This window comes from Corvus hawaiiensis, chromosome 6, assembly GCF_020740725.1.
Source record: "Corvus hawaiiensis isolate bCorHaw1 chromosome 6, bCorHaw1.pri.cur, whole genome shotgun sequence".
Taxonomy (NCBI): domain Eukaryota; kingdom Metazoa; phylum Chordata; class Aves; order Passeriformes; family Corvidae; genus Corvus; species Corvus hawaiiensis.
In genome coordinates this window covers 24,631,260-24,703,348 of record NC_063218.1, presented here as the reverse complement: position 1 = coordinate 24,703,348, position 72,089 = coordinate 24,631,260, and the positions used below count along the sequence as shown (strand labels likewise).

The following is a 72,089-nucleotide window of genomic DNA, read 5'->3' as shown; positions in this document are numbered from 1 at the left end:
TCACTGAGGCCTCCTGAATACTTGTAAATAAGGATTCATGTGTCTGTGATTTTGTAGATGGTTTTAGAGAATCACTTTGATTCTAGTATTTTTAATTTTATTTCAGGGATCATTTTGCAAAATATCACTAATGTTACATTTGTTGATCTCCAAGGTTATTTTTAGAAAGATGATTTGAGTCGTGGGAATAATAACTATTTTGGCATAACAGCTACAAGAAAAAAAAAGCACAAAAAAAGCGCAAAAATACACTTGGCTTGGTCAGAAACAAATTTCATTTCAGAACAATCCAAGCAAATTCTTTTGCTACTGATTTCTTTATTTGAAGAATAACATCAACCCTTCAAAACATATATTTTTAGAAAATATCAGGTTTTAAATGCCCTTGCAAAACACTGCATTTAAAATAATCTAACATCTCTCATTTTACCTTGTCAGTCCAGAATAGAAATCCTTTCCTTCCCTTTTCATGTGCTGCTTACACTAAGAAAAAAAGACAGAAACAGTGAACAAAATATAACACCGAATTTTTTCCACACTGGAAGAGGGAATAAATTTAACAGTGACCTGTCAGTCAGAAGCTTTATGTCACTTTACCATGACACTGGAAAGAAAGTAAAAGTGTACAACTGGTACTGAAAACTGTAGATGTCACATACCCACAGCATTTAACCTGTGGCTTTTCTCTCCTTTCCTCACCCCACGTCTCCTCTCCTTCCCTCCCTTCCCCCCTTACTTTTAGTTTCATGTGAGCTGCTGACTTTGAAAATGAATTGCTGAATTATTTCAGTAATAAGTATTCAGATATGGAGTATGCATGGACGACTGGTGAGGAAAGGCAGGGTTGAACTGCTGCGCTACTGTGAGCACGCAGGGCAGATCTGGGATGCTAATAGCTGCCTCTTGGACTAATTGCATAATTTATGAAATCAAGGGCAATCTATTTGTTGACTTAGAGATGCAACTGACTCATATTTTGATAGACTCAAGTTTTCTGTCAGTAGGGTTTCCTGACTGGCTCAGTTTGTTTGTTTGGAGATCAAACACTGAAGACACAACTTCAAAAATGCAAAGAGGAAGCATATGAGGAGAGGAAAAAGAAAGTCTGTTAATTGGGAAGATCTGGCATGAGACAAGGATAGGACTTAATTTCTGCTATTTACTGGTTTTCTGTGACTTGTGAATAATCTATGAAAATTTTATTTATAAACAAAAGACAAATAATTTTTAATGGATAGCTGTTGGTTGATTCCTCAAGTTGTTCCAGACAGGCCCCAAAGACATTAGAGTCTGTAGCTGGCAAAATGATAAACAATGATTGTCTGAAATTCTATTTAGAAATTAGCCTTGTACTTTATATAGCTGTACTTATTGACTGTCTGGGCAATGTACTTCACATCTTCTGTAGTCCAATGAATCACAGTACGTTATTAAAAAATCAGTGCTGGCTCTACCATCTCTCATGTCCTAATTGTTCTGTGCTATGAGGCAGGTATGATGCTGCTGAGAGGCTCAAGTAGACTCTGTGTTGCTGCTGCACTGCATCCATTGTTGTTCTTGATGTATTTTTGTATAGAAGATAAGGAAATAGAGATGGGATCTCTGTGTGCTTCATACAGAGCTCAGGCAGGGGAGACAAAGAGAGAAACATGATGATGAAGGCACTGTTCTAGCTGTTTCGGTGTAGACTTTTCTTTTGGTATTGAGATGAAAAGGAAAATTCTCAGCAGATAAGGCATGTGAAGTACATAAAAGAAAATTTCAGGCATAGTGATGAGCCAAATTAAAGAAAAATATTGGGAAATGTACATATGTACATATATATGGAAATTTATATATATATATACACATATGTAAAGTAAATATATAAATGAACTAGATGTATAGGTGTGTACGCAATTATATATCTGTATTTATAAAGTATTTGCAATAAAGAATAATGATAAAGAGGATCAGATCACATTAAAAAGAAATGTAATTATGTCAAGTATTTTTCAGATTTTGAAAATTTTCCAGAGGGAGGAAACTGTGTAGGTCAGGACGTCAGGATTAGATACTGACACACAAATCTTTTAATCTGTGGGATCAGGAAATTCAGCTGAGAGCAGAAAAGAACAAAGTATTTTCACACAAGTAATTCTAACTCTCTCAGGAAAGCTTTAATCCTGTGACTAAGTCACAGTGAAGTCTGTGAGATCTGTCTGATAATGGTGATAAAGTTTCTGATTATCTTATAAGCAGAATAAATTGAATGAAATTCAGCATTGAGCTGTGGAGAGGAAGTTTCCAGTTTAAATATGTTTGAAGAGGTATGAGAAACATTAGCAAATACTACTCATTAAATCCACAATTAACAAAACCATAGTTATTCGATAATGTTTCCTGAAGATTTAATACACACTGGGATAAAATTTCCAACATTTGTTCCGGTTTTGTGTTCATAATAATAAAATTGGCCAGTGATAAATAGTAAAATGATGAAGAACACATCAGCATTGGCATATCTACATGAAGAGGGAAATCAGTCAAGTGAAAGTAGAAAGATATTATGCGCATATATGAGTTTTCTGCTGAGTGGTACAAGTGGAGAGGTTCAGGAGGTGACTGGTTTGGTCTGAAGAATTCCACCAACAATGGCATCTCTTGCTGAAAATGGACTCTTTTGCCATAACTCTGCACGTAAGACTTCAGGAGAAGGATAAAGTAACTTACACATGGTTTCCAAATCCAACTGAAATCTCCTCTATATTAAAAATTCCTGATTGGATCAGTATGAATATATATGTGTATATCCCAAAGCATTTTTTCAAGCTATGAGAAGAGACATCTCCTGATATCTCTAGGAGAAAAAATTGCTGGAATGGGAATTTTGTCCTGAGGTACTCAGTGGTAATTCTTGCTCTTTTTTATGTACCTTTTTGTGTACTTTTTGTGTACTTAATTTTAAAGTAGAAAAATTGAAAGTGACACATCAGTCAATTAAAAAAAAATCTATGTGAGAATGCAATTCCTACTTCTCATCCGGAATTATTTTACGTGTTCAACCTTACAAGGTCAGCCTAAGTAAGAGTTGTATTTTAAATGCCCTTATATATTTAATTATATAATTATTTTTCTGTGAAAGCTTTTGAAACTGCCCTTGAAGTAAAACAGTCCAATAGAGAGACACTATACATCTCCATGATGAACACATGTACATATTGTTTCTATGATGTTGTCCCTGCCCACTCCTTGGTTAATATCGTCTGCCAGGCAGACGGGTTAAGAAAATTCTTTCATACTATAAATGGCATCAATCTGAATATTCCACTGGAGCAAGTTCCCAAAAATTAGCCTCTCATTTCATTGTGATGATGATGGCTCACTGATCCTTTGGAATCTCTGTCTATTGGGATATACAGGTAAGGCACACAAAATTAAGTCAGAATCCCTTTTGCTGGCTTTTGTTGATTTTCACTGTGTTTAGAATGAATCACAGGAAAGAGTCACCCAAATGTTGTTGTGTAAATTGATGCCTTTTGATGCAATCAGGTCTTAGAACCATCCTTCTCTGAATGAGGTTTAAAAGGGAAATTTACTTTAGAAAGAGAAATATATGGCCTGCATATTTCTGCCACTAAAAATTCCACTAGCAGATTGCTGTATTTTCTGCAATAAAACACAAAATATGCAATATTCTGCACATTATAATAGTTACTATACTAATGCCAACTACCTTATTATCCTATAATTTTCCTTAAATAATTTGATTTTACAATTGGTTGGTTTGCCTCAGCAAATTAAGTAAATCTGCTAAGAATGAAAATGGGTAATAAACTGTTCTTCACACATAAATCAAAAATTCATTAATGTTCCAAAGTAAATTGTAACCATAGTGCTTTTTGTAAAGCTGTCCTCTGAGTCTGGTGAATTTGGGAAAGACACATAAAGACAGTTTAAAGGACCTGCAAATGTAAGTGGCAATGCACCACAGGCTGCTTTCTGGACTTCTATGTAGACTGTGCTTGTGTAGAAGTCTTTTTTTTAAATACATGGGAATTTTAAAGATAGGGAAAAGGCAAAGAAAAGGAGATCGAGAGGATATGATTTCTTGAAAGTTTTCTGAAAGCCACATTCGTGCAGAAGATTTTCTCAGCTCTCCACCCATGCATTTTTTTATGAGAGAAACATTGTGGCAAAAGATGTGTTGATATGTCTCCAGGATGGAAGATATGTTTTTTCTGATTTTAATAACCAGTTTGCTTTTAAATTAGTTTCAGAGCCCTCAGGATAGCCTGCCATAAAACAGTCAGATCTTGCACTTTCAGTGCAGTCCGTCAGAGGAAGTGTAGTATATCACACTTTTGACTTTCTAAAACAATCATTTAATCAAGAACACAATAATCCATCACCTCTGCATAGGTAAGGATCATAAACCAATTCAGAGCATTACTAGTGAGATAAGTAATTTTATGTTCCCTTATTTGATTTAGGGGATGAAGGTGAAATAGTGAGAAGTTGAATAGGATTTCAGACTATGGGACAGAAACAGAGGTGAGGTGACAGTGTCTATTCTGTCCCTCAGCAGTCAATGTCCCCTTCACAAGCACACCACCTTAATTAAAAGGGGTTTTTGTTTTGTTGGGGTTTTTTTCTTGGATATTTTTTAGGCTTTTTTTTCAGATGTTGGGTTTTGTTTTCTTTTATTTGGATGAGGGGAAAGCAGAAGAGACTAACACAGTAAAAGCCCTTTGACACTGCAGCCTTAAGTAAGACTTCTTGCCAACAGTTTTGGGGACTGCATGCTAGGCAGAAGCGGGGTCTTGAAGTACAGCTTCCTCTGTTGTTGGCAGGCAGGAGGTTTACATTTCTTTTGTGGACACATTTTGACTACAGCTGTGACTGAAATTAATAGAACAGCCCTAAGAAAAGTTGCTTGAGGACTGAAGCATGGAGGTTACTGTTCCTGGCACCTGCTAAGTGCAAATGATCAGGCAGCTGCAGAAGCAAACACTGTGCCCAGGAAAATCTGAGCCCTGCAAATGAGGAAAACCAAGCCAGGTTAGGCCAGAGGTGACAACCTGAAGGAAAGGATACATCTCTTGTGTGTTGCTCTTTTTTGTTTTGGGCAGCAAGAAAATTTCTTTGATTCCTACTCTGTGTGTCCATGACTCAGGTCAATTTTAAATTGGAACATACCTCAAATATAGCTGGACTTACAGGACTAGTCCAAGAGGGGGAGAAAATGGATCCTTAGCTATAGAAATGTAGCAACTTATATTTCTCCTCTGATAGATTTGATAGCCTTGCAGCTGATCTTCAGTGTGAACTCTGAATTAGGCAATAGGTTTCAAAGATTCCAAGGTCCTTTATGTGTATCTGCTGTTTGCCAAAGGATGGCTTATTTGAATTCATGGATGTATATTTTAAAATATAATCTATATACGTGAATTTTTGTTATTGTATAGCAATACTTGTGTCATCAAGTACAAAAGTCGTTTTAATATATTAGCAAACAATAAGAGATGTTATGAACATTTTTGGGATAGCTTTTTCTGAGAAACTGCCTTCTGCATCATATTATTTGTCTTGCTTACCCATGGCTTTAGGAAAAAACACACAACCCTATAAAATTCTTTTTGTAACATAATTGTAATTGCAATTTTATTTCTCTCATTGAAAAATAACATTTATAAATCTTATTTTTAGATATGAGAGTAATAAAATATGCTTTGCTTTTAAAGGAATAGTTAAGACTGGGTATATCATCATCAAGTTGAAATTTATACCAGTTGAGAGGTTTTGGAATGTGACAGCTGAAACTCAGTTTCCTGCAGAGAAGGATTTATGAAATGCTACAGGGGGCAGGGAAGGATGCATTACAATATGGCCTTTCCCACAGAGAGGGATCTTACAGAAAGCTAACCTTAAATTGCTTCATCTGAATATGTACCTAAAATGAAACCCACCTCATTTACCTGCAGCAAGTGCCTGGACTCTGCTTTACCTCAGAGAAACCACATGGAAAACCTGAAAGAATTCTATCTTCTTCATATATGACTGCCTACTTTGGAATCTACTAAATTAAGCTAAGACTTTCTAGTGGAAATCCTAGCTTCTGCTATATTTTTTGAGTCAGTCTTTTTCTGAAAGACGTTGTAGATAATCTATTCCTCTGTGCCTATTTTATCAAATGGTACACATTATGTGACCACTGTGTTAGCTTTTCCTGAAGCAGCTGAGGTAGCAACGTTTTTTTCTCACAGGGAGAGTAGAACAGCAAAACCATTGAAATGGAAAGATATTACTAGACTTTTAGCCAACTTCTTTTACATGTAAATTGTTTTAAAAGGACACTTGATGGAAAATAAAGCTTGTAGGTAGGATGATGTAACAAGCACATCCAGGCACATTCTAGGCACATAGTAGATTTCTCCTAGGATTCCCAGACATACTGTTGCTGTGTTAAGACCTTCACATTATTCCTGGTACCGTGTGCATGTTAGGAGACTCCTCACTGTGGTTTCAGCTTGACTTTGACCCTCAGACTTAGGCTCTTATGTCTGCTCTCCCACAGCAGTTATGTTTGTAGTGGAGACTCAGCTGCATGTACCCAGGTGAAATGCTTCATGATTTGAGTCTTTTTACCTTCCTTGTGTCTGGGTGCTGGTGTCAATTGAACATGGGTGACTGGCAGAGAGAAAGGGGCCACTCAATCTGCCCCTCTTCTGTAGATTGCCTCTGTCTTCAACCCAGAGCAGAAGTGACCCAGCCTGTAGAACAAAGCTCTCTGGAAAGGAGCCTTGAGGATTTCTGTCAGGACAAGGATCTATCATTACCAGTAACAACTTGCACAGATGATGACCACTGCCTCCAGTGCTCACTCCCTCATGTGGGACTTGCATTTGACATATGAGGCTTGAATGTGCTGTTTTCAGCCACCTGTAAGCAAGACAAGGCAGCTGCTCTTCAGATATGTATTCAGTGCTTCACTGTGCAACACTGCAAAACCAGAGCTTTGAAGACAGAGAGTAATCGGCTAAGCAAGGTTACATTTTTTAGGACAAAGAGAGGGATGTGTGGCTGTGGGAAACTTTAGGAAGGCATATTTTACTCATTTTCACGACATTATCATGGCAAACAAAAAGAATTTTGCATTACCATCTGGTGTCAACTACTTTACAAATTTGAGATAGAGAGGAAAAAAGAGGACACTAGAAAATTCACAGTGTTTCAAGGAAGGATTTCTTCTTGAAACATCAATGCTGACACATTGAAACAGATGGATGCCCGAAAAGAATATTATGATGTTCTTTCACCACTTTGCATAACGTACTCGCAAGCATAAATAAATATCTATGAATTTATACATGCTTGCAGTAGTACAGAGATACCACTGCTGTTGGAGAGCAAGAAACAAACCTTTTATGTCATTGTAGCAGTCACACCTAGGAATAGCCCAAGAGAATTTTACACAAAGGGTGTTGAGACACACTCATCAAGGTTTATGGGTGGGGACAGTTCCCAGCTGGCGGATATTCTGGTTAAAGACACTCTTGGGGACAAAGAAATCAAAAGAAGAGAAGGACAGAAAATAAAAAACAGGAAAGGGAAAATTCTATTCAATGTCTATCTGAGAATAGCAGGGACAGGATCCCAGACAAGTATCCTCCTCGAGGGCGCTCTCTGAATTGCAGCAAACTACAGTGATGATGATGATTCTGGTGAGTTTTTGACATCTTTCCCCTAATGTTAAGTATATTTTTTCATTAGGATCCACACAAACTCCCTCTGGGTTGTCTTCAATTAGAATGTTCTTAATGTTAGCTGAAGTATGCTGGTTAGGTGTCAGTGTTGCACACTGATTAGTTGTTATGCTTCTGTGCACATAAAAAATGGAATAATATTTTTTGAGGATCTAGATGACTCTTAGCTGCTTCCTTGTGCACTGTGCTTTGGATTTTTCTTAAAAATATATATATATCCACACAAACATATATATAGCATATATATAAAAAATAAAAAAGGGAGTGAAAGGCAGAAGCTAGGAGAGGAATGAATCACATGCCAGTGATGCCCATGGTATTGAACAAGAGACCTATCATGACAACACCATCAAGATTTGTAAGTGCAAGGCTGTGAGAATAACAATAAGAATATAATAGGATGGGGTAAAATTTTGACACAGAGGCCTTGGAAATGCTGCCTCAATGGCTTAAGTATAAGATTATAGAGTTGTAAATAGTAAGTTCTTACCATTACTATGACTAATGCGCCACAGTACCAAAGATACTGGAACAAGACAGATTTGGCTTTTATTACATATGAACCCTTGGAAAGAAACAGATGCACTTGAGAGGCAGGTATAGGGAGTCTGAGGACATTAGTCAAGACTCGATTCAGCAGAGCATTGATGTGCAGGGGTGTTTCATTCATACAGTCAGCTGGTTTTCTAGGACTTTGTGAGGGTGCTCTGTGTTCATGGGGAGGAAAGCAAGCCAACAGTGACCAGAGTGCCTTGGTTTCTTTCATAAATCTGGTGGTGTTTTTCTGCCATATTAGCCTTCTGCAAGAAGTGCGTGGAAGGAGCACCTCCTTAGTGACTGTGTAGCAATGGACTTGGATATTGTAAAAAATGGCAAATACATTTAGAATTTGAGTGGATGAATATTCATTATGACTCTTTTACAGGTAGATTAGTCATCAGCAGCAAGGACACTACTAGAAGAAACTTCTACCGACAGATTGCAGGGATATTCCTGAGACACAGCACAATACTACCAACAGTAGTTAGTAGCACTAACTTAGCACTTCTCACATGTCTAGTTTTCCTGCTGCTCAGGCACTTGTATAATGTGACATTGCCTACAGCTTCAATACCAGCTTATCCTGGTGTTCATGTGTGCCCTGGTTCTGGCCAGGCCAGGGTTACTTTTGCAGCAGGCAGGAGGGGGCATGGCCAGGACACAGGCTATTCTATACCATCTCATCATTGCCCGGGGTGGGGTAAAGAGACTCTCTTCGTGGAAGAAGGGGTTCCTTCCAGTGGAGAAAACATGGCAGAGGGAGCTGCCTAGTATTGGCTATTATTGGGGAGTTTTTCCATGTAAATCATTTCTTTCCTTACACCATTTGTTAATAATATAGTTGCTGTTACTGTTCCTTTTCTTATCTCACCACTGTTTCCAGTAAATTGTTCTTAACACATGGCCTTTGTATTTTTCACTTCCAATTGGAGGGGTAGGAGGGAGAGTGGTGTGGGAGGTTGTTTTGAGTGGGAGTACTAAATTGGAGAATGCCATTCCTCGGCCAAGACAACATGGGACTGGTACAGAAAGACAGAACAGAGAAGTGAAGGACACAGGTCATCAAGGCCTGGAGTTGGATAAGAAATGGTTAGTGGGCCATCCACCAACATTTCCAGTTTTAAAACCGATTACCCCGACTCAGCAAAGTGTCTGTGACCGTCTTTGCCACACAAAAATGTCTGGGGAATTTACTGTGACTCACCCCCACTTTTAACAATTACAGATGTCATTTTTCTTTGGGTAACCCCTCTCATACAGCTGACCTTAAGGTATTAAGGTGACCCCTGAAAGTGTGTGAGAGCTCTCACTATCCTTTTGTGCATTTTTGTACTTTAACTCAGAATTTTCCATAAGGTGGAGTGAGATGATGAACACTCTGTTTCTTTTTTCCTGAATGTTGCGAGAAATTATCTTGTGTAATCTCCATGGTGTCTCCACCAACACTGAATGGATTTTAAAACAACGACACAAAACATTTTTCCAGTTCAGTTATGGATGTTTAGTAATAACCAATATTGAGTCTGTTCTGTCTTTCCTCTCCAGGGAGCTTGTTTTATAGCAGTGCTCTGGAAGTGTCACAGCAAGTGCTACCAGTTCTGTACGTGGAGATGAGGACAGCATCCTCAGGGATGTGGCAGCACACGAGCTGAACAGCTCTTTTTGCTCTTCTTGTTTGCACACAAATATTCCATCCTACAAATACAGAAGACAGGTGGAATATGATGGATCTGGATGTACTACTACCTCTCTTCTTTAGTCTCTGAGGCTGCTGAAAATTACTGCTTCTGTGAATAAGTTATTTTGACTGGGCATTTCTACTTTGTTATTTTTCTTGCAATCATGTTGCTCTGATTTTCACAAATAGGCCATGTTTTGTTTTTTTACCACTTTGTTTAGTAAGTATTGGCCTAAGATAGGGGCTCCCATCTGCTGTTAACCTTGGAAGATTTGTCTAGACTTTGGTCTTGAGGGTGAAGGGCTACAAAGAGCCATTCAGACACCATGGAGAATCACTCCAAATGGCAGGATATACTAGCTCCTGTTTACAAAATACTTATATAGCTCTAGAGATCAGAGTAAATTTCAACCCTGCACTTGTGTTAGACACTGATGTCTTGGGGAAAGCATCTTGTGGAGGTAAAGAGGACATTAGCTTTTGTTACTGTTTTTTGCCCTGAATAGATGGCAATTCACATATTCTCTAGCTGCAGCACAACACCCTAATTTCTCTTCAGCTGCCTCAGCATGGCCCACCATGGGCTGAAATCTCTGTATTTTCAGGCTCAGGAAGATGAAGAGAACACTCCTGTGCATACTCCCTAACACTGGGGTTATTTCTGCCCCAGTTCCTAGGACTGGTAACATCTAGAAAGACGTAGATCTAGGCAAATTTAGAAACCACAGAAATCCACAGGACAAACTCGGGTCTGACATTGCTCTTGTATAAGTCCTCTCAGTTGCAGTATGTTGGGCTCAGAGCTGGTTAGAGTCAGGCAGAATCAGAGGTACATCTTGGTTAACTCAGGGCAGAGAGACCTGTAACTTCTCTGCTGAGTTTCCCATCTCTTTCCCAAAGCCCGCAGTGTTTCTCATCACTGGTTTTGCTCTGCTGGAATAGGGAAGACTTTAGAATATTTGGGGTCTTTTTTAATGGTGACTGTATTAGAGCTAGAAAGCAACCACACAGATTTAATATAAATTTATTGGATCAATCTCGGAATATAGGATAATGTTATTTTAATTTAGAAGTCTGAGGTCACTAGCCAGCATGCTTTAGAAAAGCACATTGAAGTATTTAATTTAGCAAAGAGTATTTACAAAAAGAAAAATTAAACAATCATATTGGGTTTTATATAAGTAGTAATTAAATATGTTAAGGTATTAAACATCTCATATTTTATGTTAATGCATAAGAGGCTTGTTCTTAAACTCAGTGTTCCCAGCCATGAACTGAACATTAGGTAGAAGTTTCACGGAACAATTCTAAGCATGTAAAGTAGGTAAGTTTATAACCCCAATACAAAATAATGTAAATATCACACAACCTGGTAACTCTTACTGAAATGAGAATGGATTTAATTTAGGTAGATTCACTGTAATAGAAGATTTCAGGACTGTATGATGTATTAGTAGTCATCTGTTTAGAGAGAAGTTAATTGTCATAAAACAATAATACAGTCCAGAAAATTATGTTAATTAATCAGAATTTTTTTAAGGTGAAAAGCAATTGGAAATTATTCTAAGAACTGTTCCTCCATGCACACAACAGAGCCAAGCTTTATTAAAGGCCAGAGAAAGAGATTAATAACTACAGCAGAACAGCTGTAAAACTGAGGTGAAAGGAAAATGTTCCCATGCTTTATCAAAGCATGTGGCTCCATTTAAATTTTTTTAAAAGAGTTACTCTATTTTCACCTTGAACTAAAGTATCATCTTTGAATAACCAATGAGATGCACAGAACAGCAAGAATGCATACTTGGTCGGGAGCTGGAGGGAGATACCATGATTAGAAACTGTTCATTTAAAAAAACCAAAACAGCCCTTCTAATTCCTTCCTGCTTGGCAAGTTTGCTTTAAAAACTGAATTCAATAGTCAGTTAATTAAGAAATCAGCTAGAATACCAGAATATTAGTGACATAAAGAGGCTAGTCAGGTTTTTCATTGGGAATATTTCTTCCATAAAATGCAGATGTATAGAGAAGTGTCAAAAAGGCTTTAAGGCATGCCAGTCTGACTTTGCTTCTGCACAGTTCTCCTTGAAGAAATTTAATTTCACATGAGATGTTAAGACTCAAATCAGAGTTCTTTATTGCTAATTTGTAATGTTTTATCTGCCTGACCACCTGCAGGAAAACTTTACACTATTTTTGACATATAATTAGCACAGACCTCAGGTTCCCAGCTACTAACTGTGTCTGTTTTATCTCTGCTGTCAAACTTGTTCACAGTGTGAGCAGTCTCTTCTGGATCTTCAAGGATAACTGGGAAGTGTTTTATTGCCCCTGCAGAGCTCAGTATTGGCTCTTGTGTTGCTTAGGGTTTATATGCCGGCTATAACAAGTCAGCATAAGGATATCTAAATATTGTGAACAACACAAGCAAATTCTTTTCCGTGTGCATGTTCTCCATCTTTTTATGAATACAATCTATTCCAAGGAAGTGATAAAGAGGCAGAAAAGGAAACAGTGAAGCAACTCTTTCCACCTCTTTCTTCCTCTAGAACAGATTTTCTTCACATATCAGAAGCCAAGTTTCTCGGGAACAGGTGTAAAAAAACTCCACATATATCTATACTGAGAAGTATAAAAAGTAGAACAGATGCATTATCTATAAGAAAAACTGTATCCAAGCAAAAGTTTTGTTCATACAACAATTCAGCTGTGAATGCTGCTTCTTAGAGAAGAACTTCAGAAAAAGTGCTTCAGTATTCACTTAGCTCTTCAATTTCCTTTCTGTTTTATTGGGCAGTGAAGTGGATTTGTTTCCAACAAAACTTCCTGTAGAAGCCAAGAACCTGCAGTTGTGCAGAGTTTATGGGCTGTAAAAGGGTTTTCAGTGTGTTTGTTTCCTTCCTGTATGGAACTCTAGAGTCTGAGTGCCTGTTTTTCATTGCTCTTGGTGTATTTCCATGAATGTGGCATAGGTTCATAGCAGAATACTTTTGAGACAAGTGGACACAGAGGATGAGTATTTCTCAGAATCTGGGATCTTATTCCACAAATGGTGCATTACTGAGTGCATGGCGTTCAGTCAGCTACCAACCCTGTGGCAAATAAATCTCTCCTTTTCAGCTTTTAGCTTTTAACTTTGTAAAATATTTCTTGAAAATGTTCTTAGATGTATTATAGGCAAACATTCCTGGGTCATTTTTGGAGTGGGGTTGCTCTTGTCTTGTAATAACATGGAAGGAAGAGTAAAATAAAGGATCTCACCTCTCACACATTACAGGACTGTCATATCATGAGTTTGACAACCCTAGAGCCTGGTTTCACTGAGGATTTTATAGCATTGTTTGCACTTCATCAAGCATAATAACTTACCGAGTTTGAGTTTTTTCTGGTTTCCTTCTGTTAAAATTATCTCTACACTCTACAAGTTATCATATGAATGCATCTCTGCAGCCCCTCTTCTCAAGATTTATTTATATTGAACAAAATTTGCTTATGTTGAGTGGAAATGCTTCATCTGATGTATTCCTAAATTTCTTTTTTTTCACAACTTTATGTTGGAGGCTTATAGACACCAAAACATAACTAGCTTGATTTCCATCATTCCAAATCAATAAGCCCCAGAATTTCTTGCTGTTAAGTCCAGAACACATGCTTTAAAACAAGAACATAATATCAATTTCTGCATGTTCCCATTAAAAAGTACTTCTAACAACCATAAACAGTCCACACCAGCAAACAAGAAAGCAGGTTGTGCAGTATAAAAGTAGTGTCTCATGTTCTGTGTTAATCTGGGTGTGTCTGTTTGCAACAGCAATATGTGGCTTACTACTGCATGTCAGAATTATTTGTAACTAGGGACAGTACAGGCGAGCAACTGGAAGATAGATGGATATTATGCATAGTCAATTAAACAGCTTCAAGGTTCAAAATGAAGTCCTTCTAGTACACACAGCAACAGCAGTGTTCTGTAACTGCCATGACCTCTTTTGTTGTCACTTTCACAGCCCAACCACAAGGTTTCAGAAAACTTTTGTAGCTTTAGAAAAATAAGTGAGATTTCAGAACTGCCTACTTAATACGTATTTTCCAGATTATTTGACTCTCAGCTGGTATTTGCTATGGCTTTCCATGGTGCTAAAAGCAATAACCAGATTAATATATGTGATATTTGTACAACAACGGTGGCTTGAAGTCTGTCCTTGCAATTTTAATGGTTTTTGCAATTAATTCCATGTTTAGAAAGATCATAAATAATAATTGGCATTATAATACAGGAAGACTAAAGCAGAATTGTTTGCTGAAATCTGCTTCATACTGTCATGTCTCGGTCTGCAGAATAGTTTATAGTGACAGAAAAACTTGCAGACACTCCTGTAAGGTTTCTTATCATCATCTTTGCATGATGTGTATGTCCCAGTCACTGTATCAATGAAGAACTCTGTCCTTAAACTCTCCTTTTTCCAGGGTCCCAGGAGAATACACAGGTGCCAAGAACGGAGCAATGGTGTCTGAGTATCCTGAGATACCTGTGGGGCTCAGCTGCCTGATATACATATTTCACAACCTGATTCAGGCTCCTCTTACCCAGAGCACCCAAGTATTGAGTGCACTTTCTGAATGAATGAAATTTGGGACTGTATTTCTCCTGAAACTATTATTACTGGGAACTGCTGGCTTCATTTTTGCTCATTTGTTTCTGAAAGGACTTGGTAATTCCAAAGAAGTGGTTATTTTCCTTTTTACACCTCTTTTCCCCATTCATTTTCAGAGGACCATGAGTATATACTTGACCAGGCCTTCATGACTATGAAAAACATGACTTCTGGAGTGTTTCCTGGTCTATGGTAGATAGCTTACAGTGCCTTTGTCTCTTCTGCCACCCAACACTGCCAGTAAATTCAGAGAATGTCACCAGCATGACACCACCCCTCCAAGAGGTGTGTGGCAAGACCACATGGCAATTGGCGTTTAGTCTTATGCAGAGTGTAGGAAAGATCTTTTACTGTAACCAGGTTCCTCCTCTGAAAAATAGCTTTGTTGATGATAAAGTCTTTGTCATTTTGCCTCTGTAGTTGTTATACTGGTACAGAGGAGGTCCTGATTTTAAAACACACATAGTCACAAGGAAATACCTACAGCCCATAATAAGTGACCACGGCAGACAGGGACCTCTTAGGTAGAGATGAATTTATGGCTTATCAGAACTGGATGTGTTCTCTGAATGGACCTATTTTGTTTACAGCTGGTACCATTTTTTGTCTTGCTTTGGAAGGAAGTCAGAGGCTGTAAGGTGGTCCAGGATACTTAGTACTTAGACCAGCTTAAATATGCCATTACTTCCATATCAGAGCACCATAGATACAGGAAGCTTTTTGCAAGGGATTTAGAATTTTGCGACTACTCACTATCCAGGCATTCTCATGAAATTACTTTCCCTTGCCTGTTGTGTTGAGGATGAACAGGAAACCTGGAAATGTGCTAAGGCTTTGCTGACATATGGAATTCAAGCTGCTCTGAGAGTGGAAATGGAAGGAGCCATTCCTGGTCACAGAAGGGATCTGTGACTAAGATTACTGTAGTCTGCCTAATTTCATTCTGATGGGAAGTCATGAATCTCTTGCTGTGCAGATGCTTACTAGTATATAATATAACATATAAAAATAGTAGATAAGAGTCTACTTCAGCCATGTGCCAGGTTTTAAAACTCTTAACTAAGGAAAATAACTGGGCAGTTCAGAGACTAGGCAGGCCAGTGGAAAAATCGAATGGTCCCTGGAGCAACACCATTTCTCTGCAGTGTGGGAACCTGACTTATTAACACAAGTACTCTCTGATTCTTAGAGTCACAGGAATCTAGGCAAAATCCAATCACAGCCAGCAGCACTTCTTTCTTATCTCGTATCTTTGAAATAGGACAGGAATCATAAAACTGGGTAGAATTATTTTTGTGTATATCTTAGCAGACATTTACAAGTATACCATTCATGAACAAAAATGCATCTTTTAAGAAGTTTGGCTCTGCTGACTGGTACTTTTATAATTGGTTTGAAAGAAGTATCAAAAAGCTGCTGTGTGGAATCCTAACACTCACTACTGTTGCATTTTAATACACCTCTGTGTTTGTGCTTTTGGAAGAAAAAAGTCGTACTAAATATTTTACCAGTTCTCTCCGTGAGACCTCAGTGCAGAGGCCGTCAGGCTGAGAATGCACATTTACAGGCAGAACACCTCCCATAGTCTCTGAAGGTACCATTGAGTCAGACAGGCTACCAATAATGTTCTAGATTTTCAGCAGTGGCTCATGTTTCCCTGACTGAAATTACTGATGTACTTTGGCACTACTTGGAAATATATGCCACAAGTTAGAGTTTCCTGTGTTCACAGATCCTAGCCTAAACTGTGACTGCATGCATGGGTGCTGCTTTTAAAAACCATTGTGAATGTCCTAATTTTCCACATAAATTATTTCCCAAGAAATACAGCAAGAAATGGGTTTCCTCAGTTTGCCATTTTAAATTTCTGAGTTGACTCCTGCGCTTTTCTAACAATTTCTTTTCAGCTTTTAACCCAGCATAGTTCTGACAATTATGAAGTTGTTTTGTCTTATTCATGTAAATCCTTAAAGCAGTGCCCTTTCCTGCCACTGGTGCAGTGGAGATTCACAGAAGGTTTTCTTCCAATTACATGCCCCACTAGGCCCTTCCTAATTTAAATATCCTCTCATTTTTCTCATTTTTCTTTTGTTCTAAGTTGTCAATATTGCTAGTCAGTGGAATTGTGTCAGGAATCATGGTAGGTATTCCCAAGAGATGCTGTGCTTTTTGAAATGCTGAAGTCTGAAAATCAATTGGTTTTAAAAGGGGATAAAAGAAGGGTTTTGTGTGATTCTTCACCTCCTGGCAGGGATTCTGTGTGGCTGCACTCTGGTTTTCATGCAGCTATAAACGTAGTTATTCAGCAACCCAGCTTGAGACTTACTCTTTAATTTTTGTCAGTGTTTATTACTCACAATCGCAGAGAAAGGTTTTGTTTTACTGGGCACTTTGCAAATAATACCCAGCCTCCACAAATGTCCCCCTCCATATCTTGCAGGTGAACAAGCAGCCCAGCAAGGGCTGAAAAAATGTCATCTGTGAAACTCAGTTGCTCACTACTAAATTGGCTAAATCCACCTCAATGTCAAACAATCAAAAGGTTTAGGAAATATTTGTACAGTCCATACGGCAATGGGTGTTATCCACCTAGAATTAATAGCTGATCAGCTAATAGCTGAATAGCTATCTGCTCTTAAGAAGCTCCTCTTTCCAGTGTGACAGAGCACAATGCATCACTTCTGACATTGTTAAGGGCTGTGTCTGAAAGTGTTGTATTTCACTAGGAAATTTTAAGCAAAAATAGAGGTGAATATCCTGGAAAAAAATTCCTTCCTTCTAAAGCTTTTTTATTACTGAACTGCAATTGAAATGCACTGCATGGGGAAGGATAAGCACCTGCTTCTACACTAAACTGCCTGCTGGAGGGGATTGCTCACCGCCTTTCCATGAAGGATGGGGCCTCATTACGTGACTGTTATCAGTCACAAGCTGTGGCATAGTTTTACTAAACGCAGTCCTTCAGGGCACAAAGTGAATTTTTCCAGCATGTTGGTTGTTGCCCCATTGCATAGGCTGTGTCTGGGCCCTCTGGATTTTGCAGCAATAAAAGGAGAGTTCGTCTTCAGACCTGCCTGCTGGGTAGTGTGTAAAGGCTCTAAGGTAGCAGAGACCTCTTGGTTGTTAGTGTCCTAGACTGGCTTGTGCGGCATCTGGGAATTACTGCTGTAGTCTCCAGGGCTCTCTTTAAATCAGTTGTGTTTTATCTCTAAGTGTGGGACATGTATCCTAAGTGCTGATTTGCCATAACTTGTCAAATAACTTTCATGTCCTATCCTCTTCAGGACAACAAAAGTGCTTTGACTTATTCTGATGTCAGGAAATTCAAAATCAAATTTGCAGCATTTTTCTCTAGTTTTGAGAGAAAACTTCAGAAGTTTTCTTCACATGAGGTTAAATGTATAATTGAATTGTCCTACCCTCTAGGGTTGCTATTTCTTTTTTCTTTTTAATAGTGGAACAGTCAGATGTCTATATACAGTTCAAAATGAAGTGCTTACAAGTCCTTGACGAGGGAACTTTATTATGGAGATGGAAACCTGCCAGCAAGAAGTCAGGGTTAGCCAATATTTGTCTGAAGTGTAGAGTCACCTTTACAGCAGTTGAGATCTATGTTTTGGGCACTAAGAGGAATGTGATTCTTTCTTAAGAGAGAAGAGTGAGGGCTTTACACAGAGGCAGTTAATTATGCAGTTTGCTCAAAAATGAGCCAATCACTCATTTTAATGAGGTGAATTTCAACTGGGATGTAAGTATGTCCTTGACATTTTTTAGTAGCAGTGACATTACCTGAGCAGCTTGTTCTAAGAGAAACAGACATACACAAAAGAAATCAGACATACACAAGTACATCTACCTCTACAGGGAAAAAGGCACTAAGCAGGGTGACTTGCTTAGCAAAACCAGTAACAGCTTACTAAACATTGCCAGGGTTCAGTTTTCCTCAGTTCTGTGAGTTTGTACAGAGTATTTGAGGCAATGAAGCTGCAACACATGAATGCAAAGCTACAAGGTTCAGAAAACAGGTGTAAGAATTGACGATAAAGTAACAAGCATTGTGTGATCACATTGGGATTTTGTTCAGGATTGTTATTTCTAGGAAGTCTCTGAAATTTGTGATGTCAGCTGGTGAACGCCATCTTTTATCTCCTCCCTCTTGTTTTGGGTTTTTTTTTTTAACTTCAGATATTTGGAAATACTCTTCTAATCTATAAATAGTTCTAAACTTAATTAGGAAAGAGGTATTTTTTCTGGGAAGCCCAAATAGTTATTCACTATAAAATAGAAATCTCAGCAAAGTTAGTTTCATTGTATTAGTTACTATAAAAATATCCACTAGGCAGCAGCTGTAAGAACCCAAGCCAGGGATTCAGGTGTATTTTGATATTGAACTCAGATTGAACACATCAGGAAATAGATACCTAAAATATATCATAATCCACCTTGACAACCCATGAAAAGGTTAGGGGAGTAGAATGAAAGATTCACTAGCTGCATTTTACAGATAAGGATTAGAGACAGGGAGTTCAATGTTGTGCTGGCCCTTTTGAAGCTGTCTCAAAGACTTAGATGTATGGTGGATAGGTAAAGACATACAAGAATGGGTTTTTCCAGCAAGAAATACGGCTTCCAAAAAACCCCAGTTTTCTTGGGAACAAAATTTTACTCACGCAATTATTTTTTTCATTAGGAAAGAGAGAAAGAGGGAGCCAGCTTTGTCTGTGATACACGAAATCTTGATTTGTCAAGTGCTTTGACATCATAAGGTTCTTTAGTGCCATTTCATCTTGATTTAAGAAAGAATTTTTTTTTTTATAGTGGGGACAGTCATTCATTGTAACAATTTTCCTAGAGACTTCGTAGAGTCCAACCACTGGAGGTTTTCAAGATTGGACAGCATCTCAGATAATATAATTTACTCACCCTTTTCCAAAAAATGTTGGAAACCAGATGATCTTTTGAGATCCCTTACAGCCTGTGCTGTTCTATTATTCTATCATAAACAACAAATGTTTTTTCATGTATACCATTGCATTTTTAGAGGAGCTGTATTTCTTACTGCAGTTATTGGAAACAACATCTCACACTTTCCTCTGATTTACAGCTTTCATTTATCTGGGACAGTTTATTTGCTCTGGTTTCAATTCTGGCTTGTTTTTGCTAGCTCAGTAGCTGTTCTCTCTCCCTGTTGTTTAAACCTTGAGATATTTACAGCATTTAATAACAATACCCCTCAGTGTTTCCTAAGCGTAATATAGTTTTTTTACATTCTATGACCATTCAGGTTTTAAAAATTTGATACATTTTAGAAGAAACCGATTTCACATTAATCAGGATTTTTTAAAGTTAAAAATTAAATATGTCATATCAACTCAGTTTAAAGTACCTACCTGCATTTGAATGGCATTTCATTTACCTATGGAATGGTATTTTTAAAATTCAGTCTCTCCTCAAACCTGTGCTCCCAGATAAAAATTAGGTTTTCTGGTAATTCATTGCAGATATCTTCAAACCAAATGGTGTTCCATCACTCGAGGCACAAGTGTATAAGTTGTGGAAAAAACCACTTTGACCAGAATGCAGTGAAGATGAGGAAAAGGAGAAGAAAATCATAGAAGAGTTAGGTTGGATGGGACATTTAATGGTTATCTAGTCCAATCCCCCTGCAATGGTAGGGCCCTGTCAAACCTGATGTTGAATGTTTCCAAGGATGGAGCATCTACAACATCTCCAGACAGCATGTTCCAGTGGAATGCAACTTTTCCATTTGTTCCAATTGTTTGCCATTATTTTTCACCCTCAGGTTCTAAGTTTGTTGCCAAGATTTGGACTTGTTGGACAGAGTTAATTTTTTATTCCTGCATGGAGAGTTTCTTGTACAGTGCAATCTGTGGACTAGTTTTCCTGTGCAACGTATTATTCCCTTGATGTTCACCTAAATTGGTTGACACAGTTTTCATCTCTTCTCTTCCTCTGAAGACTCTTCCAAGCTTCATATGCTTCCTGTAAACTCTTCCATAACAGAAAATATAACTGCTACAGCATGTTTTTTTATGTTTGGTCTATGTAATTCTTTTAATGCCTTCTCTAGTGGTAAGCATGGAGTGAATGAGCTTACAAAAAGACTACGCTTCACTTGAGTCAGTATATTCTTCATTTTAAACAAGTGTCACATCACAGGTCTCAGAAATCACACAGACTCACAGGTTTACATGTGTCATGTGGCAAATGGGGTCGTATCTAAGAAGGTTCTGACAATATCAGTTTCAGGAAGGGTATCAACTTCTTAACCAACACAGCTAAACATGGTAAGCCTCAGTAGGGACATTTCTACAACTACAACGTCTGTTTGCTGCTGATTTTACGTATCCCTGTCTCAAAGTGGATGCAACTAGCTGTGAACCAAACGTATCCTCCCTACCACCCTGCCAAGCAGCCTACTGTCTCACAAAATGAGTCAAACAGAAACCTTCCTATTTCTGATTCAAATTTTCCTGTGTAATAGCAATCCTAGCCTGGTTCTTCGCAAAACATTAGCAAAATAATTTTTTAAACAAATAGGGAAAGGCTGGTGGATTATCTCTGGGCTGGAAACCCTGTTTCCAGCTTCCTTCCAGTACAAATGGGCTTCCAGAATTACATGGCAGGAAGCCCAGAAGGCCAGTCACAACTAGAAAGATTTCCAAGGTTCCCAATTCTGCAGAAAATTTTCCTGCTTTTCATTAGAGGAGCCAGTAATAAAAGGCAGAGACAAAAAACCTGATTCAGGCTTGCTGGGTCTCCATTCTCTAGAGAAGACCATCAGAAAATGTCCGTTTCATATTGAAAAACCGTGTTTACTTCTCATTGCAGACTGCTGTAATTAACGAGGCAGAAAATTTGTAGCATGAATGAGATGACTTGCCCAAGCCAAATGGCTGCTTTTCTGCCAAACCTTTCCCACCGCCTGACTGATGCAAACCCACTCTTTGGACAACCTTTATCTGAGCATCTCCCACAGCCTGAAATATATATAATGTATCTTTAACTCCATTGTGGTAGTTTCTATATCTTTATAGGACACTTGGATTGCTCTAGTTTGACAATTAAAAGGAGGAGATAGGAAAAACTAGTGCAAATTTGTAAGACTAAGCAATTTCTCTGAAGTAAAACCAAGTAGCATGTTCATACTGGCTTTAAACAAACAGTATAGCATATTGTATAAATCGAAAGTAATTTATCTGAATGCTGCATGAGGCACCATGAGATACCGGTAATAAAAAGCATCTTAGGTATCATATTCTTACATTGCTCAAAACAGTCCATGAATAGTTCGTAAGCATTTGACCAACATTCAGAATAATTTCGTGTGTAAATTTCTCAGTAAAACTCACTTCACATATTCACTACCTCTAAATCAGTAACTGTAATTTATATTTCATATCCTTAAGCACATTGCAGTATTTTTCCCTTCAAATTCACTTAGCTGATCAGCCTATATAAGTATATAATCATGCAAACACATAATTGTGTGCATTGACCTTTTTTTTTCTCAAAAAATGTTCTTATGAAGAAAACATTACTTATATGAATTTTCCCATTCAAGATGAACAATATTATTCAGAATTGCCTTCAGAGGATGCTTGATCTTCATTTGAAGTTCTTAAACACACTTTTTTGCAATATTTCCATCCCAAAGTAAGTTTCAGGGTTGATTAACATGCAGTACCTAAAATTTAATGACTTTTCCTTGTCAATTTAAATTTATTGGCTACTGAGTTTTAGACTGGGATTATCTTTTTGCCTTTTAATTATATCTTTAATATGGGGAACAGAAAAATCTGGCACACTACAGTCAGAAATAGCAAAAGTAAACACAGGAAGCATTGCATGTCCTAGCTTCTGATGAAAAAAAAGAATGACCAGAAATATTATTTGATTTGCTACTTGTTCTTGACAAACCATGGATCAGCAAACTATGTTTGCTTCTTGTGGTCTATACCATACATGCTTTCACTCACACTAACTTCAAGATTTTTTTCAGAATGACAAACTAGCACCTGGTCACCTGGGCAGGGTTCATAGTAGCTATTCAATGATTTAAAATTTAATTGTTTTCCTGGAATATCTTTCCCAGGTGTACTACAAAATAGTGTTTTTTTCATCTTTTGCTGTAAGAGGTTTTCAAGGTCTTACATGACCAAGGTGTGGTGTGCCACAACATCTGTGACTGGAGTAGAACAGCATAGCACAGGCACCTGTGAGAAAGATGCTATGAGGGCTCTGGGTGTTTATCTGAGGCAGCCAACAGAAGAATAGAATCATCATAGACACCTTCTGTGGTCAACAGAGAAGGACAGAAGCCTTCCCAGGTGCTGAACCAGCCACTCTGTGTCCATTTTGCCTCATGTTTTGCTTCAGAGCAATCCACTGCCTTCACTGTTATGCTGGCTGGGAATTTCACTTTTATTAAAAAAGTAAATTTGCCTTGGAATCAGCTGTGCCCTACAGAAACCCAGCAAGGGGTGCAGACATTAGGCACAGAGAACAGAGGCTGTTGCCAAGGAGGGAAGAGTCACAGGATGAGTGTTTCAGATGTCACCACTGGGGTTTGCCACTACTCTCTGATGGCCAAGCACTGCAGATGCTGTTATGAGAGTAAAATGTTACCACAGCACAACTGCTGCTTCTCATCAGCATCAGAACAGAAAAATAAAGCAGAGTCATGCACAAGTTGCAATGAAGTCTGTTGTGAAGACCTATGCATTTTTACTGCTAATAATAAAACACTGTTCTTCATAGAAATGCCTCATCAACCTATTATCCTAAGCAAGAAGAGAGTTCATGTAACCTGGAAATTATGTTATTTCAATAATAGCTGTGATGCTAGAATGAAAACATTTTCTTGCTGCAGAGAGAAATGTCATGACAACCAGCACTAATGTAGTCTTCGCTGTATTAAGCCACAAGGTATGCTGGAAAATGAATATGCTCCATATATTGCTAGGCACAACCAGAGCCACAAGCAGCAACCTTTATTTAAAGCAGATTTTAAGGGTGACCACAAGCAGAAACCTTTATTTAAAGTAGGTTTTAAGGGTGATGTTTATTAAAACAAAGTTTTTAACATGTTGCTAAAAAATTTCTAGAATATTTTGCAGATGAGTGAGGACTTTTGCTCTCTTTTTTTTAAATACAACACTGGCAGCTCTTGGACTCAGGTGGCACAAGTTTTATTTCTATGGCTAGCGTTTGCATTTTGCAGGTTTATAATCCTGTATAGGTCCTGCTCATGTTTCTGCAATTCTCATTACCAGAATCTGCAAACCCAAAAAATGGAAATGAAGAAGAAAATTTGAAATACTTTGCCTTTGATTTTACTCTCTGGGACCCCAGTCACTTTCTTTTGTCCCCATTTACACCATTTTTTATTTTCCCTTTATAGTTGTGTTTATTTCTGTCAAAAACAGATTTTAGAGTTTATTTTGAGCATGCTGGGTCATGCAGACAAGGCCTTACAGTTCCAGAGCTTGAACTGATCCATGGTTTCATTACAAACTTCCCTGTTAATGGGGCACACCTAGGACCCAGTTTTTCTCTCCCATTAACCCATGTTGTTTCTGACAACAATAGAGCTCTGGAATTCTGTATATGCACCTAGGCATGTTACATGCAAATCCTGTTGGATTTTGCAATCTACTGTCCAGTGTACACATATGTAAAGCTGATGCTTTTTTAGGAATAAAAGGTGTAGTTCCTGTGGTGAATGTGAATCTGTATGGTTTACAATGGTGTTTTAGTTAAAAGGTGTCATACTATTTGCTATCAAACTTAACACAATGCTAAATGATGAATGTTTATGCCCGGTCGAGACATATTTTTCTACATTGCCCAAAGAAAGCATGATGACACGCAAGAGACAGAAATTACACTGCAGTTCTAGGTTTGTTGTTACAGGCAGTCATAGCCAGCTCAAAGCAAATAATGTCCTTCTCTTCATACCCTCCAGCTAGGAGATGTCTGTCTTTCCTGGAAAATGGCACAATATTTTTGCTATTAGATGAAGCAAAATCTCTTAGCAAGTAAATAGGAATTTTCTACATTACATGAATATTTATTTTTATGTCCAAACACAATGATCAAGAACTTATTTTTTAACTGCAAAACTGTGTATGTGCAACAGTTGTTAAATGAGAGCATTGGGAAGCTATTAATAACAATCTAGTGTCCTCTGCTAGCAAAAGATTCAGAGATTTCTTATTTCCAGTTATGACCCATATGTCTACATATATCACTGCAGCATTTTTGATCTTTATGCATGGGTTGCGAGAGCAAGGACTGGAAGCAGACACAGCTGTACATCACAAACTGCAGAGCTGTGTGTCTGTGTCTGTACCATGCCATCCACCTGCAGTAGTAATGGGGGGGACAGTACAGCTAGAGATCATTTGTATGTGGAAGAATAATGGATTTTTGGACACTTTACAGAAAGCACTGTATTTAAAAAAGAAATACAGCCTGCGTTAGAGTTAACCAAGATACTGTAATCTAGAATAACTGTTATGAGCTTTTTCAGCAGGACAAGCTGTGCTGAACTAAAACGGGTAGATGTGGAGCCTGAATTGCCGTGAGGGAGGCGCAAATGAGAGAGAGCTGGCAGTTTACGGAAGAGTCACTGAGCACAAGCACCTTCACATCCAGTCTCTGTGGCACACCGTGTGTTTGATGTCCTGCTTGGAGCAGCTGTTGCCGTGTAGCAGGTATGTACTGCCTTGCTTCCCTGAGGGCGAGGCCGTGATTTTTTTGCAATGAACTAGCTAGTTCTCTCAAGGTTGAGACTGACACCTGGATCTCAGTGAGGCAAACCCCTCTTACACTGCTAGGAACAAAGCCATGAAAAAAACAAATGCCTTCTCTTTCTTGAGGTGGTGACACCTAGCTAATACATTTGAAAGAAGGATTTAGTGAAGTGACAAATGGCTGGCACTTGTCTAACCTATTGCTTTTAAACACTACAGGTTAATCTGTTTGATTGGAAAGCTTTAGAATTCACTTCCCAAAGAGCTCCTGGTGGCAATCAGTACAAAAGTAAAAATCACCCAAATTGTCTCTCTCGAGGGCCTGACATGAATGATAAACATGCCCTGAATTTTGCGTATGTGAGACCACAGCAAGAAAGAGTGAATAAGGTAACAATTCATGTTCTGTCTTACTATTTCTTTCAGCAAGTTGTTAATTCCCTTTAACAAAAAGCTGAGTTCTGATGTAAAAAGCAAAAGCAGAATCTGTTTTTAAAATGCTTTTGAAATTTGAGTGAAGCTTCCATTCAACTGCAACAAGAAAGGCAGTCTTATGATATCAGGAATAGATTCTTTCTACATCCCAAACAAATCTGGAATAGATTTCTTAGGGTGTTGTTAAAATGAGAGTTTGGAGGAAAGATTATTACTGTACACTTGATCAATCTCAGCCTCTAGAGCAGACATTTCTAATTTCCATGAAATTAAGTTATGGAAGGTTAAAATGTTGCTTGAATGATGAATAATACATGCTTCAAATATCCTGCATGTGTGTTTCATCTCATGAACCAAATGCTGTGGAGATTTCAAATTAAAATTATTATCCTGGTTTTTTCTCTCTGCACTCCATCTTCAATACAAATTAAATAATTTTACCTTGCTTGCCCTTTCGCTAAGAGCTTTGAATGGTATGAATAGAGTTCCACGCTTAATGTCTGGATGTAAATTATCATGGTGACTGAGACTGTATTTCCAAATTTTTTAGAGTAACTCTTATGGTATGTTAGCAAGATACTAAAATATTACTTAACTAGATTAAACATTGCCCATTATTTAGAAGCCTATATAACTGAAATTTTTCATCTGGGATCAAGTTTAAAATTCCAAGTATCCATGACAAACCCAAATATTTTACATCCATCCCTTGCATCCTCTCTAAGGGCACTACTGAAACTTTTATAATGATAACATTATGGTCACAGGAACTCTAAACTTTGAATGGAAATATGTGTAAGAAGAATTTGCAGTGCCTAAAATAGGGTATGTTTTCTAGAGACAAACTTCTTTGAGAAACATGATTTTTAACATCTGGTGAAGTGACTTCTTTCAGCCATGTAGGTGTTCTGCAGATAGAAGGTGTTTTATGTCCATAATTGTGTATCTGGGGCCACACATTTCCTTTATGTACACAAAATGAAAGGGCTTCCTCTTTCCATCTCAATCACCACTTATGTCCCTGGTCATATTAAAACTACAAATAGAATCAATCATGCTCCTGATGAGAGGAAATGTGGTGGTGATAATTACATCTCCATTGAATTTCTGTTGCTGTTCTAGAGAGGAGAGAAATTGAGTGACAACCTAAATGCATTGTAACAATGTACTGAGAAAATAAATGCAGCTGACACGTCAGCCACAACCAATGTACTGTGCTCAGCATAATGGATAGGATTTAAACACTTCCTAGCATATTAGATAGAGCTTTGTTGCTGCCTGTTTTGAGCTTCCCCTCCCCCCTCCCAAAGACATGTGCTCTGAGTCCCTTTGTTCCAAGCGCGGGCAAAGCCAAATGTAACTCAGACTCTTCAGCAGTGTCTGATTGGCCGCTCACCCCGGGTCCGCCCCCAGTCATCCCCTTTCCCCTTCTCCGAATAAAAGATGGTCGAGGGGAGGCAAACGCTCTCTCTCAGCTCAGCTACCTTCCTGTAAACACCTCTGGTCGTCTGTCTCATTTGAAGGCTTCTAACTGCAGGGAATTGAGCGAGCAGGGAGCTATATTTCTCCCTCTTTGCTTCTGCTGATGGTATTTGCTCTGCAGCTGATTCAGGTACCGATTTTAGAGCTACTAAAGTGCTAGATCGCCCGTGCTACCTCTCAAGGCTGCTCGAGGTTTTCTAAGGCATTGAAATACAAGCGCTAGCCGGTATAAAGCTGAAAAGATACCTTCCACATTTGGCGCCCAGCGTGCTATCTCTGAACTCCGGTTCTGAGAGACTTTAGGGTGTCCCGGCAGCTGTGTCTGCTGGAGTTAGCTCTGCACGTCCTGCTGTGCCAGCTCTGTGTGGCAAGGTGTTACTTTTTGTGTAACATCGAGCCCAGAGCCTCAGCCTGTGCCCTCCCCCACGCCACGTGGCGAGGGAACGGCTGGAAAGCAGAAGACCCTTCTCGCGTTTTTTTTTTCTCCGGACCTGCTTTCCTGTGATAAATCCAGAATTCTGGTGAGTATTTCCCTGCTGGTTTAGGGGCTCCTGTCTTAAGCTGGTGCCGGTGTAAACTTTCTCTTTTTTTTTCCTCCTTTTTCGTGAGTAAGGGGTTGAGGTTTCGTGTGCATTCATAATGGGATCTGAAGTTTCTGCACACCATAGAGAAATATACCACCAAGTTCAAAGTTACCTTTCTTTAACTGGGCATAAATACCCTAAAAATCTAGTTCAATCTTTTGTACAATGGCTTTTTCAGTACTTTCCTAATCTGACCTCCGAAGACATAAGATCTGCTGAATTTTGGGATAAGGTGGGGAGAAAACTCTCCTCTCTGAGGCGTGCAGGAGATGAAACAGTTTCAAAATTCTTTCCTCTCCTGTTACTAAGTTATACTTTGCTGGAGAAAAAGGCAGTACATGAAAAGCCACTGCAAAACCCCCCTGTTAATTCCCTCATACCCTCTTCCAACCCCTGTGTCCCAGACCCCTCTTCCCCTACGCTGGAAAACACAGCTAGAGCAGACTGCTTCTCAGCACAGGAGAGCTATCGTCCTCCTGGCTCACCCGTGTTTCCTCAGCACCCTGCCTTGGATGGGAATCCGGAGCCCATCCCAGGACCTTCCCAACCCCTTTTCTCCACTCCCTTTTCCCCAGTTTCTAGCCCTCATGTTTCAAGCGCGCGTAAAAACCCCTTCTCCCCTGATCTCTTTGTTCCCAGGGTCAGCCATTGCCATGTTCTGGCAGCCCGGGATAAAACCCCTCCCCCCAACCGCTTTTCTCCCAGTTTGTTTGTCTCCAGTAATGGCGGACGCAATGGTCCTTCCTCTCCAAACTACACCTCCCACAATCCCTTTCTCCCCCATCCCACAAATCCCTTCTTGTCCCCATCCCCTCCCACTCCTGCGTCACACCCTGACCCCGCCCCCAACCCCATCCCCACAGCGTCGTGTTTCACCCCTCCCTCTGTTCCCGCCCATGGCTCAAGTGCCGCCCCTGCTTCCCACAACCCCGACCCCTCCCCTCCTCCGGCCGTGTCCCCGCCTCCACTCCCCGCCCCTGCCCCTCCACTCCCCGCCCCTGCTTCCCATTGTCCCGCCCCAGGTTCCCACAGTCCTGTGACTGCCCCTCTGAATCCGGGAACCCATGGCTACCAGGAAGTAACTCCAACTGCTTCTACTACACTCTCTTGTACTAGCAATGGAGCTAACCCTGACTGGAAACCCCTTTCTTATTCTGATATTAAGGATTTGTGCAAGGCAATTAAGGAGTTTGGAATGCATAGTAATTATTTTAAGAGCCTTTTAAGTGCTACTTTTGCAACTCACTTACTTGTACCTCATGATTTACTTACATTAATGCAAACTCTTCTCACACCTGGTGATTTTATGGTGTGGAAAAAGCAATGGAAAATAATTTTATCTGATTTATTGAAAATTTTGTTGCAAACTCCAGATAATTACCTGGATTTTGAAAACAATTATATCACATTAGACCTTTTATCTGGTGACAATAATATGGCAAATCCTCAAAAACAAGCAATGCTTATCCCTCGTCCAGTTCTTACTGAAATCACACGTGCTGCTGAAAAGGCCTTAACATTATTACCATCTCAAACTCCTAATTCTCATTATACCACCATCAAGCAATCGCCAAATGAAAATATTATTCACTTTTATAACCGTTTGTACGAAGCTGTCTCTTCCCAGGTCCCTAATCCTGACCTCCAACAAGCGCTCCTACTCGAACTTCTCCAAGTTAATACGAATGATGCTTGCAAACAAGTCATTCTCACTCTCCCGCTGTATCCTCCTCCTACTGTTGAATCCATCCTCGAAGTCTGTACGAAGAAGGTGCAGCTGAACACAGCTGCTCCCTTTTTGAAAAAAGTGGGGATGGTTAGGGAGGTTGTGGAGAATGTTACAGGTACAGGAGAAACTCAATTGCGCGGTAACTTTGTATGCTATCGTTGTCAGAAAAAGGGACATGTAGCTCGCAATTGCAGAGCAATTATAACTGCTGATAAAAACTCTCCAAAGACTGTTTCCCCAGGTCAACAGCAGGGAAACTAGCGACTCAACGCGTCCTAACAGCTCCGCGTTCAGACATAAATAGGGCTGCAGACAAAGCAACTTGGACTTCTGGACTCAGGTTTAAGGTAACCTGTGATAAAGCACACCATTTCAACAACAACAAACAGACTGTAATACCCATTTCATTCCAGAATGTGGACCACATGCCAGAATTTACATACCTTTTTGTTATTGGGGATACTCGGGAAACACCTGCTGAGATAGAGGTTACACCCACACTCATGAAAATGGATCAGAACGGGTGTTCTAACCTAATGGTACAATGTATATATCCACCATACTTTATGCCAAAGGGTCAAGTCATTGCACAGGCCTTTCCACTGCCCAAATACCTGCCCACAGATGGTCATATCCCAGCCATCTGTTGGACTGAGGTTTTGGGAAATGACAAACCTGTAATAGAATGTAAGCTCCGTTACAAATCACATAAAATCAGTATCATGGGAATGTTAGACACAGGTGCTGATGTGTCTGTCATCCCATTTGATAAGTGGCCTACGCAATGGGAATTGCAATCTCAGGGCATCATACAAGGGATTGGAGGTACCCAAATTGCAAAGCAGTCCAAACACACCATCCAAATTGAAGGTCCTGAAGGACAAATAGCGACACTTCGTCCGTATGTCCTAGACACCAAATTCACCCTGTGGGGAAGGGATGCCATGTCTCAGTGGGGAACAAAAATTGATATCACGCCTAGACATCAAAATTTTCCCTTGCAGGCCACTGAAGCAGAGTGCCATCCACATAAATTAACTTGGAAAACAGATGAACCCGTGTGGGTTAACCAGTGGTCGTTAAAAAAAGAAAACTTAGAGGCACTCAAAACATTAGTAGCTGAACAATTGGCTAAAGGAAATATAGTTCCAACTAACAGCCCATGGAACACACCCGTGTTTGTAATACAAAAACCGGGAAAGAACAAATATAGGCTACTCCAAGATCTTAGAGAAGTTAATAAGGTTATTGAAGACATGGGACCCCTTCAACCAGGTATGCCATCACCTTCAATGCTCCCACAACATTGGCATTTAGCTGTTCTTGACATCAAAGATTGCTTCTTTCATATTCCACTCCACCCTGCAGATGCCCCTCGATTTGCATTTTCTGTACCATCTCTTAATCGTGAAACTCCCATGGAACGTTATCATTGGCTTGTGCTTCCCCAAGGTATGAAAAATTCCCCAACTCTCTGTCAAGAGTATATTGCTAAAATTCTATCTCCCATCCGTGCCAAAGCAGAGAAAGCCATCATCCTGCATTACATGGATGATGTGCTGGTGTGTGCTCCCAATAATCAGTATCTCGAGCAGACACTTAACATGGTGGTTGAGGCCCTAGAGGCCAAGGGCTTTGAATTACAACCTGAAAAAATGCAGAGAACAAGCCCTTGGAAATACCTCGGACTCAAAATCACAGAAACCTCTATCACCCCAACACCTGTCACCATTAATAATAACCCAAAAACATTAGAGGAAGTGCAACAGATCTGTGGGACACTGAAGTATTTAAGGTCCTGGTTAGGACTCACCACAGAGGATGTAGCTCCTATTGCAAACCTAGTAAAAGGGGAAGGCGGTCCAGCATCCCCTAGATCCCTGACAGAAGAGACAAGGCAGTCTCTCAAAAAGATACAAGAGCTCATTTCCACCAGACAAGCACACAGGTATCAGCCCTCCCTACCCTTTAAGCTTGTCATTCTAGGGAAGGTACCACGCTTTCATGGCCTCATATTTCAGTGGGACAAAGAGCAGAAGGAACCCCTCATCATAATTGAATGGGTGTTCCTTCCACTCCAACCTCCTAAAACCATCACACAGCCGCAAGAACTAATGGCAAAAATTATCATGAAGGGTAGAGCAAGGCTCCGCACCCTGGCAGGATGTGACTTTGCATGCATCTATTTACCTGTAACAACTGACGCATTAGATCACCTACTCCAAAATAATATAAATTTACAATTTGCATTAGATAGTTACTCAGGCCAAATCTCAAATCATTACCCAAAACATGACATGTTTAATCTGCCATTCTCTTTCATCCCTCGAGAGATTCAAAGTAGAAAACCCCTCGATGCGATTACCGTTTTTACTGATGCCTCAGGAAAAAGTAAAAAGTCCGTGGTCACATGGAAAAATCCAAAGACGCAAAAGTGGGAATCTGACATCGAGGTAATCCAGGGATCACCACAAGTAGCTGAATTAGCAGCTGTTGTTAGAGCATTTGAGAGGTTCAAAGAACCCTTTAATTTGGTCACAGACTCAGCATATGTAGCTGGAGTAACTGTTAGAGCTGAGCATGCTCTCCTAAAAGAAATCTCAAACAAGAAAATTTATGATTTACTCTCAAAATTAATTTATCTGGTTTCCCACAGAGAGCATCCCTATTTTGTCATGCATGTGAGGTCACATACAAACCTGCCAGGATTTATTGCAGAAGGTAATCGTAGAGCTGATGCTCTGGCTATGCCAGCAGACATAGTTCTATCAGCCGACTTACCAAAGCTCCCCCAAGTTTTTGAACAAGCAAAATTGAGCCATGCCATGTACCATCAAAATATTCCTGCTCTTATCCGCATGTTCCACCTGTCGCGGACACAGGCAAAAGCAATAGTGGCAACATGTCCCAACTGCCAGAAGCTACAGCTTCCATCACTGGGCATGGGGGTCAATCCCAGAGGTATTAATAGCGGTGAAGTGTGGCAAATGGACGTCACACATTTCCCTGAATTTGGGAGATTAAAATACGTTCATGTTTCTATTGATACCTTCTCTGGTGCTATGTATGCCTCTGCACATGCAGGTGAAAAGGCTAAGGACGTTGAAAAACATCTTGTCCAAGCTTTTGCTGTGCTCGGTATACCTGAGGAGATAAAAACTGATAATGGACCTGCCTACACCTCCCAGGAGTTTAAAAACTTTCGTCAGCAGTGGGGATTTCGACATGTTACAGGTATTCCTCACTCCCCAACTGGACAAGGCATTGTTGAACGTGCCCATCAAACCCTCAAGCGAATGCTGCTACAACAATCAGGGACCACCAAACTCAACTCACCTGTCCTCAGACTCAGCAAAGCACTGTTTACCATAAACTTCCTGAATGGCACCTTTGAGGATCCAAACCCTCCCATCTATCGTCATTTCCAGAACACCAGGAGACAGAAACTGCAGGAAAATCCAGAAGTCCTGATCCGGGACCCAGAGACTCAAAAAATCCAAGGACCGTACAAACTTGTAACTTGGGGACGTGGGTATGCCAGTGTATCTACCCCTCAAGGACTGAGATGGATCCCAGGGAAGTGGGTAAAACCTTACGTCACTTCCTCAAAAGTTAAGGAGGTTAAAACTGCCTCCTGGAAGAGACGCCGTAAAAAGAATCCTGATTTAGCACCTTCATGTAAACCCCCTACTGCAGATCTTTATGTTAATCCCTTAAGTTAAGTTGCACTGTTTTGCACTCAGGTTTTTGCACTGTATTTTGTAAATCTTTGTCCTGATACTCCATACCATAGATGTCCTGACTAAACCCCTGAGTTTTGACTGGGGAACTAGTTTAAAGGCATCCTAGGTACTGTTGAGTTGTAGGGACGATAGATTACAATTATATTTTGCACTGTTGTTTTGTTACTGTTCTATGCACTTTTAAGTTACTAAGAGTTACAACCCAGCTTTAAAGAAAAAAAAATAGGGAATTGTTGCTGCCTGTTTTGAGCTTCCCCTCCCCCCTCCCAAAGACATGTGCTCCGAGTCCCTTTGTTCCAAGCGCGGGCAAAGCCAAATGTAACTCAGACTCTTCAGCAGTGTCTGATTGGCCGCTCACCCCGGGTCCGCCCCCAGTCATCCCCTTTCCCCTTCTCCGAATAAAAGATGGTCGAGGGGAGGCAAACGCTCTCTCTCAGCTCAGCTACCTTCTGTAAACATCTCTGGTTGTCTGTCTCATTTGAAGGCTTCTAACTGCAGGGAATTGAGCGAGCAGGGAGCTATATTTCTCCCTCTTTGCTTCTGCTGATGGTATTTGCTCTGCAGCTGATTCAGGTACCGATTTTAGAGCTACTAAAGTGCTAGATCGCCCGTGCTACCTCTCAAGGCTGCTCAAGGTTTTCTAAGGCATTGAAATACAAGCGCTAGCCGGTATAAAGCTGAAAAGATACCTTCCACAGAGCTTGTCACAATTTCTTTCCCAGATAGCTGGGTTAGGCTTATGACATGGTCATATGGTACCTGACGAACATAAATATGTGTTGGAAAGGAATGTCAGGTTCTCACACCCTTAAAATCCATCAATGTAGGCAGATTTCATAATTAGCTAATCTGAAATATCTAACTCCAGGGAGAATCATCCGTTTGGGAAGATATTTACATTTCAATATATGTGAGATGTCTGCCTTTCCCTTTAAGCAGAGTGTATTGCAGTGAAAACATATCATATACCTGTCTTTGAGAGCCTTGCTGCTAACATATTGCCTTAAAGTAAAAGCGGATGTGAACTTGAAACTGGTTTCCTGTGACAGTGTAAAAAGTAAGAGGAAACATAAATATGAAAAAGCAAAGAGAAATATTTCACCACCTTGATAATCACAGGTTAATGGTAAGGAAGACTCACATTAATATGTATTTCCTTCTAGGTTTCGGTTTTATGGTTTAATTTTCACCTTTACTTTTCTTTCACCTTTTCTACCCGTACCATAGTCTTGGTGTTAGTCCAGGGGTCCTGTTTTCCTTCTCACTGCTTGGACATTTCTTTCTCCTCAATGATTGACTTTGCTTTTCAAATCTTTATGTCTTTCCTTCTTTGTAGAGAAGTTAAGAAATTTACATTTTCTTGGATGGACAGAGTTGGCAGCTAGCTCTATATGAGAAAGACTGAGAATTCGTGATTTGATTAACTGTGGACAGAAGCCAGAGGAGGTGAGAAAGGAGGAACTGAGTGTTGCAGAATCTGAGAGAAAAAGATGTGAAAGTTATGAAGAAAAGAAGACTCAGGGAATGGTATCCTTCAGCATCATGACTCAGAAGACACCTAAGCCAGTGCTAATCTTTCCAAATATGTCAGGAAGGAGGTAATTAAATAGCTTGGGGGTTGCAATAAAACTTTTGTCTTGTATGCACTGGTCTTGTTGGTGTACTTAACACTTTTAACTCAGCAAAGGGTTCTCCCTACTACTACTACTCTATGCAAAAGTAAACAGGCTTTTGGACATAGGCATTAGATCTATTTCAAAGGTTTTATGCATATGGCTGACTGAAAGCTGGCTGATACTCTCTGTCACCTTGTTTAGTCAGATTGTCTCTAATTTCTCTGTGTATCCATACACTGTATACCAAAATACTTTACATATGAAGCTTCAGGTGGTTTAGAAGGAAATTAGGCCCTTATCTGGATCTGTGTCTTCAATCTTTCACTCTGTTCTCACCAGTCCTGTGATCATTGTACAGCTGAAAAATATATGTCTGTTTTTGTTACACTAACAATAAACATTAACTAGAGTAGACTGAAATGTATAAAAGGGGCATAAAATGCATCAACACTTTCTCCATTCTGAATTCTTAGTGCTGCCAAAAGTAGAAAATGAGAAGTGTCACCAGTACTAGCTGTCATCCCCTGGTTCCAGTGAGCAATACTGACATTTTTCTGGGTGCCCGTTCTATTTTCCTACATTCATATATGGTATATATTTCCTATATATTCCTATATAGTAAGGAAAATGTAAAGCTACACTGTCTTAGGAAAACAATGCATGTTCAATGGAAGGTGTCTACTCCCTGCCTCTTCTCCAGCTGCTTCAAGCATGATAGCTCTCAAGTATAATCATCTCATTTGATTTCTGAAAGTAATAACCCGTGATGACAGCCTTGATCAGTCTCCCACAATGCCAAGATAGAGCACCAGCAAACTGGGTTTAGTAGATTCTTCTGAAAACAATGCAGGACCATACAGGCTGGCAACAAACTGAAATATTTAAAAGGACAAGAAAAGTTCATTAAATTAATCCACATTTGTTTGGTTTTTTATTTTAAACAGGAAGGATATGGGTTTCTGAAAGTAGGTGTAAGCCAGTATCATTGTTGTGACTTCAGTAAAACTGTCGTCAGTTGCAGAGCCAAAATCAGAAGCTACACTTGGAAAGACATTTATGCACCTGGTTCCCATTACAGCAAAAAAGAGATGCCTAAGTGTCCTTAAATCTCTTCTTTAGACTTTAAAAACTGAATGGGCGGGGCCTCTCTGGAGTATTTTTACTTTCATGACATGGATTCTGTACAAAGCAATGGAAAAAGCAAACATTTTGAGAATCAGTGTTGCAAACTGCAAATATATAAGCTTTAAGTGTTTTCCTCTAATGCAGAGATTTTTTAGGACAATGATCTATCTTTTTTTTGTCTTTAAAGGAAAAAATGCCAACATATGTCAGGATTAAAACAAATTTATTTTTATTATCAATTTAATAGCAAACACATTTAGCAATCCTTTTAATTATCTTGCTTACAGTCTTTGAATGTCACCTGGAGAGGAGATGATCCGGAGTTATACATGCACACACACGTGCACTTTGCCTATCAAACAGACCTCCTTACTCTGTGTACTGGTAGTGCTGGTTTCTGTGTTTTCTACTTGTCATTAATGGTCTAAATGTTTGCTGTATCAAAAACTACTTTGATTCTTCTGTACTTTTGATAAATTACTGCTCCTTTCTCAACCCTGCACAATAAGTGATGCAAGTAATTCAGGGTCTGATTTGCTTGCCAGCTTCTTTCCCTTTCCACCCCCACAAAACAGCCTTTGGATTTTCCAACATCATGCTTCATTTACATGAGAAACTGACATTTTAGAAAGTAACTGGAAAAAGTGTGTTTAAAAACAATCCAGCAAAGCAGACAGCCTCATTAGAGTTGCTCCAGGCTGTGCCATAATGGCCTGGAAATCTCTTATACACAACTCTAACTCTGCTTGAGGAGGAACTAATGTAAAGACACACTTTATTTGGTTTTAAATGCAGTTTTCTTAGTGACATGTAAAGACACACTTTACTTGGTTTTAAATGCAGTTTTCTTAGTGAAACTCAGTTTGGGCTGTCAAAGAAATAATTGCAAGTTCTTTCCAGTTGCTAGCAATTATTATTACTTACTATTTCCCTTTCTCTTTTTGTAGCATGTTACATGATCTAAAGAACTCAGAACAGCTTTCAAAAGTCATGAATGAAGACTGATGAGTATATTATGGTTTAGAAATGTGGAATTGAGATTAAGGGACTTGCTGAGGAAAGCATCACAAGTGGTAGATCTGAGGGTGAAACTGAGATCCTTGGATACTTGTTCTTCTGTTTTAATCCATCCTAAATTACAGTGATATTTCCAAGAATATACGTTATAGCACCTTTCAACAGCATGTTAATGTAATAAGACAATTTCTAAATGCTCTCAGCTAAGTGTCAGATTTTGCTGTGAGTTCATGATGATTCTGGAGTCGGTCCAGGAGAGGGCTACCAAGCTGATTAAGGGACTGGAACATCTCACTTATGAGGACAGGCTGAGAGAGTTGGGCCTGTTCAGCCTCAAGAAGAGGTTACTGAAAGGGAACCTGGCCAATGTATACATATATCTGAAGGGAAGGCACTGAGAGGATGGATCCAGGTTCTTCATGATGCCAAACAACAGGACAAGAGGCAACAGGCAGAAATTAATGCACAGGAAGTTCCATCTGAATATGAGGAAGAACTTCTTTATTGTGTGGGTAACTGAGCACTGTAACAGATTGTCCGGAGAGATTCTGGAGTCTCCCTCACTGAAGATATTCAAGAACTGTTTGGAATAAACAATCCTGTGCCATGTGCTCTGGGATGACCTTGCTTGAGCAGGGAGGTTGAACCAGATGACCCCCTGTGGTCCCTTCCAATCTTACCCATTCTATGGTTCTGTGATTCTCACATGGGGTAAGGTTCATTACATCTAGTTTTGTCCTCTTCAAAATGATATTAGTCACTGAACAGTCATTCTTCTGTTCAATGAAGAGAAGCAGGCATTTCCAGGCAGCAGCTCACCCTAGCCTAGGATAAGCCTCCATGCTGATGTGCTGACTTACACCCTGGAGTACCTACTCTGACTGCAGTCCAGACTGTGAACTTGCAGACTGGAGAGCTGAGGGCGTTTCTGTCCCAAATATAAATTTCCTGTAGACAATGTTTCAGTTATTTCTAATGCTCTTCCCTTTCTACAGAGGCAAGTTGCTGCTCAGCACTTTGGGACAAAGCTGCACGACTACAAACAGAATTCAAATTCTGGAGGAAAGAAAACCTTGAGCTATGTCACTCAAAATTAATTTCATCATATTAAGGATGAGAGATGATACAACACAAATGAGTGCCTCCAAATGAGAACTAAGGAAAATTCCCAAAGATGTAGCAGGAGCAATTACTGTAGTAAGGAAAATGTCATGTCCAGTTTTCATAAATCTGTGTGTAAGTGACATCCCAGTTAAAAATGTCTTTCAGGTTTATGCAGCATGGTTGGCTGAAGTTATAATGATACATAAACTCAATAGTATCCTCCACATCACAGTGGAACAAGATGAAATTTTTCAGAAAATAAGTACAGAGCAAAAAAAAAACCATAGTGAGATTTTTGCCTGGAGAGGGTTTCTGATCATAACAAATTTTTCTGAAGGTTTATGAGGACATGTATTTGCCCTCATTTGCCATCAATGAGTCTGATATTTGTTCTGTCTTTCCCACCATCTTTTCATAAGTTGTATTGTCTGTGTACCACAATGACTTCTCAAATTTATACTTCAAAATTCAATTTTATTATTTAAACCTAAGGGATTTTGAACTTTCTTAAAATTTAACTTAAAAGGTTTAGGATCCAATAAAAATAATCTTAAGGAAAAGGTCCTCAAGAGGGAGATCATTATTATGTTTTTGTGGCTTTCCACTTAAACGTGGACCTGCTGGACCTGTGGTCCATACAGAAATGTAGAGTTATCTAATTTCTTTTGAAATTGACATGAGGCATTTTAACATATTTTAAGGTCCTGACCTCTAGTACTATGCAATAGTTGCAGGCCATTGTTTGTTGAAGGCAAACCAACCTTTTTCCCTGTCATTTTCTGTGTCTTCAGTGTGCTATACTACAACTGCTTCAGCAGTTTGCCATGCAGAACTCCTAAGGCAGAAATCCCTTCACTTATTGAAGCTCTGCAGAGAAATATTTGAATTACTGACTGAGGCAACATGTTCTTTCTAGTGAAAACCCTAGGCAGACAGAAGTAGTAGTACCTGATACTGGATGTTGCTGAAAGAGATCTGTCAAGCCAAAGAGTATCCAAGAAGAGGAGAATGAATAATGCTGCTACAAACCTAGGGAATCTACATTTCTAGTTAAAATACCAGATTGCTGGCAGACAGCCTGCATGTTATATCCAGCTGGTTGGCAGCCACAGGCATCGTCTCATTTTCACAATAAATTTGAATATTTTGAAGTTTTCTGTTTAATTCAAGTCATTAAATCATCTTATTTCTGAGCAAAATTGACACCTTCCAGGTCTCCTGGTTTGAAATTACATTAGCTTAGGGTTTTCTCATTTAATTACAACTTTAACATTAAAATATAAGGGCTGAGAATCTTGCTTTTGTTATTTGTGCATGATTTAATTTTAGTTACTACGAAAACACACCACTACAGACATATCTGGCAGAAACAGGTGTTTTACTGTGGAAACAGAGATCAACTTCAATTTTCCAGACTGTAATGGATATTCAAGACTGGAGGACTGTGTAATTTGAATTGCTGATGAGGATATTTTGTGCTGGTCAGAGCAAGACTAGGACTGTAAGCTGCCACAAAAGATGTCTTTGTTTAAAACGTATTTCAGTTGTCATCAGCATCATTGTGCGTCTCCCACAGAGCCCTTCAAGATGATTAAGCCTGAGCCCTGATTTGCCTGAGCCCTGATTTGCCTTCCCCATTCCCTTCACCTGGTCTTCTTTCTCTTCTCCTCCTTTTGCTCACCATCAACTCCGCTGTAGTTTTCTGAATGTGAAGGGCTGCCTCCAGCTGCGTGGAGTTTGGTTAAATAACAAAGAAACTCCTCTGTATCTAATTCACCTGATAAAATTCACGGTGCTCTGTTTAGAAATAGAAGTGAGCACTGCTGCTTGGAATTCTGTTTTGGGAGCCCTGTGTTTTACCTACATTTTTATCCTTATCCTGTTTATCTCAGCTTATTATTTTGCTCTCTTGGGTTAAAAATACATGCGTACAAGTACGTGTGACTCACATATTTGAAGACATTGTTTTACCGCTACCACTTAGACTGTAAAGTTGTGATTTGTGACTGTTGCCTTCTTAAGCATGGCCAGCTCATAAAAGAAAAGCTGTTTTCTGGTACATACTGTGTACCATTAGTGTCATGCACACTAAGAGTGTGCTGTTAAGTAGGCCACATTTCTTTTCTGCTTTATGATTTGCCGGGTCAACAAAGATGCACATAAGGTGTTGCACATGTTTTCACTGTCATTTCTTTTGATGCAGCCATCCCTGAGAATAGCATTTGTCCTGGAAAAAGTAGGAAGAAGTTAAATGTCATGGAACAAACAAATTACCAGTTAATGTAGAACACTATTTCAAAACTGAGGGTTACATTTAGCAGTGTCACTGTACTGTGTTTTAAGAAGGCCTGACTGCTTCTGGAAGATGACGTTACCGTAAGGCCCCGTTGCTGCCCCTTCCCATCTGTGCTCTCACTATCTGTGCGTAGAAATTGGGACTCCTCATGAGCTTAGCCCAGACTCAGGTTTATAACTAAGCTTCTCTTTCTTCCTCTCTTCTCCATGGAGGGATGTAGTGTGTGACCAGGGCAGGTGTGTGACTGTACCGTACAGGCAAGTCTTTGAAGGAAAGGGAGGTTAAGAGTCAGTGGCTGCATGAATGTCAATACAGAAGCTCTTGCTCCACAAGGAGGTAGGAGATGTCCTAACAATCAGGTTCGGGACCTGAAGAGTAAAAGCAGCAGATATTCTGAGCAGTGCTGACAACAAATAGCTCCCCACTGGGGGGAAAAAAACCAAACATTTCACAGAGTCCTTCCTGCTTCCTAGGAAGGCAGGACAAAAACAGTTTTCTCATTTCAGAAGGGTATGAAGTTACACGGTTTTCACCCTTTCAGCTAAAATGGATTGTCCTAATTGTCACAGTTAATTAGTACCAGAGGGAACTGACACTTGAGCTTGTGAGAAGTTTGCAATACTTTGGATCTCATGTAATCTCTCCTTCCTTTTCTTGAGACAGGAAAAATAAAATTCCAAAAACAGATTTCATCTTACATGAGGAATAGAAACTTTATTCTGAAAATGTCCATATGTGTTGTTTTGACCACACAAACATTTTTCCTCAAGCGTCATTAAATTGGAAGTTCCATTGATATTTCTCTCACAAGAAGTTTTATCTTTACCCATTGTGTTTTACATTGTCTAAATATCTTTTTCCTTGATAAACTTTTTGTTTGTTTGTTCTGTTAGTCTAATTTCTTCCTTGACAATTCTTCATTACTGATCCTATTTTTCTTACCTATTCTTTTTTCTGCCCACTTTCTTATTAGTCACTGGGTCTTTGAGTTCTAAAAATGTCTGCAAATATTTCTAAATTGTGATAGTGCCTCAGTGCAGCTTATTTTACATGAAAAGGTTAGTATTTTGGCTTTGGGAAAACAGTTTAAGATAAAAAAGAAGACCAGTTATATTTCTACAAAATTATTCTATTGGACCGAAATTTTTTAAGAAAAATTTTCTCAAAAGACCTGAGTTTTTTCAGTTTGCCATTTAGCATTAGATTGTAAGACTAAGACTATGCATACATATTGGCAAAGGACAACATTTTGACTAATTTCTCATAAATTCTCATGTGCGATATAATCACACATTAATATATTAATTATACTGGTATAATAATGAGTATTGTTTCTACATTAGTTTCCTTGCAGTGCTGATTTTATAGCAACATAAATGCCAGTGAGATTGGAGGAACCAATAACCAAACTATCTTTGCTGTGGGCTAAGTGGTTTTGTTTAGTATTTATCTAATTAGACTTTTCCTCTAAAATACATAGTTTTTATGATACAGTCAGCTGTCAGTGTCTTCCTTAGAAATATTGTATTAACAAACGCATCAGGAACTTTTAGTTTCTTTTCAATAAAGCTGTATCAGTCACAAAAAAAGGACAGGGGGAACTGAAATTGATGTCAAGTTTCTTTTCCAAATATATCCTTGTTCAAAAGGAACATTTGTTTTGTAACAGTAGGGTAAGAGGTTCAAAGCAATATGTAGTGGAGATCATAGCAATATCACTTAAATCCACAGAGAGGACACAAGATAATGGAGCAAGTAATACCAATGGCCCAGTCTGAAGCCTATTAAACCCAGTATGTTCTTGCCATTGCCTTCAGTGAGCTTGGAATCGGAAAACCACTTCTTTTGCCATCTCTTCACAATTTAAAACATGATATTTTGTTGTGAAATATATAATCACAAAAAAAAAAAAATCCAAATATTACCCTCTCTACTTCTTCCATTTATGCATCCCTAAGATGGCACAAAGAAGAAGGGGATTTTTTGGCTCTTATTGCCTGCGTGGATGCAGGGGCTGTACTGCAGCACAAGCTTTGGGTTCAGGTGCTGGGGTGCACAGCTGATCTTGGACATGTGCATCAAGTGAATCGTTGATAGATGGGGAATTTACACAAGGGTTCAGTGGCAAAAGGCTGGAGTGATTTCATCAAGAACAAATGCTGACATCTGAACTGGAAACAGTACAGACAGTCCATCATATGGAACTGGTGGTCAGGATTACAGCAGAATACACATTTAAGTCAATGCAGAGTTTTGCCTAGTAACTGGTGGTTCCATAGTCCTAAATCCTGTACCTGCTTTATCGACTTTGACCTTCGACTACAGAAGGTGCAACTGGAGCCACTAAATTTGGAAAGAGGTAATGATTAATGCAGGGAGAGAGCCAATGTCCAAGGATTAGCATAAACATGATCTATATGTGTTGACTATCTGGACACAGTGGTGGTTTAGAATGCCCAGAGATTTATTACAAAAACCAGCAACATTCAGTAATGTGGAAAGATATTTTGCATTCAAAAAAAAGCTTGAGGTAGCTAATAACATGGCTTCATTTACCCAACACTGTATTACTGAGCTTCTTGACCTTTTCTCCTTCATGTTTTAATCTTGTCTCCATCTTCAATTTCAGCTAGAGGGAGAGCCCATGTTTCACTGCAGAATAGAAAATAAGATGAAATGTAGATTAGCATAAAGCTATTTCTCTTTGTCCCTTTCCTTTTCCTTCCCCATGGTTTTAAACTACAAGTAGTCCCCAAATGTTTTAAATATATTTAAGTAAAATTGTCTGTATCAGACTACTTATCAGCTGAGCGTACACTTACCTCATGCATTCATCAAACTTACCAGTTTACCAGCTACTCTTTAATAACACTTACCTGCCAGATGGACAACATCACAGACATAAGGTACTGAATGGAGGAAAAAAGATTTCTCTGAGGGCAGAGTCCTATTTGAGATCATTAAAACGAGTACGTCACCCTCTCAGGTAAAACCTGTTAAACACACACATAATACGACAGAGGTCACTGAAACCTTTCTAACAACAGTGTGTGTTTTTGTTGTGGAGCTAGCTGAATCCTTTGCATGTACTCTTCTATATGCTGAGGTCACACAGCACTCACCCTTCCCATTGTCAGTCCTTTATTTCATAACCCCAGCACCCTGCATTCTACCTGTTTTCCTCTATATTGTCTCTTCTACAGCCTTTATCACCACACTATTTGAGTACCATTCACCAGTGCATTAAGCATTGTACCGGCCATCTGTCACATATTTGTCCTCTGATCCTCTCTGTAGGGAGTGTAATGTGCTCAGTAAGGTGCCCTGTTTTGATAGGATTTTTGTTGGGATAGATTTTATACAAGTGTGTAAAAATAGATGAAAACCTGCCTTGACCTTAGAGTAGGCGAGGAAGTCAGTGATGTACTCAGTTCCCAGTTTACACCACAGAATGGACCAGCTCCTGAGACAGCAGTGTTTTCCTGAGAGAGGAAACCTTGCACTTGTGATATTTCCAAATCCCAGTAGATATTTTACGTAACCTGGGTCCAGACCAAAAGGCACTTCAAAGGAAAGATTCAAGACCTTAAATTTGATTTGGATGCTTTTGAAATCCTCCAGTAGAGCTTTGCAGTGCTCCTGGTAACTTTTGTTCCTGAAGAGACAGTTCTTATTCTTGGCCCCTTCTTCCATTCCAGATTGGTGCTACAGCTGAGTTTGCCAATCTGTCAGGACACATTTTAAGGCTGCCTCAACAGCAAAGGCATTGCTTTTGTCTGCAGGCTATGAGCCAGGCCTTCCGGGAAAAACATCACATACTGCTTTCATTCCTTTTTGGAAGCCTCCTCCAACAGTTTTTAAAAACTTGTCTCAGGTCTTGCCCATCTTCCTCTTGGCCATCTTTGTTTCCTGAAAATGCTTTCAGACAGCTGAAATCCTGTATTTATCATAAAGAAACTCTGTGACCCAGAAAGACCAGCTAGTCCTTGAGCTTACACAAGTTAGTCATCTAACAGTGTTTCTCCATGTTTTTGTCACTAAATCAAGGGGTTTACTGTCTACTTTAGCAGTCTGACACTAAAGCACCTTCCACAGCAAATAGCTTTAAAGCGTCATAATTGATTTTAGTCTGAAGAAATAATGGGTGAATGAATTAGGTAATAAAATAGAAGCGAGTGTCCAGAGGTGAAGTGTGGAGTTTAAAAACTTGCAAGTTGCAAGGCTTGCTGAAAGATTCATGATGCTAGATGGAAGACAAGTACAACATGTTCTGTTACCATGTTCAAAAGGCAGAATAATATTGAAGAATTGATACAAGGGCTTCTTGTTACACCTAGAAGTAATTTTTGACTCTCTGGTGGATTACCACTAATGGTAGTAGCACCTACTGCTAGCCTTATCTCTGCTCAGTTATACAGGTTTCTCTAAGGATATGGCTCTTAAACCCATTTAATAATGCTTGGCAATACAACCATGGCAATTTTGGCCAAGGTTTTTAACTAAACTTTTAAATCTTGGGATATAAATAAAGACTCTAATGCAATATAGTATGTGATTTCTATATCCAAGCTGATACCCACTTCACAACAGGACCATTGTTCTGGTCAATTGTTCTGGTCATTGTCCTCCTTATATAAGCAAGGAGAGCAGGATAGTAAAGTCATGTCAGACCTGTAATGTACAGGAATCCAACATGAAGCTTTTCAGGTTTTATCTCTGTAGCGGGTTCAGTTTGTAACCAGGCAGAAACAGCAATTAGAGTGTAGTGGTTTGGTCCAAAATACTCATTACTTACTTATTTACTTTCTGTGAGATAAGAATTAGGAGAAAGCAAAGCAGGCACAAAACTTAAAAGAATATAAAGAAGTTCATTAACAGACCTAAAAGAAGAAAAAAAAATCATACCACACCTTCAGAACACTTCTCCTCCCCCCACCTTTCTCCCTTCTCCCACTGATAATGTAAAAAGACAACCCTTGAGATTTTCAGTCAGTTTACCACTTCTATGATAACCTTTTTCAGTTCACTTAGGGAGAGGATTCTCTCTTGCTCATGCTATGGAGACATCTCCACAAGAAGTTCTCTCATGACTTCAGTATCACGAGATGGCCACCCAGGTTGGTTCTCTGCTCGGATGTGAGAGTCCCTTCCCCCAACTTGCAGCTTTCCCCACAACTGCTTTTGAGGGTCCAATCTTGAGCTACTGGGGTACCATTTTAAGGTTGAGCTGTTCAGAAACAGAGGTTCTCTTCACCCATCTCCAGGAGCATCTTCATCTCTAGGAATAGAGGCCCTCCCCTTCCCTGGGAGCAAAAGGGTCCTCATCATCTTCATCTCTAGGACTATCTCTGGGAGCATCTCTAGGAACAGAGGTCTTTCTCCTTCCGATTTGGAGCAAGAGTCCTCATCACTTCCATCTTTCCCTGTTCAAACTTCTCATCAAATTACAGCTGCTTCAGCATTTGCTTATTTCAGCACAGGTACTTTTGCTCACAAATGGAGTTTGAACGCTCCATCCCCCATGCCTTCATGAAATTACAACAGGTACTCTGATATATCACAGCCTATCACCACCATAGCTTTACAACAGAATTTCAGCTTCTAAGCATCTCCTCTTTCTCCTCCCTCTGGGTTTCAGCTCTTCCTTCTTTACTTAATGTCTGCAGGCTTCATCTGTTCTGGAGGAAACTTACAGCACTAAAAGGGTTAATCTTACCCAGGCCTTGTAGCTGGAATTCGCTTATCGCTGTTGGTCACATGATCTGTGCCAGACAGCAGGGCAGCTTCAGCTGAATCTTCTGCCACACTGGAGAGGGTGGGGAGGGGGGAAACCGGGCCACGCCGCCATCTGCACGAAACAGGGCTGGGGGGGCGGCCATGGATGGAACAGGGCCGCACGGCTCCAGGATGGCTGTGTCCCAGCCCTGCTGGGCTGCATGGGCCCAGGCCAGTTACCTGTCCCAAGACCAGAAGCAAGAGACCTTTCCCGGGGTTTGTCCATTCTTAAATGTGGACCACAGAGGCGTATCAAAATTTTTAAGTGGCTTAAAAAATTGTCAATATTCAAACTAGCCAGTTGATAGGTTCTGTTAGGTTGTAGAGGAAGCTGTAAGCACCTCTTTGCAAGAAAATCACTTCCGGAGCTATGCTAACCCATGACAATCTCATATTAAAGTTTTTTTAAAATTTCATTCTAGTTTATGTACTAATGTATTGCTATGTGAAAATTTTATTTTTTAACAAAGATGTCCAATGAAATCTTTTCAGGTAAAGCAGATTTTTCCAGACTCCAGTCAAGAGATCATTATTAATTTCCTCAGGGCACAAGGGCTAATAGGAAGAGCTGTTGATCTTCAAACCTGTTTCTGTAAAGTGTCTCTGGTCAGTGGCCTGCAGGAATCATACAAAGCAGCGGTAGGTGTAAAGGCTCTTTTCTGAGTGTAGTTTGTCTGGGTGGCTTCACCAACAGCACTAAACACCACTTAGACTTGTTTAGTTTCACAGTGTTCTGCAAGACAGGATAACGATTGACAAAGTCCATTGATTCAAATGTTTTCGAGCAGTGCTTTAAAACATTACTGTGAATAATGTCTGTCTGACACTGCTTTGCAGGTCTCAATCAATCAGGGTCTGGATCCATAGAAATATGATTACTCATAAATGTTCATCATTAGTATTTACATTATACAGAGCCCGTGCTGGTAGGGAAAATGTGCTGGGGAGCTGTTTGCTTAATATGATGGATAAAGAAACCCTTACTGTGACTTTTCTTTGCAGTTTTATACAGTTCTGTAGAAAGGCTGGGGAGATTCATGATGCACAAAGTGCAAATTGATGGCTATTCTGGAGGATAAGATACGTGACCTGGAAGTGCCAAATTCAGCATAGTGCGGAATTAAAGAACCGCTTTTCTGCCAAGTAGATTTGGAACTCATTGCCACAGTGGCAAGGGAACTGATTAGGTTGCAAACTGTTGCAGTGGACTAGCGATCTGTAACTAAGAGATGCTTAATCTGTCTAATAGTATTGTCTCAATATCAGACACTTATTGAGTCACCTGCTGAGAAAAAAGAGGGACTTCTCCAACAAACATTGTCACTGTAGGAAACAGGAACAAAGAGGTTCTTAAGATGTCTTAAAGGAAAGACATGCAGTCTATAATCTAAATAAAAATAAATGCAAAAGTATTCAAGAAGATAGAAGGGACAACAAATGTCCTGTTTTCCAAGTGTAAAAAATCTAGAAATGTAACATTAATATTAGACGGAATGACCAGTCAGGCAGGTCTTGCTCTGCTGAAAATACATGGGAATAAAAATATTACATGGAACAGCATAAGTAATAAAGGTGTGAGAAGTGCAGAAGACGAGAAAAGCAGAGAAAAGTTCAAGTGATGTTTTGTTCAAGGGATGTTTTATGAAAAGCAGAAAAGAGAACACCTTGGAGGTGAGGGGTTGGACAGCTGACTGATGAAAACAGAAGGTTTTGGCTTTGTGAAGCACTTAAATTTGTCACGGTTTACTGAGAATTGGTGTCACCATCCCTCACAGACTGTTAGAGACCTACTTTTCTCAGCTGGAAATCAGCTTGAATAAGTAGGAGAAGTAGCAACAAGAACAAGGGGTATAAAGACAGCAAAGACAATACATATTTAAACTCCGTGTGTCATAAATACTGTGGTCTGATGTGGCAAGGAATATGAAGGCAAGGCATTTTTCATTAAATTACCCATGCTACAAGACTGACTACTGAGCTAGGGGAACTGATAATTCTCGTTAATGAGAAGAAATTTTATTATCAACTGGAATGCGGTGGGATGATCTCTATGACTAGAATATTAAAAAAAACCATACACAGTGCATCAGAAACCGAGGAAAACTGAGCCCAGCCCTCCATGGATCACAGCAGAGGGACATGACTTTTTGGCTTTTTACTAGACAACGTAAAATGATTGAGCCTTCCCTTTCCTCTTTCCCCTTTTCCCTTTCCCCTTTCCCCTTTTCCCTTTCCCCTTTCCCCTTTCCCCTTTCCCCTTTCCCCTCCTCCTCTTCTCTTATCAGCTTGTAAAAATATTTCAAGAATAAAAGAGAAAGCTTAAGACATATGTTAGCAGAGGGGAAGGGGACAATGACTTGATAGCTCTTTGAGGGCACAACCCTTTCATTTTCAGCAAAACACAACAACCCAGTTTAAAAATTCTCCCATCTATCTTCCTTCTGTCTATGGAGTCATGGCCGGAGTTTAAATGGGGTACATTTGAATGCTTGTAGGAAGAGAAACTCAGTGGAACCTGTAAATCTTTTGTCTCCCATCAGAGGCCACTATCAGCCCAGGGTGTTTAGCCTCCTTCAGGATCAGGCCCTGTATGAATTGCATCAGATTTTCCTAAAACAGTGTTAACTCCTTCTCTCAGACTTTCTGCTTTTCAGTCACAGAATGATCAAAGTGACAGGAATAGGTGATTAATGTCAGCAATAGGACTGGTTGGATTTTTGCATATTGTTCCCAACACAGGCTAAGCAAATCTAAGAACCAGAAATTCTGCAGGCAAAATCTTTGCTTTCAGCAAATGCTGACAAAGCTACACAATTTTACTGCTGCTGGCACCTTATTCCCAAGCTTGAAAATAAACCTAGAATTAAAGGGTTCTTATATCAAAACTTTTGTATATTTAGTGGAGCTCATTGAAATGTTTTCATCTGAATTGTTTTCCATCAGGAAATGGTGACTGGGTGGAATCCAAGTGCTCCACAACCGTGGTTTGGGTGGTGCTGGGGAACACAAGGACACCACCAGGCTCCCTGTCTGTCTCTCAGCTCTAAGTCCCCAGGGAGACACACAGCCTGTTTTAGTGCCAGGGAGGCCACCTCCCCAGGATGCTGAGAGCAGAGAAGGACTTGAGAAAATCCATATTATTTATTACAAAATATGACTCTTTTAATATATCTACCCCATGCTAAATGCTGCTGCGTAAAAGAACTGTGATGCCTCTGTAGTCCTGTAAGTACTATACAAAATGCTGGCATCATTTGGTGTTAGTCAGTCTATGCTTACTTCGAAGCTGACCTTTAAAGTAAGAAGTGAAAACATGTAGACCTTTCTTTTATAAACACATCACTTTTGCTCATTCTTGGGTATGCTTTTCTCGACAAGCACAGTACGTTTAATGCTGGAGAGTCTGAAGTGAAAACACAGTTCTGGCATTTCAGCCCCCACATCTGCAAGAGTAGGAGTTAGGCTTGTTTGGTTCACTAAACTGACATAAATAATATTACTTTTTCCTTCTATATTTCATTTTTAATAATAGTAATAATTCTCCATACCACAACTTTTGCTTGTTGGCTGTAACAGGTCTCTTGAGGGAGATAAAACACGAATGAAAGCAGAAAGGGCACGTGTACTATACCTGACGGGAAATATGCCATTGGCATGAAGCAAATTGCAGCGGTGCTTAGAAAATTTTACATTGATACTTCAACTGCAGTACCTGCTCACTGGCTTCTTCAGAGCTACATCCAGGATAACATTCTTTTTAATGTTTCTATTTATTGCAAGTTAGCGATTTAGACTTTATCTGTAACGCTTAAAAGATAATTTATAATGCACAGAAGCCATAAAGCGCTGAGGATGTTGACACTCCCATGACTTATAGATACTCTTCCTTCATCTGCAGTTCCTAAAATCTGTTTAACTGTTTAATCCACATGTTACAGTGGGTGTTTAACTGGGTGAGAGTGTGTGGTTTGGGAGAGAAGAATTCTCGAGATTTCTAAATTCTCATTTAAGGCTGAAGCAGAGATTAAAATATTATCATGTATTTAAGAATTCATTGCTAGAAGAACCAGCTGTTTGTTTTTGACACACTGGGTTTAGCCCTGCTCTGAAGAACATAATGTTTTCTTATTTTTCTACAGAGCCCAAGATTGCATCTTGAATGATCTGTCAAATACATAATTTTTCCATCTTCCTGAAACTGCAGACTTCACAATAACCTGCTCAGGTTTCACTATTGACTGTTTTATGACATTTCATGTGTATTTCTCTCCCTCTACTTGATCACAGAATGAGGATTCCTTCCAGTCTTAGCTTCACAGGAGCTTCACCCGTTTAGAAGTACCTAATTCCCCTCCTCAGGGATGCAAATGAAAGAGAAGAGTGAAGAGTAACATTAGGAAAGATGGCAATAGTGTCCTGAAAGAAAGAGAGAAACATGCAGGAAACGCAAACGTGGTGGTGGCAATGTAGCTGCCACCACTTCGCCGATGCCTCATTTCAGGAGTGAAGAGTTAGTCCACAAAAGGGATAGAAACCACCCCAGAGAGAAAAATCCATGAAGATGATATCTATTAGGCTTTGAAGTATGTGAAGGTTATGGAGGTCTGCTACACCAAATCCATACAGAGCTTGAATATTTGCTAATCAGATGTTTGGTCCTTTTCACAATATTGGTGAGTATTTAAAATACATCTAATCCTGAAAATACTGAAATTCCTCAGAAACTGCTCACGAGTTTTCTAGGATTAAAAAAAAATCACTGTTTGAATCTAGTTCCTCTCCTTGTGTTGTTCTAATTGTAAAGGCAGTAATGTTTCCATCTTTTGAATTTTTTTGTCACGAAGCTGACTGCAAGAGCCCTAAAAAATATTTTTTAAGTCTGGTAACTCTGAGTTACTGTATATGTTTTACTTTAACAGGCACAACTATAACAAGGTGAATAATCCGCTGAATAGAAAAGACCATAAAATGGTCCTATGAACACCACTGTGCTCATATGAACAGACACAAAGCACATATTACACTGGGCAGAGTTTAATCCAAACTGACTATGAAAAGAGTTCCTCAGTTACAGGACTAGTCTTTATTTTCCTGTGGTGTACTTCCTATCTCAATGTTAACATATTGCACATTACCAAATCACTTTCTCATAATTAATCTGATCATAATAAAGTGTTTGTTGTAATTACCTGAAACTTTACCTTTCAGGTAGCATTCCATGTTCTTGGACACATTGTGTCCAAACACAAATTTGAACAGCTCCATCTTTACATCTGAGTTTTTTACTTGTCACTTATTCGCAAATATTACTGAGTTATTGAAGACAGTAAAGAAATATGGAAGGTACTGACAGCAGCCTTCATCAGTAACCTGTCTGAACACAAAACATATGAAAAGATACCACAGACATTGTTATCTTTAAGAGAGTGCTCAAACTGCTAGCACATGAGTTTAATGGATGTGAAGAATGTGATCTGAGATTTCTTTTGCAATTATTTCACCTCCATGATTGTAGTGGGGCCAATCCAAAAACTAATGGAGACACATCTGTCTTTATTAAAGAGAGTGGAATAAAATAAAACTATGTTCATTGATAAAATCAAATTCCATGCTTATGAAAATTAATAAAGAAAACTCTAAGTAAAAAGTTCTTGAGTTCCAGCTTGGTTTGTTTCATGTATTTTCTTTGGTGCCTTTATTTTTCTGGTGCTTTTGCAGAGCAGCTAGTGAGGACTGAGAATCATTAAAAGGTAGAACACATTTCTCTCTAAGGTGAGAAAGGCATGGGGCTGGGTTGATGCACACAGTGTTTTGCTGGGCAACTTGAGTGATCCTTAGAACCATGTGCAAAAAAGCAAACTTTTTTTTCCTTATATATTTGATTGTTCCAGAGAAGTCAATTAAGACCTTTCCAAACCTTTCTCCTGGAGATTCTTGTAAAAATGCCACGTGATCTCCAATATGTGCAAAATGGAAATGGATCAAGGCTGAGGAAATTATCCTTTCCCTCCAGTACACACCCTTCTTCTCTAAGGAAAACACCTGAAGCACAAAGAAGATTTTTTTGGGACAAACTACCCAAAGATGACCCCAAATCCAAAGGCAGAAAAGTTACGTGTGTTCAAATTGTGGGTTGTGTGTTTCTGACTCACACTGTTTGTCTTGTTCTCCCCTCCTGCCTCCCAGACACAGTAGTTATTTGGGATGCAGTCCAATAACATATCCAGCCACAATGCCTACAGCCACTTCTGGGTAGCTGTCTGGAAAGCAATGTTAATTTTTTTCTGTTCAAGACAAATTGGCAATTTAAGAGCCTTTTTGAAAGCAGAAACAGTGTTAGGCAAGGTTTGGATGTTTCCACCTGGGTATTTTTCAAAATTGATGCTGGGCTGCTTGTGTCATTAATGATGATTTATTTCTTATTCGGTTACTCAGGCTGCAATTAGATTCTGTGCATAGTGCTTTGCAGGACAAAGACAAGAATAAAAGCTGTGATCCCCAGACCTCCTAAATCACAGATCTCATATATGTTCCTTCTTAAACAGGAGTTTGTGTGTCAGCCCTGTGACAGGACGAGGCTGCATCTGGGAGTGACTCTTTTAAATGTGGAGATGTGCTAAGATCATTCCTTCACACTCTGTGGTAGGTTGCAAATCAGACCAGCCAAGTGCAACTGGGACATGGGATCCTAGAGAACATGATGCTGTACTGTAAATGAGTGCTGAATAGAACCAGCTTCAGGGATTGTCAAAAGATTGAAACCAATTCGCAGAATCACAGAATGGGTATTATTGTCCAGCCTCACTGCTCAAACAGGGTCATCCTAGAGCACATAATACAGGATTGCATCCAGACAGCTCTTGAATATCTTCAGTGAGGGAGACTCTGCAAATGCTCTTGCCAACCTGTTCCAGAGCGTGGTCACCTGCACAGTAAAGTTCTTCCTCATGTTCTGGTGGAACTTCCTCTGCATCAGTTCCTGCTATTGCCTCTTGTCTGATCGCTTGGCACCACTAAGAAGAGCCTGGATCCTTCCTCTGACACCCTCCCTTCAGATATTCATGTACACTGACAAGGTCCCCTCTCAGTTGTCTCTTCTTGTGGCTGAACAGGCCCAGCTCCCTCAGCTTGTCCTCATAAGAGAGATGCTCCAGTCCCTTAATCATCTTTGTTGCCCTCCACTGGACCTGTTCCAGGAGGTCCATGTCTTTTCTGTACTGAGGAGCCCAGAACTGGACACAGCACTCCAAGGCCTCACCAGGGCTGAGCAGAGGGGCAGGATCACCTCCCTTGACACAGTGCTCTTCCTAACGCACCCCAGGATACCAGCGGCCTTCTTGGTCACAAGAGTACTACTGCTGGCTTATGAACGGTTTGTTGTCCACCAGGATGCCAGGTCCTACTCTCAGAGGTGCTTTTTAGCAAGTTGGTTCCTATCCTGTGCATGAGGCTATTCTTTCCCAGAGCCCTGCAACTGCCTTTGTTGATTTTCAGAGGGTTCCTTTCAGCCCATCTCTCCAACCTGACAAGATCCTTCTTAAGGGCTGCACAGCCCTCTGGGGTATCGGTCACTTCTTCCAGCTTTGTGTCATCAGTGAACTTGCTGAGAAGACCTCTCCTCTTCATCTGAGTCACTGATGAATAAGTTAAACAATAGTGGGGCCAGTATGGAAGCTTAGGAGACACCACACGATACAGGCCTCCAACTAGACTCAATTGCAAGAGTCTAAATCACTGTGTTCAAACTCAACAGACCTGAGTGAGATACGAATGTAGACATGAACTGAGCAGTAGGACACCACATGGTTCCAGGGACTCGTTCACCCATCTCTTTTGTGAACTGAGTCTTCTATTTTTATATAAAGAAAAACTGTTCTGAGAGAAAACAGGAGTGAAATGGGATGTAAGGACCAAAGGTCAAGTGGAAAATTAACAGAGCTTACTTGCTTTGAAGATATCTTGTGATCTGGCACTTCAAAACAGAACTTTCTTTTCTTTTTTTCCTTGCTGCAGAACTGAGGGAAGAGCAGGAGGGAAAAAGGAAAGATAGGTGCAGCTGGTATTATTAGATTTGTTAGCTAGAAGAGAGTAAATGGGATGAAGAATCCAATTTAGCATTAGCAAGACCGAAAAGAGCCCCCAAAGGGTTATACTGAAAGACCCATAATTATTCTGCTTACCGTCTTGTGTACTGAGGAGTACTGCTGTAACTAATGCTCTGGGAACTCTTTCCAGAGTGAATGGAGGAGGAGCAAAGACATGAAGACATACATGCTTTGAACATCCTTTGGTATCACAGCTGTTTGGAATAAACTTTGGTCATCTCTATGCTCTGTGACCTATATTCACTAGAGAATGGAATTCACAGGAGCTACCAAACTGAGCAGGATGCTGTCCAGCCTGCCCAATACAAAGTGCTGCAGAGATGGGTACAGAAGTCATAAGATATCTTTGTGCTAAATTTAAACACCTGCTTCACCTGGAGCTCAGGTCCTGCCCAGAAACTGGGTAAGGTTGGCAGCTTTGTACTCATCAGATAGCATCAATGTGGAAATACACAAAAGATTCAAGGACTTTATGAATTATAAACAATCTCCTGACAGTAATCACTGAAAGAAATGCTGCAATCCATGACAATTATGTAGCAGGTAATTCTCAGCCAAGTTGCTGAATTGTCTTCAAATATTATATAAACTATTCAGTCACTATATAAACTATTCAGTTTTCATTAAGCTGTAGAAAGGGTGGACACGACCTTGTAAATTATAAAGGATGCACCTGTCTGATAAGAGAAGACTAGCGTTCCTGTTCTTCCATTTAACATGAAACTGTTTCACAGAAGACAAAATAGCTCCAACAAGAAGTCCTGATAATTGTGTTACAAATGGCTTTGAGTGCCGATCTTCTTTATCCAGAAGGAAGGCCTGACTCTGGGTGCCCACTCAGAGTCAGGCCCAGGTTTCTCAGCACAGGCTGCTAGTTGGACTGCCATGCTGTCTGCTGCTGAAATACACAGACGTGCTCTGATTGTGCCTACCAAAGCATGTCTATCCAGTTGGGAACAACAGGGAGGCAGAAAAGGGACTGCCTCTGACACCTGAAATCCTAGTAAAATAACATTTAATACTGATATTATTTCATATTATATATGTGATATTATATTTCATACAGCAAACTTTAACTTTGTTCCTAATATTTTTATTTTCAAGATTAGTTATACTTCTTGATATATAACCATTCAGGCTCTTGTGTTGATTTAATACTCATCACTGAATATTCAGGAAATTTTATTAACTTGGCATTTTGTACCAGTGCCTTTACAGAAAATGTTAAAGAGACTCAGTGCCTCCATCTACCCTTGAGGAACATCAAAAGTAACCCCATTTTAACATGCGTGCTCTCTTTGTGATGCTTTGCTGGTTTTGTCCCGAGTAGTGTGAGGAGCCAATTCAGTTTGAATTCAGCCATTTTAGTTTGCCTCAACTGGTTGGGGTTAAACCACAACAGATGCCTCTCATTATTTCCCAATTAAGTCTTACCTTGCTTTACCTTTTAGTCTTTGCACTAATCTTTCCAGTCCAAGTTTTGCTAAATTAATAACCAGCTTTGTTTTACTTAGCTTAGGTTACTACATATCCCCAATCCAGAAGATCACTGGTGTTAGCAAAAAAAGCTAAAGGTAGTCTCCTTTCTTAGTACCCTTATGAATTACTTTTCCATGAGTGATAAGCTGAGATGGTGGCATAAAGATTACTTACAGCATAGCTCTTAATTCATTTACAGGTCAATGTTCTCTGTAGTTGTGATATTAAGGATATACTGTCTATTAGCTTTACTGACCTCAGACTTAATACTACAGATTTGTTTTCATTAAATTGCATTTTCCATTTCTAAGCCAAATGATATAGGAGATCAAAATCTAGCCACAATATTCCTTAATAGTAGTTGCACCTTCAATTTATTTTTGCTGAATTTGATATATGCTTTAGATAGCTGCATGAAAATAGTTAAACATTTTTCATATAGGACAGGTTCTCAAAATGACCTCAAAAAGCTACAGTTAATAACAATGAAAAACTCCCACACCTTTCCAGCGCCGTAAGTTAGTCACTGTTATTATACAAGTCCTTTCTTTAAGGTATTTTAACCCTCAGGCAATTTTGCAGTGTTATCATTAGAGCTGAGCATTTTTTCTTTCAGCTAAAACTAAGCTTGTGGCAAAATTTAAGCTTTGCTGTTTAGTTACCCTAACATCATGATCTGAAGTGGTATTTGCTATGTAAGTTGGAATATATTTTCTGGGCTAGAATTACAAAAATGGTGGAGAAGTTCTCACCTTCCTTTGATCCAGCAGAAGATGCAATTCGTGATTCTGTGCAATACCTAAACCTTACCTGCAATTCCCCTTCAGGGAACAACAGCTGAGCTGCAAGTATTCTGGTGTTATTAGCAGATGAAATATATGGTTTCTCACTGTTGCTTGTTTGAGCTGTTTTATTTAGTAAATACAATTAAACATTCTCTAGAGTACTTGGGTGTTTTGTCTCCTTGTTGAATGGCCGATCTTTTAGACTTTTGATAAATATTAGAGACAAAGTCAGTATTTTGTACCAATCAGAAAATATGTAGCAGCTGACGCTACCCCTTTCTGCCCAGCTGCTCAGCAGTTAGGGCAATCATTTAGGCAGTAAGAATTGTGTTTGGGTCTCCTCAGCCTGCAACCAGCTCAGAATTTCTCCTCTCTGGTTAATCTTGCTCAGCCTTGAATGATTGTTAACTGCAAAATATGGCATTTCCTTCAACAGTTTTGTGAATGTTAAGCATGATTTCATTTGCTTATTTTTCTCCAAACATATACCTGAAGTGATTCTTGTGCAAAGTGTCAATGAAATGAAATATTTTTTGTTGATTTTTCTCAAAAAACAAAATAAGCTTTGGAATGAAGTTTTCCAGGTTTTTTTTTTTTGGTTCATTTGATGCATTGTAAAATCAGTTATGAGTACACTGTTTATTACTTTTTGGTACAGATCTGTGCAGTGGTGATGCTCATACCATTTGCCATGGGACTAGTAGAACACTTCCCCATTTCTTTACAGGTTAGGTAGATTTCTCTTTGCAGAATATAATTGTATTTCCAGAACTGGATACCACAGAAGGGTGAGGACAAAGCCTATTAAATACTAAGGGATAAATCCAAGTCTTTTCACTGTCTCCATGAATTTGAGGAGGCTTTCAGAAAAGGAACTCACCCTTGTAGATCTGTTTGATCCCCTCACTAGGATGTCTAAAGGCTGGGTAGAAGTGGGGCATGGAAAAACAGAGTGAAAATTACGTCAGAGCCACTGTTTTGCCCACTCTGTGGCTTCCTTGGAGAAACGGAGAATGCCAGGCCATTCTGGAATAAAGGCATTGTCAGTTTGCACACCACTGTCTCTGAGTCATGCCTGAGTTCTTGAAGTTGATCAGTGGGTTGGCACCAAGCAGCTAGAATATTTGTTTTCTATCAATTAATTATCATCTTGCAACACCCTAGATTTTGTATTTATTTAACCAAGGAAAAAACTGTTTAACTGTTCCACAGAATCACCAGAGGTTTGTGATTGTCATGTGTCATGTTGTATGTGTCACTACAACTGTAATATTGTAGTGTAAAATAGATGTCAGAAAAAAAGGGAAATAGTTTTAGAAGAACAATACTCCCCATTTTGAAAGCCTAGTGTAACCTCGACAGAATATGCTAGAAAACAGGCAAAAAAACATTGAAGATGATCATAGTTTTGGAAGACTAAGTCACCATTCATCATGAATAAGGGAGGTAGTATGCTAGACAATGAGTTTTTCTAATTTTATGATACTTTAGAGACTGTTTAGGGGACCTGTAAATAGGAAAGTATATTAACTGCAATAAGCCTTTCACTGGCTGAGCTCTTACATATATAAATTGAAACCTGAAATTTTCTTTACAAAGAGTTTGGCTAATGGCACACTGTACTAAAGATGTTTTCAAAAGGTAAACAAGTGGCTGCCCACTTTTACTTTCAGCCAGGGAGTGGAAAATCCTCCTTGGCTACTCTTACTTGTCTGGTCTCTAGAAAAAAAAGCAGTTTTAAAAATGTTTCACATAAAATTGCTGTTTGAATGCCACCCAACCCAGGGAATTCACACCACGCAGGTCTCAAAAAAAGGTCCAAGACAAACCTTTTACCACCAATGAGCAAGGAAATTGCTAACAATCTAAGCCAGGCTCTCTGAGGCTTTGTTCGTTCATGCATTTTCCTGCTGTAAGGCATGGGTAGTGATTTTTCTTTGGCTCCTACAGGAATGCTTTTCTCAGGAAAGTGCAAAGTAGAAAAGGAGGCAACAGATTTGCTGCCTTCTTCTGCTTGAAGAATTCTTGCCTCTTTTCTCTTTTGGGGTTCTTTTCCCTCCCTTTCTCATCTGCGGACTGCATTGGGGGGTTAGCTGCCCCTGTCATGGACCTCTCCTAGCCACCTTCCTCTGCTACTCAGGTTTCAGAGAAAGGAATGAAAGGGAAGAGGGCTGTAACAGAAGTCTGAAGGGGAACCAGGAGTGGGACAGCCGGATGTGATATGAGGGTACATTAGCAAGAATTAGCTGCCAAGGTTAGAGTAGAATGAGTACTTAGGTGGAAGGCACACACATAAAGTTGAGATATTCTTCTCTCTTGTACATAACCCACATACTCCCTCCTACATTTTTAGGTCTCTTCAGTGTTGAGGTAGAATGTTCAGAAACCAAAGTGCACCCATACCTCAAGATGCAGCTCAGAGTGTGGTTCTATCACATGTCTTCTTCAGCTGGAATTCTGGTTCACAGACTTCTCTCCCCTCTCCTCCTCTTCTGCCAGCTGGAACTTTTTTTTTTTCTCTTTTCCTATACTGCTTCTCACTACTGCATTATTTGGATCAATACAGCTATAAACTAAGCCAGGGAGATAACTCAAGATAAAAAAGATAAAACTCATGGTTTGAGCAAGCAATGGAAAAGGGTTTGCATCCTTCATGCTGGCCAAGGCCTGTGACAGTGTAGCTGAAAGACTGTTACATTTGTTTTAATATTTATTAAAGGTTTCTTCCCCTTTCCCTGTAACTGTTTCATAGGGTTGCTGTAATCCTCAAAGAATAATTAAACTCACTGACAACTAGCTCGCAGTTAACCAGAATGCTGTTTTTAAATTATTTTTGCTTTGGAGTCTTGGCCTGCCATTGCAGGTGGATGATGGGTAACATGTAAATGTATAGATGATTCTGAAATATAATGAGGGACCATACTCAACATTTTAAAGAGGTAGGTGGAGATCCTTGATTTATCTGTCCTGAATTTGATAGGGAATTCACTTGCCCCCACCCATACTGCCATTTCACAAAGCTGAGCCAAAGATAAAGGCGATCAGGCAAACCTACAAAGAAATATATCAAAACCCAGAAAGCAGCATTTTTTGAACATCATGAATTTTCATTCCAAGGAGCATAAACTTCTCTCAATACAAAGCTCAGCAAACCTCAGCATATATGACAGAGCCTTTTGAAATAATTAGCTGAGGTTTGATGTTGCTGCTCCAAGTTATGACTGCAAAACAAAGCAAACAAATGTTTTTATTTTAATTACAGCACATTGTATTTCCAAAATTCTTACTTTTTGCTACTGATTATACCTAGATGGTATTTGCACATTCTACAGTTTCCAATATTAACATTTATTTCATTATTCAGGTTTGGAATATATACACCTTATCTTTGGTTTCGTACATTTCAGTGGCATGCTTTGAGCAAATACTTTTAGTATTACTATGAAAATGAATTATAAATCTAAACTCTTCACTGTTTACAAAGGGAAACCTTTGTAAAGCTGCTTAAAGAGCTTTACAGTACACTACCTCCCAATGCAGGAACAACTTGGTTGTTCCCATCCTATTAACCATGTTCATATATTTAACCTGATGAACATAAATTGGTCCTTTGGGACTATTCTGCTACTTGAAAATGTTTCCAGTGCAAGTACTTGTATTGAGGTTAATACATAATGTAAAGGAAAATGAAAAACCTGTGGCTAAGCTACTGATCTAGGAGACAGGCTTTCCTCCTGCTCTTTGATTAGGCTAATTTATGCTAGTTTTAATTTAGAGCTAATTTATGCTAGTTTTATTTTTGGAGCATTCAGAAAGGCTGTATTACTGCAACAGTAATTCTCATCTGTGCAGGGCACATGATAAATAAGATTGTTCTGTGCAGGTAGAGTCTTTTACTCTTTATATACTTTGTATATAGTGCAGATAATGACCCAAAGAGAGCACAGAGTCACAGTTTCTGAGTAGAGCTGACCTTGGCAGTGTTTTGAAGCTTACAAAATCAATATTGTTGAAGTCCTCCAAGAATCTTGGAACAAAAACCCAGTACTCTGAATGATGATCATACTGATTATTTCTGTTAAAGTTTATTTCTTTGGCACCTCAGCTGAAAATACCCTTTGATGTAAGTGTTGGCAATCTGAATAGAATCTAACTTCTTTCTTCAACAGAATGTATTTAACTGAGTATAATTATGCATGTCATCCTTACCATTACCTGTCCAATACAATTCTGTTCTTTCAGAAGAAAGTTCTGTTCTTCTGTTCTTTCAGAAGAGTTGGGCAGTTACACCATTGAAGATTTTATAAAGCTAAAATCTTTCGCTATGTTCTTTGATGAAACTGCTAATGAAACTGCAGCCAAGCACTGAGAATATCCTAAAAGACCATTAGAAGTCTATGTGTTCTTTATTAGCTATAGTGGATTTGGGGTTTTTGTTTGGTTTGGGTGGGTTTTTTTTTTATTTTTGTTACCACTGAACACATCTAGGCAGATTGCTGATGCACAGAAACCTGCATGGAGATGGAGGCTAGAGCTAAAGAAAGCTGTATTCCTCAGCACTTCAGAAGCTGCTCTTTGAGACAAAGGTGGACTTGAAGCCCAAAATGGGCTATAGGAACATACAGCCTGAACTGTTATCACATATAGTAATGCATTCCCATACAAACCACTTTATTGAGAACTCCTAATATCTTCCCTGATTCCTCTATCACTCTGAGGTCTCTTCTATTTTGCTCACCTAATGACTTCTGCATAATTTTGGTATCTGTCACATCAATATTTCTTAGCATTAGTTAGCTGTCTTTCTTTCCTTTCTGGTCAAATAGAATCCATATTATCTACCTATGGATATCTGCTATGAAGGCATGTACTTCTAGGCTAACCCTCTCAACCTCTTTTACAGTTGCAGAAAGGAGACATGGAGCTGTTTAGTTACTGTGGTTTTCTTTTAGCATCACATTCAATCTGAATCTGAGTCACAGGGTTTTTCACCCCTTCTGGACTTGCACAAAATTGGAAATGTTCTACTATTCCCAGGGCAGAGAAAACACATTATCTGAAGTCTAGGAAATGTGTGAAAAAAACACTGAGATGTTTTTGCCATATGAATAGCACACTGTTAACAAAATGATTGCAGAATAGATTGCACGGCTGCCAGACTTACAAGATAATTAGAGGCTGAATTGTCAGATTTTGCTTAGCTTGACTGAATGCACTCCATCTCCAAGTACAGATACTGTATACTTAATTGACTCATCATAAACTTTAAGTAAAAGCCACAAAATTATGTAAAAAACTATACTGGTGTGTCCTTTGTACTTAGTGCTTTGAGAGCTCATTATAGTTGAAAAAAAACCCCCAAATCTATGATTAAAAAACTTAAAGAAGTATCATCTTTTCAGATCCAAAATGCTTACCATATATATGGAAAATTATCTCAGGTACTTATAGAACAAAACATAACTAGCAAATGGTAGCAACACCCTGGAATTAAGCTTCCGTCTTTAAAGTTCATTTTCATGCAAGATGTGATTACAAGAAATGGTGCAATTTGAAATGTGTATTTCAAAGAACAGGGTTGTAAAAACAGAAAGCTGTCAGGCAATTGCATCTTTTGAGTCACAACAAGGATAAAAGAATTGTTATCATAAAGAACTCTCACAGTTACTTGGATGCATTAAATGGTTCAGAGTAACTGAGAATATTTCTTATTGCATGCTGGAGCAGTACAGTAATGCTTTATCAATCCATCTTTTCACGCACAAGGGGTTAAACTCTGGTGTACCAGCAGAGCTTCCTGCTGTGAATGGGTTTGCTGAGATATCATGCAGGAGACAGGTGCTGCTCAAGTGCCAGCAGCTAGTATAGGTAGGATGTTATGACCGCAGGTGCTTCACAAAGCTGAGGTGCCATTCAGCCTTTTAAAGACACTGTTAGCAGCTGGAGGATTACTCGGAAAGAAGGCTGAATTGTTGCACTGAGTACTGTCACAATTCATCTAGATTTGTTCACCTCTAGCCAAAGACAGGAGAAAAATCAAACCATGCTTTACATGTATTTTTTCACTTTAAGGCAGAAATTATGTGCACATTCTGTATCTAGAAAATTGCACAAGATGAAAACCCATGTAGTTTGATGGTTTCATCTTGCCTTTGGTATTTGTAGCAATCATTCAAAAGAGGTTTTAAATATTTCCAGTAGGATATGTATTTTAATACATAGTATTTGACATTGCAGCATGCTCTGTGCTGAATTCAGTAAGATCTAGACTGTAAGATATAAATAAAATAAATTTGCTGTGCCATTATTCCTGATTCTGTGTGGGTAATGCTCTGAATATAAGAGAGTGTCAGTCTTTCGTTTTCATCTGAAATTAAGTGGGGATTTTTTGGTTTGGTTGTTTTGGTTTTTTTTTAATCTATTAAAAAAACATGATTAAGTAATGGGCCTGCAGTTCAGGAAGATTTCTCAGTATTGGGTTGTTCTGCTCATATTGTGATTAAATAATCTACAGACAGATGGAATCTTTGCTATTTGATTATTTTCCAGATTAGTGGATTCCAAATTTTTGGATGGCCATCACAAAAAACAGATCTTACTCATTTCTCTTAATTTCTTGTAAATGTGAAGTAGTTTGAAGATTTTAATTAGAAGAAGATGATAAATTTTCAGCGGTAATTCCTGGTTTAATTTTACAGTTTTTTTCTTTTACACTGTTTATTAATAGCCACTCTATGATTAACTTGCACTGAGACCTAGAGCAGGATATACAAAACCAGGGCAGTAAGGAAATTAAAGTTATGTGAACTGCAGAACCAAATTTTCTGCTCTCTGTAGTTACATAGTTATTTTCCTTTGATATGAGGACTTCTGGCTGTGTTGAATATTTATGCACCAAAGTGTTTCCTAGCAAAACTAGGTGGTCAGAGGTGATATGAGGTCATTTTACAGTATTGTTCTCAAGATCAACATTTGGAGCTGAGTACAGGACTGCACCAGTTGTCAGTGTGGTTATATGCTGGGAGCAATCAAATTCCTCTGAAATCAGAGTAACTGTCAGTGCTAATTAGCAGAGGTGTGAAATAATGATGTCTTTTTAATCAAGAGGTCTCTCTAGGAGCTGAGCTTATGCACATATTTTATAGTATTTACATTGTGTTTAATTGGGACACCTCTAAGGCTTCTCACTGGGTAACTGGGACAGTTGGAATTGTATCTGGTGGCTGATTAACTCCCACTTAGTGGTAATTATGAGAGTAAGGCCCAAGCGTTCAAATAAGCACTGTACCACACTGTGCTGTGATGCGCTTTGCCACACATCTCTCACTGTGCCCTCAAAGCATGCTGCATGTTCCTCAGCCAAAAATGTTGAACTGAAAGCTGAGGGAGCTTTACTGCCCTGGCTGCAGCTGCCAACACTCATGATGTTTTAGGTGCAGTGGTAAAGGATGAAAGTATTTCACTTCTTCACACATCCTACCCCTTCAGAAAGACTTTTTTGTGTGTGTGAAATCTTTATTTTTACCCTTAGAGTCCTAATTGGTGCTGTGTTAAATGTTGGTCATAGGCTTTTGGCTGTCTACGGGAAGATCTGCTGATCAAGGAAAACCAGGACCAGAACATCTGGGCTGGCAGTTGGCAATGGGAGATGGCAGAAGAAGCAGCTAAAAGAAATGTGTGAATGTGTTTGTGATATTAGAAATCTGCAACTATGTGTGGGCAAAGCAGCCGGTGCAGAGAGAGCAGTACAGCAGATGTGCTCACACTAAACTGGGAGGTGGCCACAAACCCTACCTAGGGGTTGTGACTGGTGGAGAAAATCAGAGCTGGTAAAGTGACCCAGGGCAGGTTTTCTTAAAGACGGGGGCTATTCCATCAGAAAAAAATGAAATAGGAAAGGACTTCAGGAATAGATGAAAGAGGTTTTAGTGAGAAGTGTGGACTGCTCTTGGGAGACCCAGAAATTGGATTTGGGAGTGGTGAAATGCTTTTGAGAAGTCTGAGAAGCTCTGGGTGAGCTGGGAGGCACTGAAGAGATCTGTGGTTGTGGTACAGCTTGCTAAGAAGATAAAAGAGTCCATAGAGAGAAATTAGAGGGAAGAGGGAAATTCAAACATCTGGTGTTAGGGGTACACAGGTACCTACCTGTCTGGTACACAGGTACCTGAAGAATCACCATAGGACACCCACCCAGCAATGTATCTGTGAGTGAAATCCCTCTCCTCATAAAGAGCTTACATCTGTCCCTTTAATGCTTTAATTTAATATGCACCTGAATTTTCATGAACATGTGGTAGGGAGAGAGAAGGTTAAGCTAGACAGAAGATGGAGGATATAACTGTGCCACGCCAACAAAAAAGTAGTCACTTAGAAGTATTTTTAACAAGAGACTTAAAAGTGTTTTAACTGGCTTAAATAATTCAGAGAAGTAGAGTTTAAGCAGCCAAACAATGCAGGGAAAGCAATAAGGAACGTGAGTGATAGAAAGTCCCTCTGTCTGTTTCAGTGGCAAAAGTACTCCTACACAGCTCTCTGGCATGTCTTGTAGGAGCATAAAATGTTAGACAAAGTATGTGTGCCAAAACTGCAGTAGGCAGGATGAACCTCTGCAACCAGCAGAACAGAGAACTGTACAATGCACTTACTCCAAAATAGAAAGTCTTCCTGGAACCTGATATGACGTCCTGTTACACCACTGCACTGCTGCCTTCATAGAAAGTAACAAGAATGGTAACATTTTACCTCACAGAAAGGGATGGGAAGCAGATTTCCTATGGGGTAAGGCTTTTTATTTCTGTTATGTACAGAGCTAATATAGGAAATGTCACTGAATTATCTTTGGCATCATCTACTTATAGCTGATACATTAAACCTATGGCTTTCATTTTTGTATATTAATTCCTATCTTTGCAAAATACGTGTGTCTTAAAGTTATTGCTTATAGATGAGTCAGTTCTCCATTTTAAACCAGATTTTTTTTTTTATGTGGTTTCCTTTGTCTATTTTTCAAGGTTTCTCTGAGTTTTGTATATTTTGATCCTAATTAGAGGTTAATATTCCAAAGAATTGTGTACTCCTTGACTTTGGAAAGTAGTGATACTGTCAGTTACTGTCAGTCTTGTAAGTCAGATTCTTCTATGCCATGGATCTGGCTAAGATCCCTACACTTTCTTAAAATTTTAAATATTTTATATTGGAATCAAACTGAATTCCTTGAGGCTTAATCTGTTTCTCTGTACCTCTTCATTGTTATAATTGTGTAGAGTGTTGTGCTGAGAATATTTCTGTACAGTTTTTAAAGGATGGGCTCTCCTGACCCCCAGTCATCTCAGAAGAGTGAAGCTAACTGCTGAGCTGCTGGCCTGACAGAGAGGACAGGCTGAAACACAACCTCTCACTTCGGTATTACAGATATAACTACTGCTGTTACTAAGTATATAACCAATACAAATGAGTGGGAGCACAAGAACAGGTTAAATACTTTGTGCATGTTGTTGCTTTAGGGTTTTTTCCTTGAAAGGCTGTTGAAAAGCTATTCTACTTATCCCCCAATCTGTTGTTTAATATCATTGTATGTGGTTTTATGTTCCATACCCTGTTTAATAGACAAGTGAGCAGCAGATGATGCAGAAACCAAAGCAGTAAATATATGTCCTCTAAATTTCTGAGCTTTCTCAAGGTGTCCCAGACTGCAACAGTAGTCCTAAATGAGGACAGTGGAGAAGTGAGGTTGGGAAAGGTAAAAAGAAAAGTGGATCCAAACCTCAGGTTTTTGTTTCTGTTATTCAGCCAGAACTGTTTGTAGTTAAAACATAACAACAGAAACCTGTTACCAGATCTGGCCTAATAACGCAATGCAGCCAGTACTAGCTGAGGTCTATTTCCAAAGGACGAGATGGAGAGTCCCATCATGGTGTTCACATCTCCACTGTTCCACAAAACAACTCCAGAGGACTGCCCTGGAAAAGACATTCTAATCCAAAGTTCGCCGCAGCCATGCGGGTCTATCATATTGTGCACAGCAGGAAAAGCTCTCCTTCCACTTCTCCCTGCCTCAGGCTTGTTGAAACTGTGACACTACCTCACTGTCCTATACCAGGGATTCTACTGAATGGTTGGTGTTGTATGGCAGTACTTAAAAAAAAAATCAATGGGGGCTGGATCCAGATCTCTCAGGCTTTTGGGACTTCTCTGCAAATTGTCTCTGCATGAACCTCACAGCCTACATACAAGGGACAAAGAGCATCTGTTCCTAAAACACAAAGCTAATACTCATAGGACTTTCTCTCAATCACTCCATAAGGCTCGACAGCATGATGGCATGTTGTCCTTCACCTGTACCATGCTGTTTTCCACAGAAAGGGAACCAACGTGCTCAAGCTGGACATCAAGGGGATAGCACTGCTATCCCCTCCCCCTCTCCCTTCACAGTGAGGCAGATTTACCTTGGCCATGCACTCAGTTTATAAACAGGCCGCACTTCAGCCCATTGTTGGTCTGCAAACAAATGTTTGTTGAGGTAAAAATAAGAAAGGTACTTGTAACTGTGTCATACGTCTCCCTTTCTTTTTCAATCCTGTTTTTGGCCAACTGAGCACTAAACAAAAACCTGTTTTGAATTCTTTGGCCGTATTTTAGCCCATGTCTGTAGCGTGGTGAAGCATAGCTGAGCCAGATTTTCAGATGTATTTAGCCAACTTGGATTCTGTGATGGCACCACTGCCTTGCCTCTGGGCAGTAATTCAGGCACTTTAAGTTACACAGAGCTGTGAGACATAGAACCACCTTTGCTTTCTGAAGACCCCTTCTTGGAGGGAATGACTTTCTTTGAAAGCATTTTTTAAGGTTTAATTTTGAAAGTATAACTTATTGTATTTATGTATTTAATGTTTACTATTGTAAGCAGAATTTCAGAAAGCCTTCTTTTTACTGTATTTATTTAGTAATTCCTATGAGATTAGTATCTGAAAAAGAAAAATCAATAGCACTTCACTACAGAGAATTAAAGACAATATAATGCTTAACAGTCTTCATACTAAGCCAAAACACCTCTGAAATGCACCTTTGCCTCTAATACAATACCTTCCAGCCTTTTTTAATAACCATATTTTCTGTACTGGGAATGTTGTAGCAAACATTTTAGGATGAATTTAGTAGATGAAAAGATAATAAAAATAATTTTTCTACGTCAGAGCATTTTGAAAAATGTGAAGAACTACAGAGAAAGTGCTGTTTTATGTCTAACCAAGCCCAAATTTTAAACCCCCCTTCTGTTGTACTGACATTTAAAATGGGCTAGAAATAGAACTGGGGGGGGGGGGTTTGGGGGGGGGGGGGAAACACACAAACAACAAAAACCACTTCCATAATGCAAGCCCGATCAAAGAGATATTGCATTATAATCTTCTGATGAAGGCAGTTTGGTCTGAGGGTTTGCTGAGGTACTTGAACCATTTAGAAAAGTAGTTCTTTATTTTGAGCATTCTGATTTTTTTAAGAAGTTGGCGCTGAAGTTAGTAATTCACACAAAAAAACTCTCAAGTGATTGTTTAGAAGGCAAAACTTCCCAAAGCAGACAAAAAAATTACTCCTTAGGAACAGTAAATTTGCCTATATCAAATGAAAGAAATACATGGAAATCTCCACAAAACAAAACAATACTTAGTACAATGACCTTCTGCATAGGCTTTAATGATCACTTGCACAATTGAAAGTGACCTTTATTTCTCTTGCACTATCCTTTCACTAATGTCTTTGCTCATAGAACTATGCAGTCTGAAATTTTTTCATGTTTCTGACAAAGTGATCACCATAATTTTATTTCCAGTGTCGTATTTCCTTTCTGCTGTGCCTTGTGCTATAGCAATAGGACAGTGCTGCCTGCCATTGTTTGGATGAGAGTCAGCCACCATGCAGTCTGCAGCTGGGCAGAGCCCTATTGTTCAGTGGTGTTCACTTCCATCATCTGATTGTACTTGTAAATTTGGATGCAGCAAAAACTTGTTGTTCCCTTACTGTACTTGGAATTGTACATATCAATTATCTGAAGGGATTTATTGCTTGAATTGTCATCATCTTGAGCTATTCAGTAGGTCCAAGATACAGAGAGATTTTCATGAGGGAGATGAAAAATACATCTCATATAAAAGCAACCCACTGCTAAATTGCATATCTCTGCTTCAACACACAGGATGAGCAGAGCCCTTCAAAGAAAAAAGCAGACAGAATTTGGAGTGTCAAGCACTTTATTTTCACTATCCTTAGTCTCAAAAGTAGTATAATAAGGGAAAAATTCTATCACCTCATTTTCTCCTGGTATGTAATTTTCTTGTAAGTAATTTTTTCTTTCTGGGAATAATTAGAAAGAAAGTTAGCTTTGGTCTGTGAAAATGCAGCATTTTTACTTTGCATTGAGAGACTCATTCTAGACTATGAAGAGTCAGAAAGCCTTTTGCTTTTAAATTATAGGAGAAAAGGAAATGACACTGGAAGTCTGAGTGCTGCTCCTTCCTGCAAACTCTTTGACTTTGCTATATTGTGCAATCTGAGATCTTGGCTAGCACCTTCACTTCAACCCTCCCTCTAGATCCATACATCTCTGTATATAACACAGTGCAGTTTATTACCATTACCTTACACAATTCAAGCATTCAAGATGAGACTGACCTCCCAGCTTAGTATCACTTCTGCACACTCTTAAAAGACGGTCTGTGCTCAGATACAAGATCATGAGTTAGCCTCAGTTCTAGTAATTATTGACCTTACCTAATGCTGTTAAGTCAATGGGAACTTCTAATGAGTTTCAAAGGTCTCCAGGTCAGGATTTTTGTGCATAGTAAATCCAATGATGCATTAAGACACCCCTTAAGTTTTGCTTTAAAACACTGACATTTGGAAAGGTCAGTCTGAACAAACACTTGAACTGGTGATTAAGAGTAAGCAGAGCTAAAATAATATATTATTATCTCACAAGGAGATTGCTGTATGCTTTAACATATCCAAAGTAAGATATTTACATTCTTCAAGGATGGTAAATGGAGAAATAAAATACCTCATTGCTTATGTTATACCTCTATGAATGTTTTCGGAGTGTTATTATAGTTGTTGAGTTTTCCAAGTAAAAAGCCTTAATAGCTTTTAACCTCAGTGATTTTTGGGAAAGAATGGTTCAGTCCTTCAGCTGGTACTTTCCTCTGACACATTTAAGGAGTTAGCACAGCCAAGAAAATTAGGAAACAAAATAGCTCAGCTAGGGCACTTGCCTAGTCATTGCTTAATGAGAGCCCCAGGCAAAGACAGAGCAGCTCTCACTACCTATGATAAGATTCTCTAACATTTACAATTCACTACTGCAGTTGCTGTTCAGTCAAGACCTCCCATTTCAAGTTTCAGCACTTAGTCCATTAATGTATCATGTTTAATTCTGTAAACTCCAGAAATAAGCTGATTTTGTTATTGTGATACTGGGACATGCAGTTACTCTGCCCTGAGCCAGTCAGCATGTAAAAGCATGCTTAACTGGGTGAAAAAAACAGTTTGTCTTAGGTCAGTAAAAAGCACAGAGGAGTGATAAAATTCAGCCCCTGGAAGAATGCAAAAACTCCTGCAGTGTTTGTACTGAATAAAGTTGGCTTTCTCATATAAATAAACAAATCAAAGGTGATAGACTCCACACTTACGAACATCACTGTCCAAGACAAACCAGATAAAACAAAACTTAAGTTTTAGTTGATGTTACTATGCAAAGGAGAGTAAAATGACAAGTCTTTACAACTTGCACATGGTGTGATTCTTGAGCTGTCCTGTGCAGGGCCAAGGGTTGGCCTTGTTGATACCTGTACGTCCCTTCCAACTTGGGATTCTGTGATTCCAGTTTATACTCACTAGTTAGTCCTTCAAATCCATCTGTAACCAGAGTGAGTTTGCTGTGAGGGAGAACACTTAGTCTCTTCTTCAGCCTCATGGCTGATGAATGCCTGGAAGAGAAGGGATAATGAAGGCATGAAAGTAGACTTAAACTTTTTTGGTAGCCACTAAAACCATATTTAATTAACTTTTAACTCTCTGTACCTTAGTGTCCTGGTTTCAGCTGGGATAAAGCTCATTTTCTTTTTAGTAGCTAGTACAGTGCTGTGTTTGGGATTCAGTATGAGAATAATGTTTGTAACACACTGATGTTTTGGTTATTGCTAATTGGCCCTTACCCTATGTCAAGGATTTTTTCAGTGTCTCATGCTCTGCCAGTGAGGAGGTGCACAAGAAGCTGGGAGGGAGCCTGCCTAGGACAGGTGACCAAACTGGCCAGAATGATGTTCCATACCATAGAACATCATGCTCAGAACATAAACTGGGGGGAGCAGGATGGTGATTGTGGCTCAGGGACAGGCTGGTCATTGGTCAGTAGGTGGTGAACAGTTGTACTGTGCATCACTTGTTCTTTGGTTTTATCTCCCTCTCTCCTTCTGATTTTTATTACAATTAATGTTATGTTTGTTTCAGTTATAAAACTGTTCTTAACTCATTAACTCCATTTCTTTTTCTTTCCTGATTCTCCTCCCCATCTCCTTTGTGGGGGTTGGGCAGGGAAAGGGAAGTGAGTGGGTGGCCGCAAGGTACTTAGGGTACTTATTTGCGAGCTGAAGTTGAACCATGACAATTAATTGCCTATATCATTGTAGAAAGGGTGACCTTCTAGAGCAATAAACTGGATGCATTCCTACAAGTAAGCTCTGTCTGATAATAAGCATGGCCTCTCCGGCTGAAGATTGCTGCATTGCTGTGGGAACAGCGGATTACCACTGCTGGCTCTGGCAGGAGCGGTTACCCAAAATATGTGACAGGGTTGTAAAGAGCTGAGATCTGTATTTTTCATGGAGCTGCAAGAACCAGTTCAAGGACTGATGATGCCAAATGCTGCATATGTGGGAGAAAATTGCCATTGTCAGATGCAATCCAGTGACTTTTGACAAGTGGAAACAAGGGTGTGATATAAAAAGTGTTCTGACACACTCTTACTAGTCACATTCAGGAAAACCACTGTGGTGAGGTAGGAACTAGCTGGAGCAGAATTTTTGATGCTTAACATGCTACAGAGTCAGGGACTGTGCTTGACTATGGAAAATAATGAAAAATGTGTATGCTGGCTCATAATACCATGCTAATAATATAATGAAAACTGAACTGAAAGAGAAAAACAGATTTCTGAAGGTTTGTTTGCTGCTTAACCCAAGTATAACTTTCTTCCTGAGAATGCTGTGAAGTTCTTCCCACAGGGAAGTAACTGGAAGTCAAGGTATAGAAAATGGAACATACTGCCATCAAATGAAATTTGAAATCTTAAGCAACTGCATGATGGAAATAAATGTTTAAAATCATCAAAGACAAAAACATTAAATAAAGAGAGGGTAAATCTTATGAAACCTCA

General features: G+C 39.4%; 1 long non-coding RNA gene across 3 annotated transcripts; it reads left to right on the top strand.

The window, feature by feature from the left end:
* Positions 1 to 25,176: 25,176 nt before the first annotated feature.
* On the top strand, positions 25,177 to 51,983 carry LOC125328176. 3 transcript variants are annotated; one of them, XR_007204579.1, is made up of 5 exons: positions 25,177 to 25,351; positions 25,610 to 25,780; positions 34,700 to 34,961; positions 46,789 to 46,935; positions 50,584 to 51,983. It is a non-coding gene; the product is annotated as an uncharacterized LOC125328176 (long non-coding RNA). The 3 variants fall into 3 exon arrangements; XR_007204581.1 differs by lacking the exon at positions 46,789 to 46,935 and having other exon boundaries at positions 50,584 to 51,982; XR_007204580.1 differs by lacking the exons at positions 46,789 to 46,935; positions 50,584 to 51,983 and adding an exon at positions 37,052 to 37,720.
* Positions 51,984 to 72,089: the final 20,106 nt, after the last annotated feature.